Source organism: Trachypithecus francoisi, unplaced genomic scaffold (genome assembly GCF_009764315.1).
Source record: "Trachypithecus francoisi isolate TF-2019V2 unplaced genomic scaffold, Tfra_2.0 Lachesis_group4, whole genome shotgun sequence".
NCBI classification, from domain to species: domain Eukaryota; kingdom Metazoa; phylum Chordata; class Mammalia; order Primates; family Cercopithecidae; genus Trachypithecus; species Trachypithecus francoisi.
Window position 1 is genome coordinate 116,124,932 of NW_022681469.1, and position 66,855 is coordinate 116,191,786.

The window sequence follows — 66,855 nt, forward strand, 5'->3', positions numbered from 1 at the left end:
GTATGCTTTACAACCCTCACAATCAGCTCCTCTTGCAGACAAAGGAAGGAGACCAGAGATGAAAGGGTTAAGTAATTGCCTCCCCCCCCCCGCCCCAAGTCACAGAGCCAGTGAGCGCCTAAAAGGCTTACTCAGAATGATAGACTAAAAGGAATCATCTAGATCATCCCACAAGGCAGATATCAGAGATGCCACACTCTCCTGGTGAGTCATGAAGTCACGGCTTTCTCAGTCTCAAAGAGGACATAGCACCCAACTTCCAGTAAGGATTAAATAAAGTAATGTGTGTAAAGTGCCTGGCAGAGCATTCCTGGCACAACATTTCAATTGACGGTAGGTATTATTATCCAGCCAACTGGAGCAGCAATTCTCACATGGGGTGTATAACAGCCTGTACTTTGGAATTCAGGCATAACTGAAGCCTCTTGTTTATTCTGCAGGCAGGACTGTCAGGGCTCGAGGAACACCCACAGGAGCTTCAGGAATCAGACAAGAAGAGAAAGAGGGAAAATCACTACATGTGATCATGAACTGTTTGATTTTTGGAGACAGGGTCTTGCTCTTTTGCCCACGTTGTAATGCAGTGGCACAAACACAGTTCACTGCAACCTCAAACTTCCGGGCTCAAGCAATCCTCCCGTCTTAGCCTCCCGAGTAGTTGGCAGCACAGATGCACACCACCACGCCCGGCTAATTTAAAAAAAAAAAAAATTTTGTAGGGCTGGGTGCGGTGGTGGCTCAAGCCTGTAATCCCAGCACTTTGAGAGGCCGAGACGGGTGGATCACCAGGTCAGGAGATCGAGACCATCCTGGCCAACATGGTGAAACCCCGTCTCTGGCCAACATGGTGAAACCCCGTCTCTACTAAAAAATACAAAAAACTAGCCGGGCGAGGTGGCAGGCGCCTGTAGTCCCAGCTACTCGGGAGGCTGAGGCAGGAGAATGGCGCAAACCCGGGAGGCGGAGCTTGCAGTGAGCCGAGATGAGGCTACTGCACTTCAGCCTGGGCGACAGAGCGAGATTCTGTCTCAAAAAAAAAAAAAAAAAAAATTTTGTAGAGGCAGAGTCACACCATGTTGCCCAGACTGGTCTTGAACTCCTGGCCTCAAGTGATCCTCTCGCCTCGGCCCAAAGTGCTGGGACTACAGATGTGAGCCACCGCACCCAGCTATAAACTATTTATTTATTTATTGAACAGAGTTTCGCTCTTGTTGCCCAGGCTGGAGTGCAATGGCGCTATCTTGACTCACTGCAACCTCTGCCTCCTGGGTTCAAGCAATTTTCCTGCCTCACCCTCCCAAGTAGCTTAAATTACAGGCATACACCACCACATCTGGCTAATTTTGTATTTTTAATAGAGAAGGGGTTTTACCATGTTGGTCAGTCTGGTCTTGAACTCCTGACCTCAGGTCATCCATCCACCTGGACCTCCCAAAGTACTGGGATTACAGGTGTGAGCCATCATGCCAGGCTATAAACTTCTTTTAGAACAGGGATGATGTCATAGTTATTTTTATGCCGCTGGTACTTAGGTACTTAGTTCAGTTCTTGGCACATAGTAGGTGCTTAATTCGTATTTATGAATGCATGAATGCCTCCAGCCTATGTCTGCAGTTGGGGACAGTGAGACCAGACTGATTACTTATGTCAGGTCACCCAGTTGACCTGAGATAAAGATAAAACCTGACTTTGGTATCCCTGTTTTTTGTTTGTTTTGGTTTTTGAGATGGAATCTCACTCTGTTGCCCAGACTGGAGTGCAGTGGTGACATCTTGGCTAACTGCAACCTTTGCCTCCTGGGTTCAAGCCATCCTCCTGCCTCAGCCTCCCGAGTAGCTGAGACCACACCCAGCTATTTTTTTTTTTGTATTTTCAGTAGAGATGGGGTTTCACCATGTTGGCCAGGCTGGTCTCGAACTCCTGACCTAAAGTGATCTGCCCACCTTGGATTCCTGGCCTGTTTTTTTTTTTCTTTCTTTCTTTTTGAGAGTCTTCCTCTGTCCCTCTGTCCCTCTGTCGCCCAGGCTGGAGTGCCATGGTGGCGGGATCTCAGTTCATGGCAACCTTTGCCTCCCGGGTTCTCCTGCCTTAGCCTCTCAAGTAGCTGGGATTACAGGCACCCGCCACACACCGAGCTTTTTTTTTTTTAAGTAGGGACAGAGTTTCATCATATTGATCTCACATGTTTCATCACATTTAGTAAAGATAGGGTTTCATCATGTTAATCATCACCCGATCTCAAGTGATCCGCCTACCTGGGCCTCCCAAAATGCTGGTATTACAAGCGTGAGCCACTGTGCACCCTGATTCTCAGTATCCTAATCCCAAACCAGTCCACAGCCCAGCCTCACACTACACTTCTGAAGGTTAGAAGTGTGACTATTGTGCTTGGATATACGTGAAGTTTCACATCTGTGCTCCCCCAGTCGTCAGCTTCCTCTTTCCCATGCACATAAACCAATACTGGCTACAATGTCTGCTCATTTATTCAGCAAGCATTATTGTCATCTTCTAAGGGCCTGGTTAATTCCACTTCTTCTTACAAGTAGCTCACTTTAGCTGGCTATTAAACATACACTGTTTTGGGCCAGGTGTGGTGGCTCACGCCTATAATCCCAGCACTTTGGGAGGCCGAGGCAGGCGGATCACGACGTCAGGAGATCGACCATCCTGGCTAACATGGAGAAAACATGTCTCTACTAAAACTACAAAAAAATTATCCGGGTGTGGTGGTGGGCGCCTGTAGTCCCAGCTACTCGGGAGGCTGAGGCAGGAGAGGCAAGAGCCCAGGAGGCGGAACTTGCAGTGAGCCAAACTCGTACCACGGCACTCCAGCCTGGATGACAGAGTAAGACTCTGTCTCAAAAAAAAAAAAAATACAGTTTGATTTTTTATTATTTAATTTAATTTAATTAATTATTATTTTTTTTTTTGAGATAGAGTTTCACTCTTGTTGCCCAGGCTGGAGTGCAATGGCACCATCTTGGCTCACCGCAACCTCCGCATCCCAGATTCAAGTGATTCTCCTGCCTCAGCCTCCTGAGTAGCTAGGATTATAGGCATGCACCACCATGCCCGACTAATTTTGTATTTTTAGTAGAGACGGGGTTTGTCTATGTTGGTAAGGCTGGTCTCAAACTCCAGACCTCAGGTGATCCACCCGCCTCAGCCTCCCAAAGTGCTGGGATTACAGGTGTGAGCCACCATGCCTGGCCTAGGCTAGACCAGCCTGGGCAACACAGCAAGACTCTGTCACTACAAAAAATTTTAAAAATTAGCCGGGTGTGGTGGTGCACACCTGCAGTCCCAGTTACTCAGGAGGATGTTGTAGGAGGATCTCTTGAGCCCAAAAAGTCAAGGCTGCAGTGAGCCCTGGTCATGCCACTGCACACTGCAGCCTGGGTGACAGAGCAACATCCTATCAAAAAAAAAACAAAACAAAAACAAACAAACAAAAACACTTTTTTATCTAGAGAATATTTAACATACACAAAATCAGAGAGAATACATATTTCAAAGCATCACTTGGTATATGATAAATATATATAATTTTAGCCGGGTGTGGTGGCTCATGTCTGTAATCCCAGCACTTTGGGAGGCTGAGGCGGGTGGATCACTCGAGACTAGCCTGGCCAACACGGTGAAACCCTGTCTCTACTAAAAATACAAAAATTAGCTGGGCATGGTGAGGCACACCTGTAATCCCAGCTACTTGGGAAGCTGAGGCAGGAGAATACCTTGAACCTGGGAGGTAGAGGTTGCAGTGAAAATTTACAGGACAATCTCATTTCTTCCACAAATAAGTTGGAAGAACAGACAGAGAGAGATGGAGAGGAAACCTATGGATTAAAAGAAAATTAAGGCTGGGCACGGTGGCTTACACCTGTAATCCCAGTACTTTGGGAGGCCGAGGCAGGTGGATTGCTTGAGATCAGGAGTTTGAGACCAGCCTGGCCAACATGGTAAAAACCCATCTCTATTCTACTAAAATTTTAAAAATTAGCTGGGCCAGGAGCGGTGGCTCATGCCTGTAATCCCACCACTTTGGGAGGCCAAGGCGGGCAGATCATGAGGTCAGGAGTTCGAAACCATCCTGGCCAACATGGTGAAACCCCGTCTCTACTAAAAATACAAAAATTAGCCAGGCGTGGTGGTGCGTGCCTGTAATCCCAGCTACTCAGGAGGCTGAGGCAGGAGAATGGCTTGAACCCGGGAGGCGGAGATTGCAGTGAGCCAAGATCAGGCCATTGCACTCCAGCCTGGGTAACAGAGTGAGATTCCATCTCAAAAAAAAAAAAAAAAAAAAATCAGCCAGCCGTGGTGGCATACACCTGTAATCCCAGGTACTTGGGAAATTGAGACAGGAGAATTGCTTGAACTTGGCAGGTGGAGGTTGCAGTGAGCCGAGATCCCACCATTGCACTCCAAACTGGGTGACAGATCGAGATTCAGTGAAGAGAGAAAGGAAAAAAGAAAAGAAAGAAGGAGAGAAAGAGAGGAAGGGGAAGGCAGGGGCGGGGAAGAAGGGAAGGAAGGAAAAAGGAGGGAAAGGAAAATTAAAAAAAGAGACTCCTGTGGCCAAATGTGTGGGATTTTTTTCCCCACACACCAAGTAAGCAATCAATTCTGCAGCCTGGTGTCTCAACCCAGTCCAATCTGGACACTACCTGGAGGTAGTGACAGATCCCACAGGTGGAGGCTCAGTCCTACAAGACTGTCCCTCACTACCAATGCCACTCACAAGCCTCAGGTCATTCTACCTGCACTTTTGACTGACTGGCTATATACTGGGGGTCCCATGACCCCCTGTTGAGTTCGATTAATTTGCTAGAGTGGCTCACAGAAATCAAGGAATCACTCACTTATATCACTTGTTTATTATAAAGGATATTACAAAGGATACAGATGTGCCAGGTGTGGTAACTCATGTTCGTAATCTCAGCACTTTGGGAGGCTGAGGTGGGAGGACTCCTTGAGGCCAGGAATTGGAGACCAGCCTGGGCAACATAGCAAGACCCCATCTCTAAAAATAAAACAAACAAACAAACAAACAAAAACAAAGGATACAGATTGCCTGGAGGCAGTGGCTCAAGTCTGTAAGCCTAGCACTTTGGGAGGCCAAAGAGAAAGGATTACTTGGGCTCAGGAGTTCGAGACCAGCTTATGCAACATGATGAAACCCTGTCTGTACAAAAATTACAAAAAAAAATTAGCCGGGCATGGTGGTGCAAGCCTACAGTCCCAGCTACTTGAGAGGCTGAAGCAGGGGGATCGTTTGGACCAGGGAGGCGGGGGTTGCAGTGAGCTGTGATGGTGCCACTGCACTCCAGCCTGAGCGACAGAGTGAGAGCCTGTCTCAAAAACAAAAACAAACAAACGAAAACAGAGCTGGGCTCATGCCTGTAATCCCAGCCCTTTGGGAGACCAAGACAGGAAGATCACTTGAGGCCAGGAGTTCAAGACCAGCCTGGCCAACATGGCCAAACCCCATCTCTATTAAAAATATAAAAATTGCTGGGCGCGGTGGCTCAAGCCTGTAATCCCAGCACTTTGGGAGGCCGAGACGGGCAGATCACGAGGTCAGGAGATCGAGACCATCCTGGCTAACACGGTGAAACCCAGTCTCTACTAAAAAATACAAAAACTAGCCGGGCGAGGTGGCAGGCGCCTGTAGTCCCAGCTACTCGGGAGGCTGAGGCAGGAGAATGGCGTAAACCCGGGAGGCGGAGCTTACAGTGAGCTGAGATCTCGCCACTGCACTCCAGCCTGGGTGACAGAGCGAGACTCCGTCTCAAAAAAAAAAAAAAAATATATATATATATATAAACCAGACGTGGTGGCACATGCCTGTAATCCCAGCTACTTGGGAGGCTGAGGCACAAGGATTACCTGAACCCGGGAAGCGGAGGCTACATTTCAGCCTGGGTGATAGAGTGAGACCCTGTCTCAGAGAAAAGAAAACAAAACTATACAGTTGAAGATGTGCCTAAGGTGAGGAACGGGGAGTGGGGTTTGGAACTCCATGTCCTCCCAGCGTGCACCACCCTCCAAGAACCTCCACATTTTCACCTATCCAGAAGCTCACCAAACCCAGTCCTCTTGGGCCTTTTATAGGGGCTTCCTTGAATAGGCATGATTGACACCTGTGTGGAAATGTGACTGAAAGCCGGGCGCGGTGGCTCACACCTGTAATCCCAGCACTTTGGGAGGCCGAGGTGGGCGGATCACTAGAGGTCGGGAGTTCAAGACCAGCCTGACCAACATGGCGAAACCCCGTCTCTACTAAAAATACAAAATTAGCCGGGTGTGGTGGCACATGCCTGTAATCCCAGCTACTCGGGAGGCTGGGGCAGAAGAATTGCTTGAACCTGGGAGGCGGAGGTGGTGGTGAGCTGAGATAACGCCATTGCACTCCAGCCTGGGCAACACAAGAGCAAAACTCTGTCTCAAAAAAAAAAAAAAAAAAAGAAAGAAAGAAATGTGATTGGACAAAAGGGGTACGACCTAATACTAACAGACCGAGTGGGAAAACCCAGCCAGGCCTGTCTGTTCAGATTCTCCTCGGCCTCTCTCTGTGTAGTGCTCCTTCCTCCAGGGAATGGGGCAGGACCCCTTCTGAAATGAGGGTCTCATAACCCACAAGCGGACAAGGTAGGTCAGAGCATCTCTTAATAACCAGCTTCAGACAGAACGGCGGGGGAAGATTCCAGTATATTTTTAGTTTCTATGGCCTGCCTAGGTGAGAAAAAGGAGCAGGAGAGAGGAGGCCAGGAGGAGGTCAGAGACAGAGAGATTGTGTTTTCTGAAGCCTGCTTCTGAGCTCAAAAGTGCCCCCACGTTCTAACAAAAGACCGTCTTTCACTTTTATTGCTCTGAGGCTGTTCCGAAGTTGCTTTGGGAATTGAGGACATAGGCCAACTACTCTAACAAGAGAAGGGCTGATTGTTTTAGTTACTTAGGAAATAACAAGCGCTTTGGGAGTTATGAGCCAAGAACCTCAGACCCATATATAGGATCTATAAATGGATATATAGATAATAGCACAGTGCCCTTAAAAAAGAGACCTGAGAGAGACCCTCCTCCCTTCTCCGTGTGAGGTTAGGGCGAGAAGATGACACCTGCGATGAAGTGAACCCTCTCCAGACGCCATTTCAGCTGGTGCTTTGATCTTGGACGTCCCAGATTCCAAAACTTTGAGAGAGAGAGAGAGATTTTTTGAGACGGAGTTTCGCTCTTGTCCAGGCTGGAGTGCAATGGCGCGACCTCGGCTCACTGCAACTTCCGCCTCTCGGGTTCAAGTGATTCTCCTGCCTCAGCCTCCCAAGTAGCTGGCATTCCAGGCATGCGCCACCACACCCAGCTAATTTTGTATTTTTAGTAGAGATGGGGTTTTGCCATGTTGGTCAGCCTCTTCACTCTTGTTGGCCGGGCACGGTAGCTTACTCTTGTAATCCCAGCACTTTGGGAGGCCAAGGCAGGTGGATCACTTGAGGCCAGGAATTCGAGACCAGCCTGGCCAACATGGTGAAACCCCGTCTCCACAAAAAACAACAACAAAACAAAATTATCTGGGTGTGGTGGCACACCCCCGTAGTCCCAGCTACTTGGGAGGCTGAGGCAGGAGAATTGCTTGAACCCAGGAGGTGGAGGTTGCAGTGAGCCGACATTGTGCCACTGCACTCCAGCCTGGGCAACAGAGCCAGACTCCGTCTCAAAAAAAAAGAACCCATGGATTGAAGCATGTTTAATGTGCTTCAATCCAATGCAGTTGCCTTTCTTTCTTTTTTTTTTTTTTCAGATGGAGTCTTGTTCTGTCGCCAGGCTGGAGTGCAATGGCACAATCTCGGCTCACTGCAACCTCCGCCTCCTGGGTTCAAGTGATTCTCCTGCCTCAGCCTTCTGAGTAGCTGAGACTACAGGCACACACCACCACACCCAGCTAATTTTTGTATTTTCAGTAGAGACGGGGTTTCACCATGTTGGCCAGGATGGTCTCGATCTCTTGACCTCATGATCCGCCCGCCTTGGCCTCACAAAGTGCTGGGATTACAAGCGTGAGCCACCGCGCCCAGCCTGAAATTGCCTTTCTTATTGATGCTCAAGTTATTTAATTTTTGGACAAATTGCTGCTTCAAAGCAACACAGAGGGCCAGGTGCGGTGGCTCACACCTGTAATCCCAGCACTTTGGGAGGCCAAGGAGGGAGGATTGCTCCAGCCCAGGAATTGAAGACCAGCCTGGGCAAAATGGTGGAACCACTGCACTCCAGCCTGGGTGACAGAGCTAGACTCTGTGTCAAAAAAACAAAATAGCAAAACAACCAAAAAGCACAGAAAGTCGTGATAGATTTTTTTTTTTTTAATGGAGTCTCACTCTGTCATCCAGGCTGGAGTGCAGTGGCACAATCTCTGCTCACTGCAACCTTCGCCTCCTGGGTTCAAATGGTTCTCCTGCCTCAGCCTTCCAAGTCGCTGGGATCACGGGCACCTGTCACTATGCCCAGCTAATTTTTGTATTTTTAGTATAGATGGGTTTTCGCCATGTTGGCCAGGCTGGAGAAGGTCGTGATAGATCTTTTTTTTTTTTTTTTGAGACGGAGTCTCGCTCTGTCGCCCAGGCTGGAGTGCAGTGGCCAGATCTCAGCTCCCTGCAAGCTCTGCCTCCTGGGTTTATGCCATTCTCCTGCCTCAGCCTCCCGAGTAGCTGGGACTACAAGCGCCCGCTACCTCGCCCGGCTAGTTTTTTATATTTTTTTAGTAGAGACGGGGTTTCACCGTATTAGCCAGGATGGTCTCGATCTCCTGACCTCGTGATCTGCCCGTCTCGGCCTTCCAAAGTGCTGGGATTACAGGCTTGAGCCACTGCGCCCCGCCTGTGACAGATCTTTAAGCAGAGCTATGCGGATGGCGAGGAGGGCCCTGGACCAGCCCGGCAGGTTGGCAGGTTGGGGAAGGTGTCTTGGAAATGGAACCTAAACTGAGTCTTGAAAGATAAGAGGGGCTGGGTCCCTCAGGTGGGAGGGGACAGCCTGAGTAACGCCCAGGGCTGAAACACAGCCAGCTTTGCAAGAACAAGCAGCTCCGGGTCGCCTGCTCTGGGTGGGGCCGCACCTTGGACCCAGCCTGTAGGCGGAGTCTGGCTAGCTCCTCCCAAGGACTTCAAGGAAGAGAGACAGATTTGCCTTCTGTGTAGAGACCGCCCTCTGGTGGCCACATGGAGGATGGCAGGAGAGAATAGCCCTGAAAGAAAGCGACAGGCTGAGCTCATAACGCTGCGAACGCTGCTGCTTCTTCCTCTTTTTTAAAAGACAGGATTGTGCTCTGTTGTCCAGGCTGGAATGCTGTGGTGCAGTCTTGACTCAGCCTGTAACTCCTGGCCTCAAGCGATCCTCCCACCTTGGCCTCTCAAACTCTGGGATGACAGATGAGTACTACCACACCCAGCCCATCCTCAGTGTCTGGAAAATGTGCCCACTAGAGAAATCTATTGGCCGGATTGTGACTGGTTGAATGCTCCCACAGCAGGAAAGAGGGAAGGACAAGTGGCCACGTCGAGGCCTGCCTGTACTCCAAGGGTATCCAGGCTGAGGTTACTCAAACCCAGAGCTGATTTATTTTTATTTTTTGACAGAGTCTCACTCTGTCGCCCAGGCTGGAGTGCAATGGTGCTATCTTGGCTCACTGCAACCTCTGCCTCTGGGTTGAAGCGATTCTCCTGCCCCAGCCTCCAGAGTAACTGGGATTAGAGACACCCACCACTATGCCCAGCTAATTTTTGTATTTTTGGTAGAGACTGGGTTTCACTATGTTGTTGGCCAGGCTGGTCTTGAACTCCTGGTCTCAGGTGATCCTCCTGCCTCGGCCTCCTAAAGTGCTGGGCTTACAGGCATGAGCCACCGTGCCTGGCCTGAACGAAACATTTCTATGCTCCAACTTAAAATGAATGTAGAACTTATTATCTGAGAATGACCCAGGGAAGTCATGGGACTGCCCAGATTTTCATCCAATAAAGAGAAAGTTCTTCCCACAAATAAATTTTATAGGATGGTGGACGCAAGTACAGGACATTCCAATTACATTCCAATGAGTTATTCTTGATGAAGTCCTGAATACACAAAGCCAGCCAGCAAATAGGATCGACCAAAGTCGGAGGATACTGTGACCACCCCAGGGCTCTTTTTGTTTGTTTGTTTGAGACGGATCTCGCTTTGTTACCCAGGCTGGAGTACAGCGGCACGATCTCAGCTCACTGCAGCCTTGACCTCCTAGGCTCAAGAGAGTCTCCCATCTCTGCCTCCCAAGTAGCTGGGATGACAATCATAAGCCACCACACCTGGCTAATTTCTAGTGTTTTTCTTTTTTCTTTTCTTTCTTTCTTCGTTTTTTTTTTGTTTGTTTGTTTGTTTTGTTTTTTAGCTGGAGTTTCGCTCTTGTTGCCCAGGCTGGAGTGCAATGGCGTGATCTTGGCTCATCACAACCTCCCTCTCCTGGGTTCAAGCAATTCTCCCGCCTTAGCATCGTGAGTAGCTGGGTCTACAGGCGTGTACCACCACGACCATTTAATATTGTATTTTTAGTAGAGACTGGGTTTCTCCATGTTAGTCAGGCTGGTGTGGAACTCCCGACCTCAGTTGATCCTCCCGCCTTGGCCTCCCAAAGTGCTGGGATTACAGGCATAAGCCACCGCACCTGGCCCTAATTTCTAGTATTTTTCATAGACATGGGGTTTCACTGTGTTGCTGAAGCTGATCTCAAACTCCTGAGCTCAAGTGATTCTCCCACCTCAGCCTCCCAACATGCTGGAATTACAGGCATGAGCCACCATGTCTGGCCATACCAGGGCTCTTAGACCATTTAGTCTCACCCCCTCACTTTACCAGTACCATGCCTATAAGGATGATAGTGGTGAGGATGATGACACAAACGCTGACTGGCTCCTATTTTGTGCCAGTCTTTGTTCTAAATCTTTAGATCTTAATTAAGATTTAATCTTCATTTAATCTTCAAAACCATCTGTAATTTTGAGCCAAATGCTAAACTCAAATACTGAGCAAAAAAGAAAGAAAGAAAAAAAAGAATGCTGTCTTTTTTTTTTTTTTTTTTTTTTTTAAGAGTCTCACTCTAGGCCGGGCGCGGTGGCTCAAGCCTGTAATCCCAGCACTTTGGGAGGCCGAGACGGGCGGATCACGAGGTCAGGAGATCAAGACCATCCTGGCTAACACGGTGAAACCCCGTCTCTACTAAAAAAATACAAAAAACTAGCCGGGCGAGGTGGTGGGCGCCTGTAGTCCCAGCTACTCGGGAGGCTGAGGCAGGAGAATGGCGTGAACCCGGGAGGCGGAGCTTGCAGTGAGCTGAGATCCGGCCACTGCACTCCAGCCCCGGCGACAGAGTGAGACTCCGTCTCAAAAAAAAAAAAAAAAAAAAAGAGTCTCACTCTATTGGCTAGGCTAGAGTACAGTGATATGATCTTGGCTCACTGCAACTTCTGCCACCAGGGTTCAAGCGATTCTCCTGCCTCAGCCTCCTGAGTAGCTGAGACTACAGGAGAGCACCACCATGCCCAGCCAATTTTTGTATTTTTAGTAGAGATGTGGTTCCACCATGTTGTCCAGGATGATCTTGATCTCTTGACCTCATGATCCACCTGCCTCAGCCTCCCAAAGTGCTGGGATTATAGGCATGAGCCACAGCGCCTGGCCGTGAGCTGTGTTCTTAACTCTATCTTTCCTTCACTGGCGATGGTACCATTTCCCCGTCCTGTTAAGTGTCCTTGACTGCTCTTACCTTTAGCTCTTGGAATTCCGCCATCTACCCTAACTTCACCTCCACCTAAATCCTGCCCACTCTTCAAAGACTGCCCCTCCACAGATCCTCCCTCCTAACTCCACCTCAATGCCCAACAGCTCTTTGCTAAGCAGATGCCTTTATTTACGGACAAAGAAGTAAACAGGCAAAAGGAAGAGGCTTGTCCAAGGTCATGCTGCAGACTGAACTCTCACTGGGAGGACAGTTCAGGGTCCTGATACCCGATCTAAGGCAGCAGCTTTGCAGCACATCAGGATGGGGGCGAGTCATGCCTGGCCATGTTCACTTCCAGAATGATTATAGATTTAACAACTTTTTTTTTTTTTTTTTTTTGAGATGGAATCTCGCTCTGTTGCCCAGACTGGAGTGCAGTGGTGCGATCTCAGCTCACTGCAACCTCTGCTTCTTGGGTTCAAGCGATTCTCCTGCCTCAGCCTCCTGAGTAGCTGGGATTATAGGCATGAGCCACTATGCCCGGCTACTTTTTGTATTTTTAGTAAAGAGGGGGTTTTGCCATGTTGGCCAGGATGGTCTTGTACTCCTGACCTCAGGTGATCCACCTGCCTCGGCTTCCCAAAGTGTTGGGATTACGGGCATGAGCCACCACACCCAGCCTACTATAGCTTTAACAACTCTTTTTTTTTTTTTTCAAGATTGAGTCTTGCTGTGTTGCCCAGGCTGGAGTACAGTGGTGCGATCTCAGCTCACTGCAACCTCCATCTCCCGGGTTCAAGCAAGTCCGCCTCAGCCTCCCAAGTAGCTGGGATCACAGGCACATGCCACCATGGCTGGCTAATTAGCAATATTATTTTTTAATTTTTGTAGAAATGAAGTCTCACTATGTTGCCCAGGCTGGTCTTCAACTCCTGGGCTCAAGCGATCCTCCCTTCTCGGCCTCCCAAAGTGCTGGGATTACAGGCGTGAGGCACTGCGCTGGGCCCAGAACTACCTTTTATTGGAGGCATGGAGTCCACAGTGGATGGAGATCTCAGTACCTTAGGCTCAGGGGCTCAGCATAAGGCTGCGGCCAGGCCTAGATGAAGGTGAGGCAGGTGGAAGCGGGGACCCCACAGCTTTCCTTGTGCTCCTCAAAGAGCTGCTCCAGGGCCTTCATGTAGAGGGCATGATAGTGATTGACTTCCTCCTCGGTGGGGCGGAGGCGCTGGGGGACCGGGATGGGGCGGCCCACTGCAGGGAGAGGGAGACATAGGTGGGCGAGGGGTCCCTGATACCCACTCAGCGGCTGGTGGCTATCCCCCCAGAGGTGGGCACTCACCCACAGTGGTGATGGGCACAGCAAAGGGCAGCAGGCCCCAGGAGGTAGCTGAGAAGAGACCACGACCCCAGAAGATGCAAGGAGAGAAGCCCATGAGCTTCTTGAAGGTGAGCTGGCACCAATGCTGCCAGGAGCCTGTGGCAAAAGCCTTAAGTCTAAAGATGTCATTCTCCCCAAAGGAGTACACGGGCACCAGGGACGCCCTGGGAAGGAGCAAGAGAGAAGAGGCGGCTCAGGCTGCTGGACTGCTCCGAGATGGGCACCCCCAGGGGCTGCAAGTCCCTCCCACTACGTCCAGATGCTACCTTCCAGGGCCATTCAAAGCATATGACTATGGCTACAAAGAAAAATCTAGAAGATAAGACTCACATTTCTTTCTTGTTCTTTTTCTTTGTTTTAGAGAGAGGGTTTTGTGACTAACCACAACTGTAATCCCAGCACTTTGGGAGGCCGAGGGGAGGATCATTTGAGGTCAGGAGTTGGAGACCAGCCTGGCCAACATAGTGAAACCCCTGTCTCTGCAAAAATATAAAACTTAGCCAGGTGTGGAGGTGCGTACCTGTAATTCCAGCTACTACAGAGGCTGAGGTACAAGAATCGCTTGAACCTGGGAGGCAGAGGTTGCAGTGAGCCAAGATCGCACCACTGCACTTCAGTCTGGACAGAGTGAGACTCTTTCTCAAAAAATAAATAGCTATAATCCCAGCACTTTGGGAGGCTGAGACGGGTGGATCACGAGGTCAGGAGATCGAGACCACCCTGGCTAACATGGTGAAACCCCGTCTCTACTAAAAAATACAAAAAGGGGCCGGGCGCGGTGGCTCAAGCCTGTAATCCCAGCACTTTGGGAGGCCGAGACGGGCGGATCACGAGGTCAGGAGATCGAGACCATCCTGGCTAATACGGTGAAACCCTGTCTCTACTTAAAAATACAAAAAACTAGCCGGGCGACGAGGCGGGCGCCTGTAGTCCCAGCTACTCGGGAGGCTGAGGCAGGAGAATGGTGTAAACCCGGGAGGCGGAGCTTGCAGTGAGCTGAGATCCGGCCACTGCACTCCAGCCTGGGTGGCAGAGCAAGACTCTGTCTCAAAAAAAAAAAAAAAAAAAATATATATATATATATATACAAAAAACTAGCCGGGCGAGGTGGTGGGCGCCTGTAGTCCCAGCTACTCAGGAGGCTGAGGCAGGAGAATAGCGTAAACCCAGGAGGCGGAGCTTGCAGTGAGCTGAGATCCGGCCACTGCACTCCAGCCCAGGCGACAGAGTGAGACTCCGTCTCAAAAAATAAAAAATAAAAATAAATAAATAAATAAATAGCTAGACGCGGTGGCTCATGCCTGTAATCCCAACACTTTGGGAGGCCCAGCTGGGTGTATCACCTGAGGTCAGGAGTTCAAGACCACCCTGACCAATATGGTGAAACCCCATCTCTACTCAAAATACAAAAATTAACCGACGTGGTGATGTGCACCTGTAGTCCCAGGTACTTGGGAGGCTGAGACAGGAGAACTGCTTGAACTCAGGAGGTAGAGGTTGCAGTGAGCCAAGATCACATCATTGCACTCAAGCCTGGATAACAGAGTGAGACTCCATCTCCAAAAATTAAAAAAATTAAAAATTAGAAAATTTAAAATAAATACATAAATTAAATTTTTAAAAAAGAGACAAGGCCTTGCTCTCTTGCCCAGGCTGGAGGGCAGTGGTACAATCATAGCTTGATGCAGTCTCAACCTGCTTGGCTTAAGTCATCTTCCCACCTCAGCCTCCCGAGTAGCTGAAACTTCAGGCGTGCACACGTGGCTAATTTTTTTTTTTTTTTTTTTAGAGAATGAGGTCTCCCTACATTGCCCAGGCTGGTCTTGAACTCCTGGCTTCAAGAGATCTTCTTGCCTTGGCCTCCCAAAGCACTGGGATTGCAGGTGTGAACCACCACACCCAGCCAGGACTCACTCTTCTTGAATTGTGTAGTGGGCCTTCTCATAGTCATTTTCTCTTTCAGTCTTTGCAATAACAACATTGTGGTAAGGTAGGTATCAGCCCTCTTCACAAGTAAAGAAACAAGTCTGGCCGGGCATGGTGGCTCATGCCTATAATCCCAGCACTTTGGGAGGCTGAGGTGGGCGGATCACTTGGGGTCAGGAGTTCGAGACCAGCCTGACCAAAATGGTGAAACCCCATCTCTATTAAAAATATAAAAATTAGCTCGGTGTGGTGGTGGGCGCCTGTAGTCCCAGCTACTCTGGAGGCTGAGGCAGGAGAATCACTTGAACCCGGGAGGCGGAGGTTGAAGTGAGCCGAGACCACGCCATTGCACTCCAGCCTGGGCGACAGAGCCAGACTCCCTCTCAACAACAGTAACAAAAAAGGAAACAAGCACAAGGTTTTGCTTTTGAGATGGGGTCACAGAGGGAAGACAGGGCTTCTGAGCCCGAGGGCCCTGCTATTTGCATTATGGTTTTGTCTCCACGGAGGTGGAAGGGAGGCTGGGGTAAGCAGACCCCATGTTTGGCATGGAGTCATGCCCTGGAGAGCCCACGTGGGCCTCGGTGCAGGGCACGGCGCTGGTCTCTGGGCACCCAGATGTCCCCTGCAGGGACCTAGATGTCTGGGGACTGAGAGAGGGCATAAACCAGCAGAGAACTGACTCAGGTGGGGCCTGCCCGCGCACTCACCCGTGTCTCAGCGCCAGGCGCACGAAGCCTTTGCGCTTCTGGAGCGTGAGGCAGTGCTCCCCGGGGACTGAATACAGGGCCTCGTGCGCACCCCCCACCATGATGACCACGGCCTGCCCGAGCTGGGGCTGGGACAGGATGAAGTCCAGGCTCTGGCGGCTTACGGGACAGAGTCCTGTGGGCAGGAGGAGGTGGAAAGTAGTCATCATCTGCCTCCACGGCACCCCCGCCCCTCACCCAGCCTTTAGTTTAAAGCCCCCTATCCCCATCTCCAAGGCAGGGAACCTACCCAAATTCTCACTGCAAGTCTGGCCAATGCTCAGGCTGGCCCCTGTCCTGCGTGGGGAACTTATTATGCTGGCGGGAGGGGGGGGGGGTTCCAGAGGGGCTGGGGAACATCTGGTTAGGAGTCGCCTCATCCCATTTGGCTCACCAAAAGACATGATGTAGTCGCGATAGACCGGGAGGTAGAAGAGGCCAGCCAGCACGGCCAACCAGGGCCGGAGCCCTGGGAAGAGCTGGGAGAAGCCATTGCTCTCGGTGGAGAAATTACAGAGGAAGCCTGTACACATGATCCCATGAGGGTGGGCGCCTAGCACGTAGTTCTGATCCGGGGGCAGCTCTGCCGTTTTCACCAGCTTTGGGGTGTTGAGCAGGATGAAGGGAGGATGGAAGGCAAGACACCGGTTGAAAAGAGGGGCCCTCCACCCCAACAGAGTTCCGAGTTAAAGTTTCTTCGGATAGGGTCAAGGGCCCAGGTTTTTTGTTTTTGTTTTTGTTTTTTTTGAGACAGAGTCTCACTCTGTAGCCTAGGTTGGGGTGCAGTGGTGTGAGTTCGGCTCACTGCAACCTCCACCTCTGGGTCCCGGTTCAAGCTATTCTCCTGCCTCAGCCTCCTGAGTAGTTGCAATTGCAGGCACGTGCCACCATGCCCAGCTAATTTTTGTATTTTTAGTAGAGACGCAGTTTCACCATGTTGGCCAGGTTGGTCTTGAACTCCTGACCTTGTGATCTGCCCACCTTGGCCTCCCAAAGTGCTGGGATTATAGGCTTGAACCACCGCACCCAGCCTCTTTTTATTTTTATTTTTTATTTTTAGAGACAGGGTCTCACTCTGTTGCTCAGGCTGGAGTACAGTGGTGCAGTCATGGCTCACTGCAGCCTCTAACTCCTGGGCTCAAGCGATCCTCCCACCTCAGCCTCCTAAAGTGCTGGGATTATAGGTATGAGCCATGGTGCCCCACCAAGGGCCCGCTCTTGAACATCATCCACTCCCAGGCCAGGCGCGGTGGCTCATGGCTGTAATCCCAGCACTTTGGGAAGCCAAGGCAGCTGGATCACTTGAGGCCAGGAGTTTGGGACCAGCCTGGCCAACATGTTGAAACCCTGTCTCTACTAAAACTACAAAAATTAGCCAGGCATGGTGGCGGGCGCCTATAATCCCAGCTACTAGGGAGGCTGAGGCATGAGAATAGCTTGAACCCAGGAGGTGGAGGGTGGAATGAGCTGAGATTGCACCACTACCCTCCAGACTCGGCAACAGAAGGAGACTCGGTCTTAAAACAAGGCTGGGTGTGGTGGCTTATGCCTGTAATCCCAGCACTTTGGGAGGCCAAGGCAGGCGGATCACGAGGTCAGGAGATCGAGACCATCCTGGCTACCATGGTGAAACCCCGTCTCTACTAAAAATGCAAAAAAATTAGCCGCGCATGGTGGCGGGCGCCTGTAGTCCCAGCTATTCGGGAGGCTGAGGCAGGAGAATGGCATGAACCCGGGAGGCGGAGCTTGCAGTGAGTCGAGATCACGCCACTGGACTCCAGCCTGGGTGACAGAGCGAGACTTCCTCTCAAAAACAAAACAAAACAAACAAACAAACAAAAAACTACCATCCATTCCCTGTCCCCTGCCTGAGCTTAGGCAGTGGGGAGCTCAGGCCCCAGCACAGGGAAGGGCTCCTAGGTGTGGGAGATGGGGAGAAGGAGGAAGCAGTGTTTCTTCAGGGTGACCCATCACCTTGACAGGATAATAATCCCTTAGTTGTCTCCAAATTGCGTGGTTCCTTATCCACTCCGAACGCCTTCCACCTGCAGACAATGAGATACTGGTGGAAGAACCCCTGGAGCCACTTCCCCTTACCCCCCATGTCCCCACCATTTCTGGCTACCTGGGCCCCCGTCCGGAGCTCACCTTGGTTGGGTGTGTCCCAGTCCACGTAGAGCCACACCAAGTAAACAACAGAGAAGGTCCAGAGTGATGTGAAGAGGAGGACGAAGACAAGAAGGGAGAAGAAAGGGCCTGGGTGAAGGGTGAGGAAGAAAAGAGTTCACTTCTGAAACTCCATCATTCTCTCCAGCTGCTCCCTTCCCTTCCTCCCCTTCAGAACAACCAGCTATCTCCTCTGGCCCTCTCCCAGACCAGTCACCTGGTCATTGTCCTTAGGCATGCAAGCCAGCAGCCCAGCCACTCTCCCTCCAAGGCCTACTCCCCTGGCAGACCCCAGGCACCCGTGCCTCCCCTGCTCTCACCCATGAAGAGGAAAGTGAGCACATATTGGTAGGCGCCCACTGCTTCTAGATGCTGCTTCTGTAGGGTTTTGGAGGTGGTGGGGGGCGATGGGGCTGTGGCAACTCCCATTGCAGAAGCTCCCCTCTTCCAGCAGGACCCCAGAACCCGGAGGACAAACGATGAAGGCTCGGATGTGGACCTGGGCAGACTTTCTCCGTACAGTAGCCCAACCTTGGGGTCCTGGCTAAGTCGCAAATCACCTCCCGGAGTAGCGTGTGTCCCCAGGTATGTGAGTGGGGAGACCTTTGGATTCAGAGCCCCAGATGTCTCCGGGTTTTTTCTCAGCCTGATCTTTGAACTTCCTGTCAGTCACCAGCCTGGGCTGGCTGCTGGGTGGGGCTGGGAGGCGTAAAGGGTGTGCAAGGGAGAGGTGACACCTGAGTGTCCCAGGAATTGATGTTGGAGTGGACAAGAGTGATCTGGCTAGCCCACCCATTGGGTCCCAGGCGCTGGCAGGGGCCAGGAGCCCTGCTGAGACTATTTGACCTCTAGTTAGGGGGCAGGGCCTGGTCCACATCTCCAGGAATTTCAAGGTCATCACCCCTGCCTGGACCTCCCCCGCTGTGCAAATACACACACATAGGCTGTAGGTCTGTTTCCCACCTTTAATTTTTTTCTTTTTTCTTCTTCTTTTTCTTTTTTTGAGATGGAGTCTCACTCTGTCACCCAGGCTGGAGTGCAGTGGCTCGATCTCGGCTCACTGCAACCTCCGTCTCCTGGGTTCAAACGATTCTCCTGCCTCAGCCTCCCGAGTAGCTGGGATTACAGGCGCCCCACCACATCTGGCTACTTTTTTTTTTTTTTTTTTTGTATTTTTAATAGAGACGGGGTTTCACCATGATGGCCAGGCAGGTCTCGAACTCCTGACCTCAAGTGATCCACCCGCCTCCGCCTCTCAAAGTGCTGGGATTACAGGGGTGAGCCACCGCGCCCCGCGGCCAGTCTTTAATTTCACTCCCCCACCCGCAGTCACCCAGGGTACAGGCGAGGCCAGGCGGTGGGGCGCGCCTAGGTGAGGACCAGGTGCCTGTCGGCGGAGACACCATAGCGCGCCTTGTGCGCCTCGAAGAGCTGCGTGAGTCGCTCCACGTAGCGTGCTTGCAGCGAGTCCACCTGGGCCGGGCTGGGCTGGGGGCTCTGCTGCACCGGAATCGCCGCCCTCACAGCGGGCGGGACCGGAGGCGATCGGGGCTGGGATCCCCGGTCCGCCCCCTCCCCTCCCTTCCTCCTTCTCTCCCTTCCGCCCGCGGGGATCGGCGGGGACAGAGTTCAGGGCTGGCGCGGTGGCCAAAGGCCAGTGTGGGTGGCGAGGCACCAACGCGGGACGGGGAGGGAGCGGGCACAGGGCAGGAATCGCGGGACCGAGGCTGGGGCTCACCGACGGTGCGGGTGGGCGCGCGGAAGGACAGCTGGAGGCCCTGGCGGCCGGGGAACAGCGGCAGGGCCACGCTTAGCAGCGGATGCAGCGCCTCCTGCGTTCTCCGCACCCACCAGCCCGGAGGGTTCGGGAACTGCTGGAAGAGCTCGTTCTCCCTGGAGAAGACAGGCACCAGGGAGGCCGCGGGGGAGCAGGGCGCGGCTGACTCCTGGCCCCGGGGTCCGCGGGTGGCACCCCTCTCCTCCTCCCCGGCCCGGCATCCCTGGCGTCCCCACTGGGCCACGCTCGGGTCCTCACCCGAGTTCCAGAACTGAGGTAACGAAGCCCTTCTGATTCCGAATCCGAAAGCTCAGTGCTCCGAGTTTTGCCACCAGCGCCTCCAGGGGCCCTGGACGGACACCTGGCCACCCCTGAGGCAGTACTGGGCTTGACAGAGGAGACCAGACCTGGGGGGAGGGCAGAAGCTGGGGGACTCAACGCCTGGGTCTTATTTATTTATTTATTTATTTGGGGATGGAGTCTTGCTCTGTTGCTCAAGCTGGAGTGCAGTGGCCTGATCTTGGTTCTCTGCACCCTTGACCTTCAGGGCTCAAGTGATCCTCCCACCTCAAGCCTCCCAGTAGCTGGGACCACAGGTGTGTACCACCACAAATGGCTAAATTTTTGTTTTTGTTTTTTGTTGTGTAGAGATAGGGTTTCCCTGTGTTGCCTAGGCTGGTCTTGAACTCCTGGCCTTAAGTGATCCTCTCGCCTGGGCCTCCCAAAGTGCTGGGATTACAGGTGTGAACCACCACACCCAGCCAAAGCCTGGGACTTGGAAAGAAGAGCGGAGAGGACATGGGGAAGAGAGAACTGGGCCCCAGAGCCCCCCAGGAGGAGGATGGTGGGGCGGGAGACAGCAGCAAGGTCCCCCTCTTCTCACATGATGGAGTCCCAGAAGAAGGGGAGATGGAACCAATATGATGTAGTCCCAGAAGAAGGGGAGATGGAACCAACAAGGCAGCATGAGCGGGTGTGGCCGGAGCTCCGGGAAGAGGCAGGAGAAGCCCGTGGGCTCTGTGCAGAAGTTGGCGAAGGCTCTCACGACCAGGACCCCGTGAGGGTAGAAGCCAAAGAGGTAGTTCCAGGAGGGGTCCAACTCTGCAGTTTTAACCAGCTGGGGAGCAGAGGGGAGCACCCCACCCCAACAGTGAGATTGCAGTTTGGGAGATGGTGGTCCCAAGAGTCTATTCTGAAGCTCCAACTGCACCCAGTACCCCACTGCCCGAGGTCCTCACCAAGAGGGGGAAGTAGTTACGGAAATGTCTTCAACCTGCCCAGTTGCAAACCCAGGCAGATCTTCGGCCTCCAGCCCTGGGTGTGCTTCTATCCTGATAGAGCCAGACCAGGTAGAGGACCACCCGCATCCAAGCCCGGCCGAGGAATGCAAGGAGCCAGGCTGCCGGGCGCACCTGGGCTGGAAGACGGGGCAGGGGGAGCTCACAGTACAGGTGTGTAAACCTAAGTCTTCCCTCTGCCCCCTTCCATCCCACCTGCTCCCCAAACTCCCTCCCTTCACCTCCTCCCTCGGGGTAAACGAAAACAGACCACCAGCTGCTGGGGCCCTGCCCAGATTCCCAGGCCTTGGGGACTCACGCAGCCCTAAGAAGGAGAAGACCCATTGCAGGACAGCAAACACTTGGAGACCCCTTTGGAGAAGGCTGGAGGAGGCCGCCATATTCTGGAAGAATGTCACACAGGGGTCACCCCCATCTCTTAAGCACACCTCCTTTTGGCCCAACACACTGGCCCTGACCCTTGACCTTGGTCCCGCCCCCATTTTCCGCCCCCTTGGCTGCTCTGCACACTGGAGCCCATGCTCCCAGGGAAGGAAGGGCTAATCACTACCTGGGCTCACAAGGCTATGATCAATGGGACCAACAGAGATGACCAGGGGTGTGGCCCGGAGCCTGGGGGAGGTGTTTGAACTCTGCAGAGGTCAGGGGGCTGGTCAGTTTCGGTGGCTCAGACCTATTGTTTTTTGTTGTGTAGAGATGGGGTTTCACTGTGTTGCCCAGGCTGGTCTTGAACTCCTGGCCTTAAGTGATCCTCTTGCCTGGGCCTCCCAAAGTGCTGGGATTACAGGTGTGAATCACTACACCAGGCTTCTGGGACTTGGAAAGAAGAGCGGAGAGGACACGGGGAAGAGAGAACTGGGCCCCAGAGCCCCTCAGGAGGAGGATGGTGGGGCGGGGGACAGCAGCAAGGTCCCCCTCTTCTCACATGATGTAGTCCCAGAAGAAGGGGAGATGGAACTAACATGATGTAGTCCCAGAAGAAGGGGAGATGGAACCAACAAGGCACACTTTGAGAAGCGAAGGATAACTTGAGCCCGGGAGTTCAACCAGCTGGGGCAACAAAGCAAGACCCCATCTCTACCAAAAAAAAAAAAAAAAAAACTCAAAAAACATTAGCCAAGTGTGGTGGCACATGCCTGTAGTCTCAGCTACTTGGGAGGCTGAGACGGGAGGATTGCTTGAGCCCAGAAGGTTGAGACTGCAGGAAGTAAGCCATGATTGTACCACTGCACTCCAGCCTGGGCAATAGAGGCTGTCTCAAAAAACAAAAACAAAACAAAATAAAACCAAAACACACACACACACACCAGGACCCTCTGGGAAGGAGAGAGGTGGTTTGAATGGGGTGTCCTACAAAAGGCAGGGCTCCTGCATGAATCAAAACAGCCTGAAAACCTGCTAGTCACCAAGGCTGGTCCCTGAGGCCCAGGACATGCAAGAGCAGCATAGGCCTCTGTGGGAAAACACTTGCCAAGAGGTGTTTTCTTTCTTTTTTTTTTTTTTTGAGGCGGAGTCTCGCTCTGTCGCCCGGACTGGAGTGCAGTGGCCGGATCTCAGCTCACTGCAAGCTCCGTCTCCCAGGTTTACGCCATTCTCCTGCCTCAGCCTCCCGAGTAGCTGGGACTACAGGCGCCCGCCACCTCGCCCGGCTAGTTTTTTTGTATTTTTAGTAGAGACGGGGTTTCACTGTGTTAGCCAGGATGGTCTCGATCTCCTGACCTCGTGATCCGCCCGTCTCGGCCTCCCAAAGTGCTGGGATTACAGGCTTGAGCCACCGCGCCCGGCCGAGGTGTTTTCTCCTGTCCCTACTCGGCTCACCGCCATCCACAGGACATGGGACAAGGGTAGTGGGGCCCAGGGTGAGATGGGTTCCAAACTCTGGCCAGAATGATGCTCAATCCCATGGAAAGGTAACCAACCAGATAATCAGCTCCACCTAGCAGGAAGGAAGGCTCCTTAAAGGAGGTTTTCCCTGAAGACTAGAGAGGAGGAAGAAAAGGGATTCCAAGTCAGCCACGGAGGCTCACATCTGTAATTCCAGCACTTTGGGAGGCCTAGATGGGAGGATCACTTGAGGCCAGGTGTTCGACACCAGCCTGGTCAACATAGTGAGACCCCCCCATCTCAAAAAAGTCAAGATAAGGCCAGGCGCGGTGGCTCACACTGGTAATCCCACCACTTTGGGAAGCTGAGGCGGGCAGATCACTTGAGGTCAGGAGTTCAAGACCAGCTTGACCAACATGGTGAAACCCTGTCTCTACTAAAAATACTACAATTAGCTGGGTATGGTGGCAGGCGCCTGTAGTCTCAGCTACTCGGGAGGCTAAGGCAGGAGAATTGCTTGAGCCTGGGAGGTGGAGGTTGCAGTTAGCTGAGATTGCACCACTGCACTCCAGCCTGGGTGACAGAGTAAGACTCCGTCTCAAAAAAAATAAATAAAAAGGCTGGGCATGGTGGCTCACACCTGTAATCCCAGCACTTTGGGAGGCTGAGGCGGGCGGATCACCTGAGGTCAGGAGTTCGAGACCAGCCTGACCAACATGGAGAAACCGCGTCTCTACTAAAATTACAAAATTAGCTGGGTATGGTGGCACATATCTATAATCCTAGCTACTCGGGATGCTGAGGCAGGAGAATCACTTGAACCTGGGAGGTGGAGGTTGTGGTGAGACAAGATTGCGCCATTGCACTCCAGTCTAAGCAACAAGAGCAAAACTCCATCTCAAAAATAAATAAATATAAAAATAAAAAGTAAATAAAAAGAGGATTTTAGATGTGGATGCTGAGATGTTGGAGGCAAGAGATGTCTTATGAGAGGTGAACAAGCCTGTTTGATGTGTGTGTGTGTGCGCGCGCGCATGTGTGTGTGTGTGTGTGTGTGTGTGTGTATATATATATATATTTTTTTTTTTTTTCGAGATGGAGTCTCGCTCTGTGGCCCAGGCTGGAGTGCAGTGGCACGATCTCCACTCACTGCAAGCTCCGCCTCCCGGGTTCATGCCATTCTCCTGCCTCAGCCTCCTGAGTAGCTGGGACTACAGGTGCCCGCTACCATGCCCAACTAATTTTTTGTATTTTTAGTAGAGACGGGATTTCACTGTGTTAGCCAGGATGGTCTCAATCTCCTGACCTTGTGATCCGCCTGCCTCGGCTTCCCAAAGTGTTGGGATTACAGGCGTGAGCCACCGCGCCTGGCCTATATATATGTTTGAGTCAAGGTCTCACTCTGTAACCCAGGCTGGTGTGCAGTGGCTCAATCATAGCTCACTGCAGCCTCCAATTCCTGGGCTCCAGTGATTCTCCCACCCAAGCCTCCTGAGTAGCTGGGACTACAGGCGTGTGCCACCATGCCCAGTTAATTTATTTTTATTTATTTAGAAACTGATGTTTGGCCGGGCGCGGTGGCTCAAGCCTGTAATCCCAGCACTTTGGGAGGCTGAGGCGGGCGGATCACCTGAGGTCAGGAGTTCGAGACCAGCCTGACCAACATGGAGAAACCGCGTCTCTACTAAAATTACAAAATTAGCTGGGTATGGTGGCACATATCTATAATCCTAGCTACTCGGGATGCTGAGCAGGAGAATCACTTGAACCTGGGAGGTGGAGGTTGTGGTGAGACAAGATTGCGCCATTGCACTCCAGTCTAAGCAACAAGAGCAAAACTCCATCTCAAAAATAAATAAATATAAAAATAAAAAGTAAATAAAAAGAGGATTTTAGATGTGGATGCTGAGATGTTGGAGGCAAGAGATGTCTTATGAGAGGTGAACAAGCCTGTTGATGTGTGTGTGTGCGCGCGCGCGCATGTGTGTGTGTGTGTGTGTGTGTGTGTGTGTATATATATATATTTTTTTTTTTTTTTCGAGATGGAGTCTCGCTCTGTGGCCCAGCTGGAGTGCAGTGGCACGATCTCCACTCACTGCAAGCTCCGCCTCCCGGGTTCATGCCATTCTCCTGCCTCAGCCTCCTGAGTAGCTGGGACTACAGGTGCCCGCTACCATGCCCAACTAATTTTTTGTATTTTTAGTAGAGACGGGATTTCACTGTGTTAGCCAGGATGGTCTCAATCTCCTGACCTTGTGATCCGCCTGCCTCGGCTTCCCAAAGTGTTGGGATTACAGGCGTGAGCCACCGCGCCTGGCCTATATATATGTTTTGAGTCAAGGTCTCACTCTGTAACCCAGGCTGGTGTGCAGTGGCTCAATCATAGCTCACTGCAGCCTCCAATTCCTGGGCTCCAGTGATTCTCCCACCCAAGCCTCCTGAGTAGCTGGGACTACAGGCGTGTGCCACCATGCCCAGTTAATTTATTTTTATTTATTTAGAAACTGATGTTTGGCAGGGCGCGGTGGCTCAAGCCTGTAATCCCAGCACTTTGGGAGGCCGAGACGGGTGGATCACGAAGTCAGGAGATTGAGACCATCCTGGCTAACACAGTGAAACCCCGTCTCTACTAAAAAATACAAAAAAACTACCCAGGCGAGGTGGCGGGCACCTGTAGTCCCAGCTACTCGGGAGGCTGAGGCAGGAGAATGGCGTAAACCCAGGAGGTGCAGCTTGCAGTGAGCTGAGATCCGGCCACTGCACTCCAGCCTGGGCGACAGAGCGAGACTCCGTCTCAAAAAAAAAAAAAAAAGAAAGAAAGTGATGTTTATTTTCCACCAACTATATTTCCATGTTGCTTAAGAACCCATGCAAGGGCTGGGCACAGTGGCTCACGCCTGTAATCTCAGCACTTTGGGAGGCCAAGGTGGGTGGGTCACCTGAGGTCAGGAGTTCCAGACCAGCCTGGCCAACCAACATGTGAAACCCCATCTCTACTAAAAATACAAAAAGCAGTCAGGTGTGCTGGCACACGCCTGTAATCCCAGCTACTCAGGAGGCTGAGGCAGGAGAATCGGCTTGAACCTGGTAGGCGGAGGTTACAGTGAGCCAAGATTGCGGCACTGCACTCCAGCCTGGGCGACAGAGTGAGACTCCATCACAAAAAAAAAAAAAAAGAGCTCTTGCAAGAACAGCTTAAGACCATTCAGTGGTTGCTCCTACCCATCCAGTGGCCTTAGCAGTAGGAGCTGCAGACCAGTCTTCCGTGGCAGGCTGAGTGCTCCAGTCTTCAGTAGGGAACTGCTGGATAGTCACAGAGGGCACGTGCACATCTTCAGACCAGTCTGCAACCTCAGGATGAGTAGCAGTGAACTCAGGAGCTGGAGCAGTCCATTCACCCTGAAATTCCTCCTTGTCACAGCCTTTTCAGCAGCAGCCTGCTCTTCTTTTTCAATCTCTTCAGGATCTCTGTAGAAGTAGAGATCCGGCATGACCTCCCACGGGTGTTCACAGGAAATGGTGCCACGCATGCACAGAACTTCCTGAGCCAGCATCCACCACGTCAAACCCACCGAGTGAGCTCCCTTGTTGTTGCTTGGGATGGCAATGTCCACATGGCGCAGAGGAGAATCCGTGTGACACAGAGCAAGGTAGGTAGGTTAACATAAGATGCCTCTATGAGAGGCTGCCGATCAGCCCTGGGGTGAATAAACATAAGCCGTGGTTCCCAGAAGGCTGCCTGGATCTGGTTAGTGAAGGTTCCAGGAGTGAAGCGGCCAGCAATTGGAGTGGCTCCAGTGGCAGCAGCAAACTTCAGCACGGCCCTCTGGCCAGTATTCCTGGAGGATGTGACACTGACATCAGCGGGGTTTTTAGTGGCAACAATGCCACGAGCTGCCAGAAGCAGCTTCTCCCAGGTCCTCTTCAGAGTTAGGATGTAGGTGCCATCACTTTCCCTTTTATACATGTACTGTTCTATCTCTAAGTCAAGATTGGTGCCACCTAAGTGGGTTCCTGCTGCAAGGAAATTAAGGACATCTTCCTCCTTCATTTGCAGGAGGGACATCAAGGGCTCCGGATGCTGTGAAACTTTAAGTTACAACAGGAATCCAGAACAACGCCAGATGGACCCCTCTGTGGGTAGCGTGGAAAACTTTTTTTTTTTTTGTCTGTTTTGAGACGAAGTCTTGCTCTGTCGTCTAGGCTGGAGTACCGTGGCACAATCTTGGCTCACTGCAGCCTCCACCTCCTGGGTTCAAGCAATTCTCCTGCCTCAGCTTCCCGAGTAGCTGGGATTACAGGCATGTGCCACCACGCCCGGCTAATTTTTGCATTTTTAGTAGAGATGGAGTTTCATCATATTGGCCAGGCTGGTCTCAAACTCCTGACCTCAAGTGATCTGCCTGTCTTGGCCTCCCAAAGTGCTGGGATTACACGCATGAGCCACCATGCCTGGCGTATTTTTTTGAAATGGAGTTTCGTTCTTGCTGCCCAGGCTGGAGTGCAATGGCGCGATCTCAGCTCACTGCAACCTCTGCTTCCCAAGTTCAAACGATTCTCCTGCCTCAGCCTCCCAAGTAGCTGGGATTACAGGCATATGCCACACCTGGGTTTTTTTTTTTTTTTTTTTTTTGAGACAGAGTCTTGCCTTGTCACCCAGGCTGGAGTGCAATGGTGCGATCTCAGCTCACTGCAACCTCTACCTCCTGGGTTCAAATGATTCTCCTGCCTCAGCCTCCCAAGTAGCTGGGATTACAGGTGCCCGCCACCATGCCCAGCTAATTTTTGTATTTTTTAGTAGAGATGGGGTTTCACCATGTTGGCCAGGCTGGTCTTGAACTCCTGACCTTGTGATCCACCCCCCTTGGCCTCCCAAAGTGCTGGGATTACAGGCATGAGCCACTGTGCCCAGCTTAATTATGTACTTTTTTTAGTAGAGAAAGGGTTTCACCATGTTGGCCGGGGTGGTCTCAAACTCCCAACTTCAGGTGATCCATCCACCTCAGCCTCCCAAAGTGCTGGGATTACAGGTGTGAGTCACCGCGCCCAGCTAATTTATTTTTTGTAGAGATGGAGGTCTTGCTATGCTGTCCAGGCTGGTCTTGAACTCCTGGCCTCCAGTGATCCCCCACCTGCCTCGACCTCCGGAAGTACTGGGATTACAGGTGTGAGCCACTGTGCCCAGCCTGGGAAGTCCTTCTTTTGGTCTGTGCCCTCTCACACTCTCTCCAGCTCAGGCAATACAGGGGAAGGGGAAAGTGGGAGCCAGGGAAGCTTCCAGGTTCCCACGAGGGTCTAACATTCTGCCTCTCCTTTTTCCTCTCATCTTCCCTTTTCAGGGTCTCTCCCCTCTATGCTGGTGGCAGGAGGGGAGATGGGGTTAATGGGCAGACAAATGGACTCAAGACTTACAAACTGTCCTTTAATGACAGTGAGGTTGAGGAACATTAATAATTTATCACGCGGGGAGTCCCCAGAAGCCCTGTTCCCATGAACCCCTGTGGGCGGAGGAGAGAGGTGGGGACTCTGGGTGCTTCCTGAGAAGGCCGTGTGTTGGGAGCAAGATGACATATTCAGTACAGGCACACAGAACGTGCACTCAGGAAGCAGGGAGTGAGAGAGACCGATCCCCCGACTCCCAGGATGGGGGCAAAGCCCCCTAAAAAGGCACAGTGGCAGGGCAGGTTTGGCAGAGTGGTTGAGTGTCAGGGGTCGACAAAGGACACCATGATGTAGCGTGTGCCCCGGGTCGTGGGCAGCCCCTCGTGGTAGTGGGTGAGGCGGCCGGGGTGCAGGAGTGCCCAGCCCTTCCTTGGGGACGAGATCACGCAGTCGTAGCGCAGGAAGCGGCAGCCGCCTCCCTGAAAAGAGGAGAAAGGAAATATGGAGTGAGCAGACATGGGGCCTGGGGAGCAGGCAGATACAGGGGGCAGGGCAGCCAGGCGAGGGGGCACGGTGCGGTGACAGACCAGTGCGACAAGGGAGATGGCAGATATGGGGGGCTGGGGTGCCCGTAGACAGGAAGATCCAGGGGAAGGCTGAGGCCGCCTGCCCAGAAGAGATCTAGGAGCTGACACCCACAAAATCACTGGGAAATGGGCAGGGCGGGGAGCTGGGGGTGCACGCAAGGGCTCTAGGTGGGGACCCGAGGGTCCTGAGGTGAAGCATGGGTGGGTGGTGTGGCTGGGGCGCACCTCATAGTCCAGGCCCTTGTGGTTGAGGGCGACGTTGAGGGTGAAGGTGGATGAGTCATGGTGTGGCCGCAGAGATGGCTGCTCATCTGGTCGGTAGCGAACCACAAAGTTCATCACCGCCCGCGCCTGGGAGAGAGGAGGGAAGACGCTGCGGGGACGGCTGCGAGTGCAGGATTTTTTTTTTCTTTTGTATTATTATTACTATTATTTTTGAGACAGTGTCGCTCTGTCACTCAGGCTGGAGTGCAGTGGTGTGATCTCGGCTCACTGCAACCTCTGCCTCCTGGTTTCAAGCAATTCTCATGCCTCAGCCTCCCGAGTAGCTGGGATTAGAGGCATCTGCCACCACACCCGGCTAATTTTTGTATTCTTACTAGAGACGAGGTTTCACTATCTTGGCCACGCTGGTCTTGAACTCCTGACCTTAGGTTATCCGCCCACCTCGGCCTCCCAAAGTGCTGGGATTACAGGCGTGAGCCACCAACACCTGGCCATTGCAGGGGGTCTTCAGGGAGATGATGGTCCCTGTCCAGGGAGGGGAGGGGCAGCAGGATTCCTGCGTGGGAGGGTCTTGCTGCTCACTGGCATTAGATTAGGGCCAAGCCTTGCCCCGGGTCTCAGCCTGGCTCCCTCCCTCCCCTGGGCTGCCTCCTGCAGCATCTCATTCCCCTGGGAACTAAAGTGCACGGAGCCCAAATGCTGCGGGGGCCAAAAGGGGTCTCTGTGGAGACTTCCAGCCTGGGACTGGGGTGGGGAAGGTGGGGAGGCAGCGGGCAGATGGGCGGCGCACCTTGGTGTGGTAGCCGGGAAACAGGCTCTCGGTCATGGGGCCCACATACGTCCGCAGCAGCTGCAGCCATTGGTCCTCGTACCCCACCTGCTTCATGTGGATGTCCACAGTGGGCACATTCTCGTAGCCTCCAGCCAGCCTTGAATCCTGGGGGTGGCGGGCACTGAGCCACCCACCCCTCCAGCCATGGTGCCCCCCCAAGGGCAGTCCAGCCTCCTTCCTCCTGTGCCCCAGCCTTTACACCTGTGTTCCTCTGTGTGGACCAGTCTTCTTTGCTACTTCTCAGCCTGACTCACTGCTCCTGGCCCTTCAAGTCTCAGCTAAGATGTTACCTGTCCTGTGAAGCCCCTTAGTCCTCCCAAGTCTGGGTCAAGGCTTCCCCGTGGCTTCCACTGCACCCAGGCTGCTCATCGCAGCCTTAGAAGCTGTGTGGCGGCTGCTGCTCACAGCAGGGGAGAGCTTGGCTGGCACGAGGCATTCCTGCAGTGCAAGCTAGGGCAGTGACCCAGAAACTATTTCCTCTTTTCTTTTTTTAGAGACAGAGTCTTGCTCTGTCACCCAGGCTGGAGTGCTGCAGCATGATCATAGCTCACTGCAGCCTCTAACTCTGGGGCTCAAGTGATCCTTCTGCCTCAGCCTCCTGAATAGCTGGGACCACAGGCACACGCCACCATGCCTGGCTAATTTTGTGTTTTAGTAGAGATGGGGTTTCTCCATGTTGATGAGGCTGGTCTCGAACTCTCGACCTCAGGAGATCCACCTGCCTCGGCGGCCTCCCAAAGTGCTGGGATTACAGGCGTGAGCCACCATGCCTGGCCCAAACCCAGCTAATTTTTAAATGTCTTGTAGAGACAGGCACTTGCTATGTTGCCCAGGCTGGCCTCAAACTCCCTGGCTCGAGCAATCCTCCTGCCTCAGCCTCCCAAAGTGCTAAGATTACAGGCATGAGCCACTGCGCCCAGCAGTAAATATTTCTTGAATACATGAATGAATGCAGTTGTGACCCCAGGGTCTGTCTCCCCCTTGGGGTTTTAGTAGAGAAAAACAGGGAGTTCCCCCTCTTTGCTCCCATTTTCCTGATTCCATTGTTCCTTTACCAGATCCCGCACCTCCTCCTCTGGGGAGCCCTCTGCCTTCCTCACCCAGGCCCTTACCTCATGCCGGCCGCCTGACCACTGGCCATAGTGCTCCATCTCCGCCACCAGCTCATCACACATTTGTTCTGACAGCAGTGGGAACCAGTATACGTCCGGGCATGGCTGAGGACAGGGTTGGGGAGAACAGGACTAGCTGACAGCACAGAACGGGGAAGGGGACAGGCAGTGGACAGAATGGGAAGGTTCAGGGAGGAGCAGGGAAGGCTCTGTGAGAGCAGCCAGGGACCTGCCAGGTAGGGCCTGGGGGAGTGGCAAGGCTGAGAGCCGGTATCTGGCACAGCAGAGGTGGCAGAGGGTCCTGGAGCCCCTTGTCCTGGGACAGGGGTTTCCAAACTTCCATAACAGTGCATCCCTCTTTTTTTTTTTTTTTTTTTTTTTGAGATAGGGTATTGCTCTGTCACCAGGCTGGAGTGCAGTGGCACAATCATAGCTCACTGCAGCCTCGACCTTCTGGGCTCAAGTGATCCTCCTGCCTCAGCCTCCCAAGTAGCTGGAACTACAGGCACATGTCACCATGCTAAGCTAATTTTTTTTAATTTTTTTTTGAGACAGGGTCTCGCTGTGTCACCCAGGATGGAGTGCAGTGGCATGATCTTGGCTCACTGCAACCTCCGCCTCCCAGGTTCAAGCAATTCTCCCACCTCAGCCTCCAGAGTAGCTGGGACTACAGGTGCGTGCCATCACATCTGGCTAATTTTTGTATTTTTTTTTTTTTTTTAGTAGAGACAGGGTTTTGCTATGTTCGCCGGGCTGGTCTCAAACTCCTGACCTCAAGTGATCCGCTTGCCTCGGCCTCTTGAAGTACTGGGATTACAGGCATAAGCACCACTCCTGGCCTAATTTTTTATTAAAAAAATTTTTTTTTGTAGAGACAGATTCTCGCTATGTTGCCCAGGCTGGTCTTGGACTCTTGGCCTCAACCGATCTACCCACCTCGGCCTCCCAAAGTGCTGAGATTACAGGCACGAGCCACCACGCCCGGCCCCGTTCTTCTTTAAAGATGTGATTTCAGCCAGGCGCGGTGGCTCACGCCTGTAATCCCAGCACTTTGGGAGGCTGAGGTGGGCGGATCACCTGAGGTCAGGAGTTGGAGACCAGCCTGACCAACATGGTGAAACCCCATCTCTACTAAAATACAAAAATTAGCTGGGCATAGTGGCAGGCGCCTGTAATCTCAGCTACTTCGGAGGCTGAGGCTGGAGAGTCGCTTGAACCTGGGAGGCGGAGGTTGCAGTGAGCCGAGATCATGCCATTGCACTCCAGCCTGGCAACAGAGCAAGACTGTCTCAAAAAAAAAAAAAAAGATGTGATTACATTCGTAACACCAATATACCCAATACACAGGAGAGGAGAGGCCATCTGATCAATGCCAGGTTTGGGATCAAGAGTCCTATCTGCTCGGCCTTTGCCTTCATCTTGCCTGTACAGAAAACCCTCAGACCCCTGGGGAACTCAGTGTGAAAACTTTGAATCCAGGTGGGGGCCCCCAAGAGGCAATGGCCATAAGGGCGGTGGGGGCTGCACGGGCTCACCTGCTCCACGATTCCCTCCCCTTCCAGGGCCCGGCTGTAGTTCTCATGGATGTACTGCTCCTTCCAGTCCTGCGGGAGGGTGGAGGGTACATCAGATCTGTGACCCCCTCGCTCCCAGCCCTCAGGGGACTGACCCCTCCTGCTCAGTGTCCTGCGCTGGCAGCAGCCACCACGTTTGGCGTCTTCCTTAGCACAGGGCGGGGAACCTGTGTGCTCTGGGTGCGGGGGTCCCACTCACGACAGGGTTGTCAAAGATCTGCCAGAGGTCGGGGTGCAGGTGCTCCGTGTCATATCGGGAAGTGGCCAGGAGCCGGCCAAATTCATGCTGATTGCTCAGATGGAGGAAGATGCCCTGTAGTGGGGTGGGGGTGTCCATGATGCAGGCCATGCCCTGAGTCCGGGGGGCTGCCCCCAGGCCACGCCGCACACCCGCGCTCACCTTGTCTCGAAAGCTCTTACAGAAGGCCATGTCCGGGTCCGTGTCACTGCCCGAGAACACGTCCCTCTGGGGCAGCTCCGTCCGCAGGGTATCCCCCCGGATCACATAGGCCTGCGAGATGTATGGCACGTTCCACACGCCCCTGGAGGCACCGACACCGTGGTCAGCTGGGAGGGCGGCCCCCCAAATTCTGCCCAGCTCATCCTGGGAAGTCCTTCTTCCCTTAGAGTATCGCAGTCCCTGAACATAAGGCTCCTGCATGTCCCTTGTCACGCATTGCTTGTCACAACCGCCCCATCTCCCAAAACGCAATCAGTCCCTACCCCAAGCTGTGGCACTTCTTTTTTGTTTCTTGTTTTTGGTTTTTGAGATGGAGTCTGGCTCTGTCACCTAGGCTGCAGTGTAGTGGTGTGATCTTGGCTCACTGCAACCTCCGCCTCCCAGGTTCAAGCAATTCTCCCACCTTAGCCTCCCAAATAGCTGGGATTGCAGGTGCCCGCCACCATGCCCAGCTAATTGTTGTATTTTTGGTAGAGATGGGGTTTCACCATGTTGGCCAGGCTGGTCTTGAACTCCTGACCTCAAGTGATCTGCCTGCCTCGGCCTCCCAAAGTGCTGGGATTACAGGCGTGAGCCACCACGGCCAGCCCTTGTTTTTTATTTTCTTGAGACAGGGTCTCCCTCTGTTTCTAGGCTGGAGTGCAGTGGTGCAAACATGGCTCACTGCAGCCTCAACCTCCCAAGTTCAAGTGATCCTCCCACCTCAGCCTCTGTAGTAGCTGGGACTACAGGCACGCACCACCGTGCCCATCTAATATTTTAAGTTTTTTGTAGAGACAGGATCTTGCTGTGTTGCTCAGGCTGATGTTAAACTCCCAGGCTCAAGCAGTCCTCCTACCTCGGACTCCCAAAGTGGTGGCATCAAAGGTGTGAGCCACTGCACCCGGGCTCGTGGCACCTCTGACTGGTGACCACTCCAAACCTCTGAGAGTGGGGGCCTTGGGTCTATCCGGGCCCTGGGTCGGAGGAGGTGGGGGGCTGCAGGCTGGCGGGACTCACACTCGCTTTCGCTGCACCAGCTCCACGTAGTCCTCGGAGCGGGCATAGTACTCATCGGGGCTCAGGGCGCCCCAGAAGTTGGACCACAGCTTGCCATGGCGGGACAGCATGGGGGCGATCACCTTCCTACAGACAGGCAGGGGTGAGGGCTGGGCAGACGGGAGCAGGCCTGGAGAGCCCGGTACCCAAGGCAGAAGTGGGGTTCCCAGGGCCTGTTGGGGTGCCCTCCGGCTGCGGGGAGAGGAGGTAAGCCACCTGTTCTCCTCAATGAGGATGCGCAGGGTCTGTAGGTTGGTGAGGACAGCATCAGCGTCCAGGCTGAAGTAGAACTCACACTCGGGGTCCTGCCGACACATGTCCCTGGAAGTGAGAGGCGAGCTGAGACAGTGGCGGGTGGGGAGGCAGTGTGGATGGGGGGACTGGTCCATGCCCCCAGGAGAAAAGGAGGGAGGCAGTGTCTATCGTTCCTTCCCCAGGCTCTCTGCTGTCTGGGTGAGCTGGCAAGGGCAGGGGTGACAGCGTGGGGGCTGCAAGGACGCGAATGGGGAGGCCCAGGAGGGGTTGGACGGGTGACAGGTCAGGTGAGGGCCAGGCATCAGGTGGCAGCAACCCCCACCCTGCACCCTCATCCCACCCCCTCCTCCCCCCAAGCACCCGCTCACATGGCCATGTCCCTGGCCTCGCCTGGGCTCAGAGCCTCCTCCGGCCCTACCAGCTTCACAGCTGCGAAGTGGTCCTGGAGCTGTGGCCAGGAGTCAGCGATGTGGGGCTCATGGAAGACCTCCTGGGAGGGGATGACATAGGGGGATGGGCTCAGAGGGCAGGGAGGCGGCACCTGAGGTATGGGGGGTGCAGGAAGATGGGGGTAGGGGCACGGGAGTTCTGATCAGGGCAGGGGAAGGGTCCCTCGGGAGAGGCTCCAAGATGGGGGGAGGCGGTCTCACGTTGTTGTGCAGAAAAAGGGTGACCCTGTCAGGGGGATAGTCCAGGAGCAGCAGCCACTGCAGGAAGCGGGGCAGAAACGGAGTAGGCTGTTCCACAAACACGGCCAGAAACACCCGGGGGGGAGGCTGGAAGATGCAACACACATGGGCTCAGAGGGAAGCCTGGACTTCTCCGTTGCCCCCACCCACCCTCCACCCTGACAGGTGCGGGGACCCAGAAGCGATGGCCCCACCACCACCCAGCCCACTGTCCTTGCGCCTCCTACTCAGCATGCTGCCCTCTCGTGCCCCTTCCCGGCACCCCCACCTCACCTGCCCCCCCGGGAGTGTCCTCCGGTCCCGGTTGCAGAAACCACAGCCTCCCTCAGGAGTCCAGCCGTTGGGGACGTAGTTTCCCAGGTAGTTGAGCTGCAGCTGTTGGGGAGAGACTGAGGCTGAGTGGCTGAGGCCTCCAGGGGTGGAGGTGGGGATCAGGCACCTCTGGTATGGGGGCTGGGAAGGGCTGGCTTCTCAGAAAGGTTGGAGGTGCCCAGGGGTTGGGGCAGGGCAGGGCGGCGGTTGAGACCACTGGTGGAACCTTAGTGGGACCGTTTCCATGGACGACAACGGGGAGCGTGTCATAGGCCACATTCCGGATACGCACACGGTTCCGATCAAACTTTAAAACCACTTCATCTGGGGAAGAAAAAGGCCAGGCTTCAGACTCCCTTTCTCTGGAAGCTGCCAAGCAACATATTTTTCTAAATATGGGGTCCCATATTCTCCAGGGAATAAAGGGACACCAGGGCCATCCTAGAGCGTCCCTCGTTGTGGGGCAGGAACCTTTGGGTTCTGACCAGGCTGCTGGCCCAGAGAGCTCCACTGCCTACTACCTGCGTGATCACATCGCAGCTGGGTGAGGCAGGATGAGTTGAGCTGGGGTCCACCAGGAGCCTCAGCATCCCTACCCCTCCTCATATTCTCCCTCTCTCCCCACCATTTTTTTTTTTTTTTTTTTTTTTTTGAGATGGAGTCTCACTCTGTCGCCCAGGCTGGAGTGCGATGGTGCGGTCTTGGCTCATTGCTACCTCCGCCTCCTGGGTTCAAATGATTCTCTTGCCTCAGCATCCTGGCTAGCTGACACTATAAGCACATACCACCATACTTGGCTAATTTTTGTATTTGTATTTTTTGTTTTTTATTCTGAGATGGAGTCTCACTCCTATCACGCAGGCTGGAGTGCAGTGGCGCGATCTTGGCTCATTGCAACCTCCACCTCCTGGGTTCAAGCGATTCTCCTTCCTTAGCCTCCCAGGTAGCTGGGATTACAGGCACACACCACCACGCCCGGCTAATTTTTGTATTTTTAGTAGAGACGGGGTTTCGCCATGTCGACCAGGCTGGCCTTGAACTCCTGACCTCAGGTGATCCACCTGTCCTGACCTCAGGTGATCAGTCCTGCCAAAGTGCTAGGATTACAGGCATGAGCCACCACACCCGGCCTAATTTTTGTATTTTTAGTAGAGACAGAGTTTCACTATGTTGGCCAGACTGGTCTCAAACTTCTGACGTCATGATCTGCCCGCCTTGGCCTTCCAAAGTGCTGGGATTACAGACATGAGCCACCACACCTAGCCTCCTTTTTTTTGTTTTTTTTTTGAGGGAGTCTCACTCTGTCGCCCAGGCAGGAGTCACTGCAACTTCCGCCTCCTGGGTTCCAGTGATTCTCCTGCCTCAGCCTTCTGAATAGCTGGGATTACAGGTGCCCGCCACCACGCCCGGCTCATTTTTGTACTTTTTTGTAGTAGAGACGGGTTTCTGCTATGTTGGCTAGGCTGGTCTCTAACTCCTGACCTCAAGTGATCCTCCTGCCTTGGCTTCCCAAAATTCTGGGATTATAGGTATGAGGCACCGTGCCTGGCCTCTCTCTGTCCATTCTCCCCATCCCGAGGCAAGTCACCAACCCCTCCACAAGCTGCTTTCCTCACCTGTACAAGAAGCATAACCAGGGACCTTCCCTTTGTTAAACGAAATCACAGAAGTAGGCCGGGCACAGTGGCTCACGCCTGTAATCCCAGCACTTTGGGAGGCCGAGGCAGGAGGATCACCTGAGGTTGGGAGTTCGAGACTAGCCTGGCCAACATGGTTGGAACCTGTCTCTACTAAAAATACAAAATTAGCTGGGCGTGGTGGCGCATGCCTGTAATCCCAGCTACTCGGGAGGCTGAGGCAGGAGAATCACTTGAACCCGGGAGGCGGAGATTGCGGTGAGCTGAGATTGGACTATTGCACTCCAGCGCAGGCAACAAAGCGAAACTCCATTAAAAAAAAAAAAAAAAGCCCCTGGCCTGGTGCCTAGGCGCAGCATGTATGCAACAGATGCCAGACACATTTTTGCCTCCCTTGCTTCTAGTACCATCAGCACAGTGCAACTCACACAACCCGCCACTCAGACACCCAATAAAACCACATAGAGGTGGACTTAGATCAGCCCAGCTCCTCCAGAAGCCTCTCCCAGCTCAAGACCCCTAGCTGCAGAGGCTGCGCACTGCCCACCTGCGGCTGTCTTCCTCCTCACCTAAAGCCCCGTTGAGGTTCTGAAAGATCCGAGATTTATGATCCAGATTAAGGCTGAGTTTCTCCTAAATGGAATGGGATGCGATAGAGTGGTTAAAATGGAAGGAGCAGGAAGGACATCATTTCTCTTTTCTCTCTCTCTCTTTTTTTCTCTTGCTTTGTTGCTTAGGCTGGAGTGCAATGGCATGATCTCAGCTCACTGCAATCTCTGCCTCCCAGTTCAAGCGATTCTCCTGCTTCAGCCTCCCAAGTAACTGGGACTACAGGAGAGTGCCACCATGCCTGGCTACTTTTTGTATTTTTAGTAGAGACAGGGTTTCACCATGTTAGCCAGGCTGGTCTTAAACTCCCGACCTCAGGTGACCCACGAGCCTCGGCCTCCCAAAGTGCTGGGATTACAGGCGTGAGCCACTGTGCTTTTTCTTTTTTGTGAGAGACAAAGTCTCATTCTGTCACTGACGCTGGAGTGCAGTGGTGCAAAACATCCTCAAACTCCTGGGCTCAAGTGATCGTCCCACCTCAGCCTCCCAAGTAGCTGGGATTACAGGCATACACCATGAAGTCTGGCTAATTTTTTTTTTTTTTTTTTTTTTTTTTGTAGAGTTGAGGTCTCAACTATGTTGTCCAGGCTGGTCTTGAATTCCTGGGCTCAAGCAATCCTCCTGCCTAAGCCTCCCAAAGCGCTTAGACATGGGATGTGGGATGCGCCCACTCCTCTGTCTTCCTACCCTCAGTCCTGGGTCTAGGTAGAGCCGTGTGTAGAACAGCTGGTCATCGTCATCATCCTTGTACTTCCACTGGCGCACGATCTGGTGGATGGTGGTGGCAAAGCCGATGAATCCTGGTGGGGAGGGGAAGTGTTGACCCCGAGACTCCCAGGGTCCCAGGGCCTGTCCCCCAGGCCCTCTCCAGCCCTCAGGCACCTTTAACACTCTGTCCCACCGCTCTTGGCCCCTCTGCCTTGGGCACCTTGCCACTCACCACCAGAGTTGAGGAAGCGCTTCCCCGTGCCCACCTCAGGGTACTGCTCCGCCAGCCCCCACTCGGGCCAGCAGAAGCTCTCCGCAGAGAAGAGCAGGCGGCTGCCACTCTGGACGAACTTCTTCAGCAGCTCTGAGGGGCTGCCGGCCAGAATCACATCATAGCTGGGTGAGGAAGGGGAGGATGAGCAGGGGTCCACTGGGAACCTCAGCATCCTTACCTTGCTCCCTATCCCCAGCCCTGTTACCTGTCCACAAACATGATGATCATATCCTCCCGGTCAGCGTATTTCTCCATTTCCTTCTTGAGCCACCGGACCTTCTGTCCTCCACCGACTGTTCGGGCCACATCACCCCCTCGCCACTCCTCTCCCAGGCCCAGGGTCTGTGGAGAAGACGCCTCATGCCAGGCAAAGGGTGGGGAGTTGTGGAGGGGGGGGAGGGAGCTCCTGACCAGGCTCACCGTGGGGACCTGGGCATCCAGACTTCAGCCCACCCCTCCCGCTGGGACCCCCTCCCAGGGGCGTTTCCCTCTCCTCACCCGCACGGTGTAGTTGAAGAATTCTGCAGAGCGCAGGAAACGCAGGTACCCCTCGGTTTCAGCTGTGGCCACAGTCATCACCAGCAGCTTCTCTGTTACCAGAGGGAATTGGCACTTGGGATCCACCGCCCAGCTCCGGGCCCCACGTGCTTTGCTGTCCTCCCTCTCACTCGACTTCCCTCCCTTTCTTCCTTCCCATTCTTAAACTCTTCTCACCCAGGAACACTCTGACCCCAGGGAGGACAGGGTGGGAGTGGCGCCCAGGAATTCCGAGTCCGTTCGCACAGGGAGGCTGGACACCTCAGTTCAGAGTGGTAATGGGCAAGGGGCTTGGCGCGACTCAGCCCCAAGAGCACGCTGGGCGGCGGACGGGCCAGACACCTCCTCGAGCCCCCGACCCTCTCCGGGCCAGGCTGGCAGGCACGTCAGCCTCTGCCCCCTCGGCCACGCGGGGCCTCCCCGGGCTCTCACCTGGGTTGACCGGGTCTCGGCCCCGGGGCCGGTCGGAGGCTGAGGCCGCAGGGGGCAGCAGCAGCAGCAGCAGGAGCCGGAGTCCTCGCCCCGAGGAGGTCATGGTGGGGAGCGGGCCCAGACAGCACCCAGGATCCTGGGACCTCAGCTACGCGCCTGGATCCCAGCTCCGGAGGGGAGCTCCTGGAAGGGGGACCTCGGGCTGCTGTGCAGCCGCCGCGGGGAGCAGCTGGGCTGGGGCCACGCCCTGGAAAAAAGGCGTATCCGGAGGCTGCAGAAAGCTCCAGATGTCGGCGCCGCAGACAAGGCGAGGATTGTCCCGGGCGCACGGGAGGCGGGGGAGGGGCGGCAGCTCGGGCCGGCGGGCGGGAGACAGGGACTCTGGGCCGAGCCCCCCGCTTTACACATGTGGAAGCTGAAACCTGGACAGGGGAAGTGACCCCTGGCGGTGGGTCCGGAGGGACGCGGGGGCGGGTCCTGGCAGCAGCCCTGCCGGGAGAGTGCGGGCGGAAGACAGGGAGAGCGAGGGGGTGGCGGCGACAAGGAGGGAAGAAGCCCAGGAGTCCACCGCGGGACGGAGGCCTGGGGGAACTGGGAGCTGAGCTTTCTGCAGAGGGCCACTAGGAGCCTCGGATTGCCCACGGAAGCCAGTCCGCTGGGATCAAAGCCACTTTCTTTGACAGGCCAGCCCACTTCCTTTTCTGCCCGGGGAGAAGCTCCAGGGTCTGCCTTTGTGATCAGAGCATCTTCACAAGGACCAAAGGAAAATAAGGTTTCTGGTGAGAACACCGTGAGCACATCTTTAAAATGACCCATTCCGTGGCTCCTACAAGATTTTACACCTCCACACTGAGGCCGGAAGTACTTTTGCCCCTATAAAACATGGCGAAAAGCTTTCTTGTCTCCAAGGAAACGCCACGTAATGAATCAAAGCGGTGGCGCACGCGCAGAAGTACAAGCCACCGGAAGTGATGGTGCCCCTACCAAAGTCGTGGGTTTAGTACGCGTGCGCAGCAGTCTCTTCCGACAGTTGTGTTGTGCAAATGGTGGAGAAGAAAACTTCGGGTATGTGAGCCCCCGCGGTTCGCCCCCTTCCCCTTCCCAAGTCCAAACCAGTCCTAGAATTTTCTTACCTAGTCATTCCTCTTTTTTTTTTCTTTTGAGACGTGATCTCGCTCTTTCACCTAGGCTGGAGTGCAGTGACGTAGTCATAACTCACTACAGCCTCGAACTACTGGGATCAAACCATCCTCCCATCTCAGCCTCCCGAGTGGCTGGAGCTGAAGGCATGAGGCACCACGCCTGGCTAATTTTTAATTTGTTATGTGGTAACGGGCTCTCTTTATGTTGCCCAGGTTGGTCTCCAACTGTTGGCCTCAAAGCGATCCTGCCGCGTGGGCCTTCCAAGGTGCTGGGATTACAGGCGTGAGCTGCCGCGCCCGGCCCCAGCTATTCCTCTTAAATCCCTTCCTTAGCCCTCGGGTCCTGGCGTTGACCCTTCATTCACGTTTTATTGATGCCTGCTCCAAACCGGGCGCTGGGGATGAAGAGGAGAAAGATCCCTGTTATCCAAGCATTGGCTTTTTCTGGAAGGGGGACAGAAACGCAGACCTACCACTGTATTTCACTGTGATTTGTGCTATGGCAGAGGGAGGCACAGCGCCTGGGAACAGGGAGGCGTGGCATCTAGCCCAGGGAGGCAGGGGACTGTGAAAGCTTGAAGGAAAAACGAAAAAGCTTGAATTGAATCTTGAAAGTCTAGTTAGGAAAAAAAAAACAAAATACGCCGGGTGCGGTGGCTCAAGCCTGTAATCCCAGCACTTTGGGAGGCCGAGACGGGCGGATCACGAGGTCAGGAGATCGAGACCATCCTGGCGAACACGGTGAACCCCGTCTCTACTAAAAAAAAAAAAAAAAAAAAATACAAAAAAAAACTAGCCGGGCGAGGTGGCGGGTGCCTGTAGTCCCAGCTACTCGGGAGGCTGAGGCGGGAGAATGGCGTAAACCCGGGAGGCGGAGCTTGCAGTGAGCTGAGATCCGGCCACTGCACTCCAGCCTGGGCGACAGAGCGAGACTCCGTCTCAAAAAAAAAAAAGAAAGTCTAGTTAGGATTTCTCTCAGTGGGAACCTCACGTGCAAAGGCAGTAAAACAAGAAAAAACCTAGTCCCTTAGGAAACCAAGTCCACAGTTTGGATCTTACAGAGTGATAAGAAAGGATGGAAAACTGAGGAAAGGTTACATTTTGAAAGGCATTATACACACTGCCCAGGAGTTTGAACTCTGTGGGGAAGCATTGGAGAGCTAGCAAAGGCTTTTTTAAGATGGAGTCTCGCTGTGTCACCCAGGCTGGAATGCAGTGATTCTATAGAGCTCACTGCAGCCTCAACCTCCCATGCTCAAGTGATTCTTCTGCCTCAGCCACCTGAGTAGCTGGAAGTACAGGTGGGTGCAGGCCACCATGCTGGGCTAGTTTTTACATTTTTTGTTGAGATGGGTGTCTCACTATGTTGCCCAGGCTGGTCTTGAACTCCTGAGCTCAGATGATCCTTCTGCCTCCGCCTTCCAAAATGCTAGGATTACAGGCATGAGCCACTGCACTTGGCCCTTTCGGTTTTTCTTTTCTTTTTTTTTTTTTTTTTGAGATGGAGTCTCGTTCTGTCCCCCAGGCTGGAGTGCAGTGGCGCAACCTCGGTTCACTGCAAGCTCCGCCTCCTGGGTTCACAGCATTCTCCGGCCTCAGCCTCACAAGTAACTGGGACTACAGGCGCCCGCCACCACACCCAGCTTATTTTTTGTATTTTTAGTAAGGACAGGTTTTCACCGTGTTAGCCAGGATGGTCTTGATCTCCTGACCTCATGATCCGCCTGCCTCGGCCCCCCAAAATGCCAGGATTACAGGCTTGAGCCACTGCACTTGGCCCTCAGTTTTTCAAAGGCATCGCAGTCTCCCAGCCATTACTTTTTTCATGTTGGCCTCAAGGCCTGAAACACCCTGCTGTCTCCCCTAGCCAGGCCATTCACCAGTTAGGCCTTAACCTAGACTTACCTTCTTCTGGGAGGTCTTCCCTGACTACTCCAAGGCCAGGTTGGGTGTTTCTGTCCTGGGCTCCGCAGCACTTTATACTTCCGTATCCTAGCCTACCCCATGGTGTACTTTCTTTGTTTGTTTGATTAATCATTTGTGTTGGCCACTGGACTGTAAGCTTTTGCATCCCTAGAACGTAGAGCACTGCCTGGCATTTGGAAGGGAGACAGAGTAGTACGGTGATCACAATCATGGTTTTTTTGTTTGTTTGGTTTTGGGTTTTTTGTTTTTTGTTTTTTTTTGAAACAGGGTCTTGCTCTGTCGCCCAGGCTGGAGTGCAGTGGCACAAACACAGCTCACTGCAGCCTTGAGCTCCTGGGCTCAGTCAATCCTCCCGCCTCAGCCTCCTGAATAGCTGGGACTACAGGTGTGTGCCACCACGCCCGGCTAATTTTTGTATTTTTTTGTAGAAACGGGATTTTGCCATGTTGCCCAGGCTGGCCTCAAACTCCTGGGCTCAAGCCATCTACCCACCTTGGCCTCCCAAAGTGCTGAGATAACAGGCATGAGCCACTGCGCCTGGCAAGGTCATGCTTTTTGATGCTGGGCAGTTCTTTGACTTCTGACCTGGACACTTGCTAGCTGTGTGAACTTTGGACACATTTCTTAATCTTTGAATGTTGGTAAGTTGGGGATGGAATGATACTGTCCCGTACAGCTGTTATAAGGGTTAAACGGTTCAAGCGATGCAAAGAGCTGAGCACGGTGCCTGGCTCATAGTAAGTGTCCAACAAGTGATAGCTACTGGGGCTGCTGCTGTTATTGTTATGGTTAACAGGTGGTTAACGAATAAAGAGATATATTATGTAAAATTATCAGAATCTGGCAAACAGCTGATAAGGCAATGAGGAAGAGGTTTTTTGTTTTTTGTTTTTGAGCCAGGGTCTCGCTCTGTCACCCAGGCCGGAGTGCAGTGGCGCGATCTCAGCTCACTGCAACCTCCACCTCCCAGGTTCAAGCGATTCTTGTGCCTCAGCCTCCTGAGTAGCTGGGGTTACAGGCATGTGCCACCACGCACCGCTAATTTTTGTATTTTTAGTAGAGACCAGGTTTCACCACACCGGCCAGGTTGGTCTCGAACTCCTGACCTGAAGTGATCTGCCTACTTCAGCCTCCGAAAGTGCTGGGATTGCATGGGTGAGCCACTATGTCCAGCTGAGGAAAGAGATTTAAAATAACTTCTAGGTTTCTAGTTTGGATGTCTGCATAGACGGTTCTATTCGCTTAGAGAGAATCTGCAGGAGAAGCAGATTTGGATGGGAAATTTTTTTTTAATTTTGAGTTGCAGTGTCCACGGAGCCAGTCGGTGACTTTTTTCTTTTTTTACCTTTTTTTGTTTTGTTTTGTTTTGGGGACAGTCTTGCTCTGCGACTCAGGCTGGAGTGCAGCGGTGTGATTACGGCTTGCTGCACACTGCAGCCTCAACCTCCCAGACCCATGCAATCCTCCCACCACAGCCGCCCAAGTAGCTGGGACTGTAGGCGTGTGCAGCCACGCCCAGCTTATTTTTCAATTTTTTGTAGAGATGGGGTTTGTCTATGCTGCCCAGGCTGGTTTCTAACTCCTGGCATTAAGTGATCCTTTAGCCTCCCAAAGTGCTGAGATTACAGGCGTGTGCCACCATGCCTGGCCTCACCAGGCACTGGCTGCATGGCCAGTTCTGGAGCCTGGGAGCAGGTTCTGGGTTGAGGGAGTCACCCTGGGAGTTATTTGCTTGTGGGTGATCATCAGAGCCCTTTGTTTGGGTTCGAAATCCCAGGAAGAGTGCGTAGACTGAGCAGAGAAGAGGGCCAGCCACCTCCATAGAGGCAGGGAGAGCAGCCGAGCTGGAGCCGGAGGATTGCTAGACATGGAGAAGGCCTGCAGTCTTGTCAAGGAAGCAAGCAAAGGGTCTCTTTCTACTCGATGAAGGTAGTCAGCACCGCCACAGGGTGGACAGGGCTCAGGTCCCAGGAGGTGGAGGAGGAGGAGGAAGGCACGCTGGAGCCCCAGGTGTGGGTGGTCCCCCCATGGATGGCCAGGCAGGTGTCAGATTTTGGGGGTCCAGGAGAGGATGGGAGGTGAAGAAGCAACACTGTCACATGAGTTATTCTGAAGGAGAAGGAGCCGTGAAGCCAAGTAGACATACGAGTGTTACCAGCTTTTTGATGGAAAGGAAAGTGCCGGTTGAGGAGGAGGGGTTGAAGATGGAAGAGGGAAGGGATGGGCTAGAGGTGAAGGCTCAGGTTCAGTGGTGGGACTTAGGGGGCCCCGGGGCAGGGGTGTGCCCACTTGGCATCATGTTTGCGGGTGGGTGGCCTGGAAGAGGAGTGTGTCCAAGCGTGGGTGGCCCCTGGTTCCTTTGAGGTAGGAGGTGAGATGCTGAGCGTGAGGGCCATGTGCATTGAGGGCTCAGGACAACCTGGAAGCCCTAGGGTACCGTGACCTCCCCAGTCTGCAGTGAGCTGTCTCCAGGAGGGGGCTCCTGGAGAAAACAGGCGGGAGAGACTGAAAGGGTCTCAGCTGGCGGGGTAGGAAGCATGGGCCCGGGGGCTGGCCTGGAAGAAGACGAGAGCTGCAGCTTCCACCCTGGGTGCCTTCCTTGCCCTGCCCAGAGCTGCAGCCACACTGCTGTTTCTCAGAAGCCCTGTAACTTTGTGTGCCCTGCCCCATCCAGTTCGCTCCCAGGATCCCGGGCAGAGGCGGGTGCTGGACCGGGCAGCCCGGCAGCGTCGCATCAACCGGCAGCTGGAGGCCCTGGAGAATGACAACTTCCAGGATGACCCCCACGCAGGACTCCCTCAGCTCGGCAAGAGGCTGCCTCAGTTTGATGATGACGCGGACACTGGTGAGGCGGATGGAGGAGGAAGCGGGGGATGGGACTGAGAGGAGGGCAGGAGAGTCCGCCCAACTCAGGCTGCGGGAGGACCCAGGAGCTCCTGGTGCCTCTGCCGGTGACTGGCTCCCATGGCTGTGAGCAACCACACCCCCTTTCTGTGCCTCAGTTTCCTCTCATGTATGTGAAATAAACAAGAGAGACTGGATGAGCTCTGACGTGAAGCCTTAGGCTTGGGGGCATGGAGGTGACGGTCGGCTGGGATTGGAGAATTGCAGTGGAGGGCAGAGGCTGGTAGTGAGGGACCGACTTACAGCCAGGAGGGCAGGGCCAGGTGTGGTGGCTCACGCCTATAATCCCAGCACTTTGGGAGGCTAAGGTAGGCAGATCACTTGAGGTCAGGAGTTCAAGACCAGCCTGGCCAACATGGTGAAACCACATCTCTACTGAAAATACAAAAACAAAATTAGCCAGGCATGGTGGTGGACACCTGTAATCCCAGCTACTCAGGAGGCCAAGGCAAGAGAATCACTTGAACCCAGGAGATGGAGGTTGCAGTGAGCCAAGATTGCACCACTGCACTCCAGCCTGGGTGACAGAGTGAGACTCTGTCTCAAAAAAAGAACCAGGAGGGCACATGGGCATGGGGAGTGATGAACCAGAGAAAGCTGCTGTCTTTCTGGGCAAGTGCCAAGCAACTGATCGCCTTTGACCCCTAGGAAAGAAAAAGAAGAAAACCCGAGGTGATCATTTTAAACTTCGCTTCCGAAAAAACTTTCAGGCCCTGCTGGAGGAGCAGGTGAGAGGAGGGTCGGCCTGGGAGGACCTCACAGGGAAGGGGTGAGCCTGGCCCCAGCAGGTGTTTGCTGCGCGGGTGGGTGGAGGAGTCTTAGAGCCAGCCCCTTGTCTCTGCAGAACTTGAGTGTGGCTGAGGGCCCCAACTACCTGACGGCCTGTGCGGGACCCCCATCGCGGCCCCAGCGCCCCTTCTGTGCTGTCTGCGGCTTCCCTTCCCCCTACACCTGTGTCAGCTGCGGTGCCCGGTACTGCACTGTGCGCTGTCTGGGGACCCACCAGGAGACCAGGTGAGCATGAGACCTGCTGTCCACATCCACTCCCTCCTTCCCACAGCCTCCCCAGACCTCTCTCCCCTCATCCTGGCTTCCTCTCTGTCTGCAGGTGTCTGAAGTGGACTGTGTGAGCCAGGGCATTCCCAGAGAGGAAGCGCCGCTGTACACTGCCCAGCCTTCAGAAAGACAGTTTCATCACCCAATGGAGGGGGAGCTCTTCCTGGACCAAGGGAGGAGCCGCTCATTCACCCAACGAAACTGTGTCTTACCTGTCAGGAAAGACCAACCTCACTCCTGGGAACTGTCTGGCAGGTAGGCTGGGCCCCCAGTGCTGTTAGAATAAAGAGCCTCGTGCTGGAATCCTGCCTGTGTGGTCGTGGTGTGTTTGAGGTGATGGCAATGGGTCACCTGTCTCTCCTGCTCACGGCTCCATCTCTCTTCTTCCTGCCTCCCACTCACCCCTGCCACTGTCCACCCCTCTGTGTCCCTGATCATGAGAGATTCTGTCCCATTCTCCTGCCACCCCCGAGCCCCTGCCCTCCTTGGCTACTTCTCTAAGTCTTTTTGGTTATTGATTTAGTTGTTAAAACTATTTTATTTATTTATTAGAGACAGGGTCTCACGCTGTAACCCAGGCTGGAGTGCAGTGGTGCGGTCTCGGCTCACTGCAACCTTCGCCTCCCAGGTTCAAGGGATTCTCCTGCCTCAGCCTCCCAAGTAACGGGGATTACAGGTGCCCACTACCATGCCCAACTAATGTTTTTGTATTTTTAGTAGAGTTGGGGTTTTGACGTGTTGGCCAGGCTGGTCTCAAACTCCCAACCTCAGGTGATCCACCCGCCTCAGCCTCCCAAAGTGCTGAGATTATAGGCGTGGGCCACCTCGCCCGACCATGATTTTCCTTTGTATTTCTCCAATTGCTATATTTTCAAAGTACAGCTAGGTTCCAGGGATGGGTGACAGGGAGGTGGTGGGAGGACTGTGGAACAGGTGCAGAATGGTACCCCAGAGGGAGCTGGGCCTGTCTTTGTCTTAAGGTACTTAAGCAAAGGGGAGTGGTCGGGTCCTTATCCTTGGTGCTGCCAGACCGAGGGAGCAGTTGTCCTTAGGAAGCCCCTGTTACCAGGAGCTGCAGTGTGTGAAGTTATTAGCAGTACGGAGAACCCAGAAGTTTCTGGGAAACATGGCAAAATTCATGGTGTAGATCTAATGTGTCCAACCTGCAGCCCACATGTGGCCCAGGATGATTTTAGTGCAGCCCAACACAAATTCGTAAACTTTCTTAAAATATTATGAGATTCTTTTGCGATTTTTTTTTTCTTTTAGCTCATCAGCTATTGTTAATGTTAGTGTATTTTATGTGTCTCCCAAGACAATTCTTCTTTTTCCAGTGTGACCCAGGGAAGCGAAAAGAGGGGACAGCCCTGGATTAGAGGCCCCTGGTCTTGGTGGCCCTGGGTGCTGTGACACATGTGAACTTCTTATACCCATACCTTGTCTAAATGAATTGCAAGCTGTAATCTTGTAAGGTCCTTTTGGTTGCTGTACCCTGTTAACCTCATAGCAAAGCAAGTGCTTAGTAAGTATCCATCGAACAGATGGCCTCATTAAGATATTAGAGAGATCCAGCAAAGTCAACGTTAGGCACCATCTTCCTTTTTTTCTTTTTTTTTTTTCTGAGATGGAGTCTCGCTCTGTCGCCCAGGCTGGAGTGTAGTGGCGCCATCTCAGCTCACTGCAACCTCCACCTCCCAGGTTCAAGTGACCTCATGCCTCAGCTTTCTGAGTAGCTGGGATTACAGGCGCCCACCACTATGCCCAGCTAATTTTTGTATTTTCTTGTAGAGATGAGGTTTCACCTTGGCCAGACTGGTTTTGAACTTTTGACTTCAAATGATCCACCCGCCTCAGCCTCCAAAGTGGTGGGATTACAGGTGAGAGCCACCGTGCCTGGCCAGTCACCATCTTAGGTCTTCACTTTTGGATTCTTTCCTGGGGGTCGGCTCAAGTATTTGCCAGGGTTTTTCTGAGGAACTGCCTCCCTGTCTCTGAAGACTTGCAGCTGGGCACACAGTACTGGTTTTGGTGTCAGCTTCATGTTGCGGGGCTGATGTCAGGATTCAGAGACAATCCAGGTGAGGTGGTTTTTCAAGATGGGTCAAAATTCTTTGTCCTCCCATTAAAAAGTGGAGTGTTATGGCTGGGCGCGGTGGCTCACACCTGTAATCCCAGCACTTTGGGAGGCTGAGGTAGGCAGATCACTTGAGGTCAGGAGTTTGAGACCAGCCTGGCCAATATGGTGAAACCCTGTCTGTACTAAAAATACAAAAATTAGCTGGGCATGGTGGCGTGTGCGTGTAGTCCGAGCTACTCTAGAGGCTGAGGCAGCAGAATCGCTTGAACCTGGGAGGTGGAGGTTGCAGTGAGCCGAGATCGCACCACTGCACTCCAGCCTGGGCAACAGAATGAGAACCTGGCTGAGAAAAAAAAAAGACCAGGTGCAGTGGCTCATGCCTGTAATCCTAACACTTTGGGAGGCCAAGGCAGCTGGATCACCTGAGGTCAGGAGTTTGAGACCAGCCTGGCCAACATGGCGAAACCCCATGTATACTAAAAGTACAAAAATTAGCCGGGCGTGGTGGTGGGCGCCTGTAATCCCAGTTACTTGGGAGGCCGAGGCAGGAGAATCACTTGAACCTGGGAGGTGGAGGTTGAGCTGAGATCTCGCCATTGTACTCCAGCCTGGGCGACAGAGTAAGACTCTGTCTCAAACAAAAAGAAAAAAAAATTAGCCAGGCATGATGGCATGTGCCTATAATCCTAGCTACTCAGGAGGCTGAGGCAGGAGAATAGCTTGAACCCAGGAGGCGGAGGTTGCAGTGAGCTGAGATCGCACCATTGCATTCCAGCCTGGGCAACAGAGTGAGACTCCATCTCCAAAAAGAAAAGAAAAGACTATTTCAGGGCTGAACAACACCATCTGTGCTTCTCCGTGGCGTCCTAGGCCGGGATTCCCGTCCAGCTTGCACTGTCAGCACAATCTCTTTGGATTCTTTCCTAACTTAGCTGACTGTTTCATATTTTGTGGTTATAAAAAGAGGCACACTGGTTCTGCTCAATGTAAGATTTCTCTTCCCAGTGACGTACTCCGCCTTCTAAAATGACCTTGAGAGGACAGGGCTGGACCCTGAGGGCCTCTGGATGCTCTCTGATGCCGTCCATGACATTCTCTAGGAAGCTGAGTCCAGGGTCTTTGTACCCCCATTGAAAAATCATTATTCGGTCGGGCATGGTGCCTCACGCCTGTAATCTCAATACTTTGGGAGCCTGAAGCAGGTAGATCACTTGAGGTCAGGAGTTCGAGACTAACCTGGCCAACATGGTGAAACTCAGTCTATACTAAAATTACAAAAATTAGCCAGGTGTGGTGGCTCACGCCTGTAATCCCAGCTATTCGGGAGGCTGAGGCAGGAGAATTGCTGGAATCCAGAAGGCAGAGGTTGCAGTGAGCTGAGATCGTGCCACTGCACTCCAGCCTGGGCAACAGAGCAAGATTCAGTCTCAAAAAAAAGAAAAGAAAAAAGAAAGAAAACCGTAATTCCCCAAGGAGAGCCTGAAACAATTTTGCCAGCTTCCTTCGTGAAGGAAGATTTTTTCCCACCTTGAGAGACACTTGGTCTTTGGGAAATCTGTACTATGCAAGAAGGTTCTAGAAGGTAAACCTTGTGTCATGAGATAGGGGCAGCACCACCCTTTTCTGGGAGCACAGAGGAGGAAGAGGTTGGTGCCAGGATTTGGAAGTCTGGACACGGGGGCGGTTACTCCTAAGAACCTCAATGAGGCTGGGTGCTGTGGCTCAGGCCTGTAATCCCAACACTTTGGGAGGCTGAGGCAGGAGGGTCTCTTGATCCCAGTAGTTTGAGACCAGCTTTGGGCAACATACAGCGACCCCGTCTCTACAAAAAATTTAAAAATTAGCCAGGTATGGTGGTGTATGCCTATAGTCCCAGCTACTCAGGGGAGGATGGCTTGGGCCTGGGAGGTTGAGGCTGCGGTGGGCAGTGATCACTTTACTGCAGTCCAACCTGGGCAACAGAGCAAGACCCTGTCTCAAAAAAAAAAAAAAAAAAAAAGATTGTAATTGTTGTGAGTTAGGAGAGCCAAGAATTCTGGGAAGCAGGGTAGTTTTGTCTTCAGTCTTGGAGAAATCCTGGTTTGAGTACTTACTAGTGGTGTAGCTTGGACAGGTCACTTCACCTCTCTGATTCTGTTGGAGCCATGCTGCAGCTATTGCAAGGATTCAATACACCTAGCCCGGGGCCTGGCTTCCAGTGAGTACACAGCAAATGAGAGCTCTTGATGATACTGCCAAGACCTAAAGCATATTGTTGAGTTTTTCACAGCCAGCTCCCTGGGGACTAACCCCAGCACCTGGCCCAATTGTCGGGTAGTCAGCAGCTTACGTTTCTTTTTTTGAGACAAGAGTGTCACTCTGTCGCTCAGGCTGGAGTGCAGTGGCGTGATCTCGGCTCCCTGCAACCTTCACCTCCCAGGTTCAAGTGATTTCTCATGCCTCAGCCTCCTGAGTAGCTAGAATTACAGGTGCCTGCCCCATGCCCCACTAGTTTTCGGATGTTTTTTATTTATTTTTTGTTTGGTTTTTTTTTTTGAGACGGAGTTTCGCTCTGTCACCCAGGCTGGAGTGCAGTGGCCGGATCTCAGCTCACTGCAAGCTCCGCCTCCCGGGTTCACGCCATTCTCCTGCCTCAGCCTCCCGAGTAGCTGGGACTACAGGCGCCCGCCACGTCGCCTGGCTAGTTTTCTGTATTTTTAGTAGAGACAGGGTTTCACCATGTTAGCCAGGATGGTCTCGATCTCCTGACCTCGTGATCCGCCCGTCTCGGCCTCCCAAAGTGCTGGGATTACAGGCTTGAGCCACCGCGCCCGGCCTTTATTTGTTTTTTTGAGACGGAGTCTCGCTGTCTCCCAGGCTGGAGTGCAGTGGCGCAATCTCCGCTCACTGCAAGCTCTGCCTCCTGGGTTCACGCCATTCTCCTGCCTCAGCCTCCCGAGTGGGACTACAGGCGCCCGCCAGCACGCCCGGCTGATTTTTGTGTGTGTGTGTGTTTTTAGTAGAGACGGGGTTTCACTGTGTTAGCCAGGATGGTCTCAATCTCCTGACCTCGTGATCTCTGCCCGCCTCGGCCTCCCAAAGTGCTGGGATTACAGGTGTGAGCCATGGCGCCCGGCCATTTATTTATTTATTTATTTTTGAGACAGAGTCTCACTCTGTCACCCAAGCTGGAGTGTAGTGGTGCAATATCAGCTCACTGCAACCTCTGCCTCCCTGGTTCAAGCGATTCTCCTGCCCCAGCCTCCTGAGTAGCTGGGATTAAAGGTACCCACCACCACACCCGGCTAATTTTGTATTTTAGGTAGAGATGGGGTTTCATTATGTTCACGAGGCTGGTCTTGAACTCCTGACCTCTGGTGATCCACCTGCCCCAGCCTACCAAAGTGCTGGGATTACAGGTGTGAGCCACTGCGCCCGGCCAGTGGTTTACATTTGTGTTTGCTCCTAGGCTGTGGGTTCTTTGAGGGCACAGGCCCACTCCTGCTTCTAGCAGGGAAGCAGCTCAGTATGTGTTCTGAAAAAGGGCAAATGTCTCCATAACCCTTTGTAGTCACGTGACCACCTGGGAAGAAATCAAAACTCAACCTAGTGACCATATTAAGGCACACAATTAAATGCTCAGTTGTAAAATTGGGCACAGGTTGCTTTTCCTGAAGGGGGAAGGAGTGAGAAGAGGCAGGCTGATGTTGGGAAAAGGAGGTAGATGTTGGGGTGGCACACTGGAGACTTTTGGAAGCGCCTGGATGCGTCAGCAGTTGTAATTGACTTTTGTCTTCCTTCACTGTAGAGAGCACTCTCATGGCCTTTCAGGATTGTAAGACACTTTTTTTTTTATTGTTTTTTGAGACGGAGTCTCGCTCTGTCGCCCAGGCTGGAGTGCAGTGGTGTGATCTCAGCTCACTGCAATCTCCATTTCCCAAGTTTGAGCGATTCTCCTGCCTCAGCCTCCCAAGTAGCTGGGATTATAGGTGTATGCCACCACTCCTGGCTAATTTTTGTATTTTTAGCAGAATTGGGATTTTGCCATGTTGGCCAGGCTACTCTTGAACTCCTGACCTCAGGTGATCCCCCCACCTTAGCCTCCCAAAGTGCTGGGATTACAGGTGTGAGCCACCGTGCCTGGCCCTAATTTTTATTTTTTTAGTAGAGATAGGGATCTCACTATGTTGCCCAGGTTGGTCTTGAATTCCTGGGCTTAAGGGATTCTCCCACCTTGGCCTCCCAAAGTGCTGGGATTATAGGCATGAGTCACTGAGCCTGTCCTGTAGAAGACACTTTTAAAGGCACCTGTCAATGTGCTAATAAAGCAAGTCACATGGCCCCTGACTTCTCCGTGGTGAGTTATTGCACTAGAGACCCCCATGAGACAGGTTTCCCAGTACTGAGCACATGTACAGTCCCTTCCACGTTGACTCTGGCCTTGGCCAGTGGGACATCCGCACACTTTTTTTTTTTTTTTGAGACGGAGTCTCGCTCTGTCGCCCAGGCTGGAGTGCAGTGGCCGGATCTCAGCTCACTGCAAGCTCTGCCTCCTGGGTTTATGCCATTCTCCTGCCTCAGCCTCCCGAGTAGCTGGGACTACAGGTGCCCGCCACCTCGCCTGGCTAGTTTTTTGTATTTTTTAGTAGAGACGGGGTTTCACCATGTTAGCCAGGATGGTCTCGATCTCCTGACCTCGGATCCGCCCGTCTCGGCCTCCCAAAGTGCTGGGATTACAGGCTTGAGCCACCGCGCCCGGCCGACATCCGCACACTTTCTGCAGACGGTGTGGAGGGAGAGGATTGCAGATGGTCACAGACTTGTTGTCCACAGGACCCTTTATATAGGGAGCAGCTCAAAAGGTACCAGGGCTTCTGGCCAGGTGCGGTGGCTCATGCCTGTAAAGCCCAGCATTTTGGGAGGCTGAGGCAGGCAGATTACCTGAGGTCAGGAGTTCAAGACCAGCCTGGCCAACTTGGTGAAACCCTGTCTCTACTAAAAATACAAAAAAACTTAGCTGGCCATGGGACTACGCCTGTAGTCCCAGCTACTCGGGAGGATGAGGCAGGAGAATCGCTTGAACCCAGGAGGCAGAGGTTGCAGTGAGCCAACATTGCGCTACTGCACCACTCCAGCCTGGGTGACAGAGCGAGACTCTGTCTCAAAAAAGAAAAAAAAGCACCAGTGTATCTGGCTGGAGCCCAGCCAAATGGATCCCAGCCCCAATGTGAAGGTGTGTCCGGGCCCAGGAAGCAGCCTGGTGTGATGGTGGAGCACGGTTTATCCAGAGGAAAGGGAGCAATGGGGATGGAAAGGTGGGCTAGGGCCAGGCGGCATGTCAAGTTCATAACTGGGGCTTTCTTCTAGCGGGGCCAGGACCTGCCAAGGCAGAGTGGTCAGTGGTTCTCCAGGAGTGCATTAGGAAAACCGTGCTTGAGATGCCCGGTTGGGGGAACCCTGTAGTGGGTGGGCAGGAGAGGATGAGGGCCTGCCCCAGGACCAGGCAGTAGAGAAGGGAGAGAAGTAGATGGGTGTAAAAAACATCATAGAGGGAGAGTCAGGAGGATTTAGCAATGAACAGAGGAGAGGAGCAGAGGGGAGGGAGAGGTTGTCCATCTGCAGACAGAGATGTCGGCCATGCTGGTGACAGGGATGATGGGGACTGCAGCTCTGTGGAAAGTGATGAATTCGACGTGTCTGCAGCCCACGTAGTAGGAACATACATGTACCTCCAAAGCTCAGGGGAGAGGCACAGGTGGAATGCCGATGCAGATTTCTCCATTCCAGGGGAGAGTTGGTGAGGGCGAATGAATGAGATGAAGGAGAAAGGGGAGGGGGCTGCGGTCAGAATCCAAGGCTCCTCAAGGGACTGGCCACTTGTTCACATGGCAGAGGATAGTGCTGGGATAGGGCTCCATTCCCCACTTCACTGGATACCAGACTTTTTCCTAGCGGCTTCATTGTCCTTTTGTTTTCTCTTTCTTTTTTTTTTTTTTTTTTTTTTTTTTTTGAGACGGAGTCTCGCTCTGTCACCCAGGCTGGAGTGCTGTGGCCGGATCTCAGCTCACGGCAAGCTCCGCCTCCCGAGTTCACGCCATTCTCCTGTCTCAGCCTCCCGAGTAGCTGGGACTACAGGTGCCGCCACCTCGCCCAGCTAGTTTTTGTATTTTTTAGTAGAGACGGGGTTTCACCGTGTTAGCCAGGATGGTCTCCATCTCCTGACCTCGTGATCCGCCCGTCTCGGCCTCCCAAAGTGCTGGGATTACAGGCTTGAGCCACCGCGCCCGGCCTTCTCTTTCTTTTTTATGAAACAGGATCTCCCTCTGTCACCCAGGCTGGAGTGCAGTGGTTCAATCACAGCTCACTGCAGCCTCCAACTCCTGGGGTCAAGCGACCCTCCCGCCTTGGCCTCCTGAGTAGCTGGGACTATAGGCATGCACCACCATGCCTGGCTAATTTTTTTTTTTTTTTGAGGAGGAGTCTCGCTCTGTCGCCCGGACTGGAGTGCAGTGGCCGGATCTCAGCTCACTGCAAGCTCCGCCTCCTGGGTTTTTTACGCCATTCTCCTGCCTCAGCCTCCCTAGTAGCTGGGACTACAGGCGCCTGCCACCTCGCCCGGCTAGTTTTTGTATTTTTAGTAGAGACGGGGTTTCACCGTGTTAGCCAGGATGGTCTCGATCTCCTGACCTCGTGATCCGCCCGTCTCGGCCTCCCAAAGTGCTGGGATTACAGGCTTGAGCCACCGCGCCCGGCCTAATTTTTTTTTTTTTTTAGTAGAGAAGGAGTTTCACCATGTTGGCCAGGGTGGTCTCGAACTCCTGACCTTAAGTGATCCTCCCCTGCCACCCCCCACCTCAGCCTCCCAAAGTGCTGGGATTACAGGCATGAGCCACCACACCTGGTCTCACTGTCCTGTCTTAAGTGGGTGCTGCTCTGTGCTCAGCACCCAGTGGGCCTGCAGCAAACCCACCCACAACCCAGAACTGTGTCTGAGGTGGACACCACCGAGGTGCCCACACACCCCTGCTGACAGACCTCCAGAGGCTCTTCTAGAAGGTACTGTACCTTCCCCAGAGTCTCTGCACCAGTCCTAAGTTAATGTTAAACAGAATTTCAAAAGGCTTATCACTCCTGATAACCATCCACGCTCAGGCCCAGGGCACGCAGCTCTGCACTAGACCGGCGAGGAGAGTGAAAGGAGCAGCTTGGCATCTCAGGCTGGCCAGGGGTCATCTCTGCTATTTCCAGTTTCCTGGAGCGGGGGCTTCCGGGATCTGCTCCTTGGTGACTCTTACCAGCAATTATGTGCCACTCGCGAAGTCACTTGCAACCCCTCTTCTGTTTTGATGTACGACACAGCCCCAAAGTGGTGGACAGGGTGACAGTCTGGGGTCCGAGACCTGAACCTACTCCTGGCACCACCCCCCGCCCCTTGCTTGGCCGGCCGCTTCTGACACCTTCAAGCCCTGAACGATCACAATATACATTTATTAATGCATGTATTTATACAGAATACAAACGTGCGGGGACACTTCCATCCCCTTCACAGCCCAGAACCCAGGGTCAGAAGATGAGGGATCCAGCCTCAGGGGGGGATATGGGACTTCCCAAGAGCAGTTCTTGACCTGCAGGGGCCGCGGGAGTGCAAGACACGGGGGCGTGGCCGAGGCGGGGCTCCGGGAGCAGGGCGCGGCCGGCCCCTGAGGTGACTACAGGGGAATGGGTCCAGGCCAGGACCCCTCTCCTTGGGGCACTGGGAAGGACAGTGGGTCCTACGGGCCAGAGCTGCTACACATACGCGTTCCTGCCGTATTTGCCAAAGCTGCTGTCGCCTTCTTGGTCCGAGGTGGCGACGGGCATCACGGACACCGGAGCCTGGTAGGGCAGCTGGGCGCTGCGGCGAGAGGCCCGGGTCAGAGCCGGGGCGCGGCCCTCATCTCCCCAATCCTGCCCTGCCCCAGCCTGCGCCTCTCCCCGCTCACCTGGCGGCGGCGTCCTCGTGAGAGCCGCAGCAGCAGGCGGAGCAGAGGCAGAGGCCACCCAGGATGGAGATCAGGGAGGCGCTCCAGCCCAGGTAGAGTGCGGGGCCTAGCTCGTACCTGCGCACAAAAGCGACGCATGGGCGTGGGACCAGTGAGGCACCAGCCGGGGGCAGGGCTGAGTCCCATCCGCTGCCCCGAGGGCGGGGTGGGGTCCCCTCACTCACTTGGTTCCGGGGTACAAGGGGTCGAAGAAGTCCCGGGTGATGTTGAAGGCGTACCAGGAGATGGCCACCATCCCGCAGATACCTGGGGACCGGAGGAGGACCCCAGTCCAGGGGGAAGGATAGCGGGAAAGGGGGCTTAGGGGGAGAGGCAGGCAGGGGCTGCCCAGAGTAGGACGGGGGCATCAAGTCCAAAAGCAGCAATTTCACTCAATTCCTTTCTCCCCAGCCCGGTTTATAAGCCTTCCTCCTTCCTGGCGTCAACTTCTCAGGGTAGCCCTTAGGCCCCCAACTCCAGCCCACCCAGCTCATCTCCCACTACCTCCACTTCCTCCTGCCTCTTCTCTCTTGATCCCAGACCTGCCTAGTTCATGCCCACCTCTAGGGCCTTCATCCCATCATCTCCTCACCCAGATGGAGCCTCATCCAAATCCCGCCCACCCTTGAAAGCCCAGCTGGGCCCTGGGAGCCCAGGGTCGTGCTTTCCTGAAGCCAGGAAGACCCCCAGGCTAGCACTACCCTACTCACTAGGGGCTTGTCCTCCTGCAAGCCTCCTGACCTTTCTGGGCCTGTTTTACCTCTGGAAAACAGAAATACCCACCCTACCTTGAAGACTTATTGTGAGGCCATGGATGCAGAAATGTTCTGCAAATTGAAAAGCGGTGGCCAGATGGCATTGTGTTTTTTTGCTGAGATGGGGTCTCACTATGCTGCCCAGGCTAGTCTGGAACTCCTGGGCTCAAGCCAGTTCTCCTGCCTTGGCCTTTTTTTTTTTTTTGGATAGTCTCGTTCTTTTACCCAGGCTGGAGTCCAGTGGCACAATCTTGGCTTACTGCAACCTCCACCTCCCAGGTTCAAGTGATTCTCCTGCCTCAGCCTCCAAGTCAGTGGGACTACAGGTGCCTGCCACCATGCCTGGCATTTTTTATTTTTGTTTTTTTGTATTTTTAGTAAAGACAGGGTTTCACGTTGGCCAGGCTGGTTTTCAACTCCTGACCTCAGGTGATCCACCCACCTCAGCCTCCCAAAGTGCTGGGATTACAGGTGTGAGCTACTGCACCTGGCCCTGCCTTGGCCTTTCAGAGTGCTGGGGTTACAGGCATGAGCCACCATGCCCCATGGTATGGTACTGTGGTTGTGCACTGTGTGTGTGCCACAGTGTGCACCCTAACTCTGCTCCCCAGCCAGGATGTAAGCTCCCAGAGGCAGCCGCTCACTGTCATCTTTCAGGTCCCTCCCACACCTGGCCGTGGCTGGCCCCTACTGGGAGCTCAAGAAACACTGCCGTTGGGCTGATTTGCTGCCAGATTTGGGGAGTATGGATGAGGCAGGGGTAAGCAGGTGTCCATGCAGCAGGGTAGGGAAGGTAAGCATGAGGAGCGGGAATTGGAGATGAGGTGAGGACAAAGCAGCCTGAAGTCTGTGGCAGAGGGGGACCCCCCCCCACCGCCATGCAGAGCCCCGCCCCATCACCTTCCCCCAGTTACCGGCCAGAATGTGGAAGGCCCCTGCAGTGGCTGCCAGCTTGGCTTTCCTGGAGAGCTCCAGGCCCCCAATGTTGGTGCAGCGCAGGCCTGCTATGCCCAGAAAGAGGCCGAGGAAGCCCAGGAGGATGGCGGTGATCATTAGTGCCCGGCAGGCCTGAATATACCCTGGGGGCAGGCACAGTCATCAGCCTTTCCCCCCTTCTCCTCCCCTCTGCAATCCCGGGTTCAAGTGATTCTCCTGCCTCAACCTCCCCAGTAGTTGGGATTACAGACATGCACCATCACACCCAGCTAATTTTTGTATTTTTAGTAGAGACAGGGTTTCACCATGTTGTCCAGGCTGGTCTCAAACTCCTGACCCCAAGTGATCTGTTTGCCTCGGCTTCCCGAAGTGCTGGGATTACAGGAATGAGCCACTGCGCCAGGCCCCCCTCACCTTCTTGCTCTCTTGTACCTAACAGTCCCCAAGTCCTCTCCTTCCCCTGGGCTCCTCCAGCCTACCCAGTTGCAGTCACCCCTCCCTCCTTCGGCATCTGGACCCTTCCCACCCCACTCCCCACTCCTCCCATGCACCTGGCATGGTTTGCTTGTGCTTGGATTACAGGTTTCTCCTGGGCACTCTTGACACCTGAGCTGGGTAACTCTGTTCTGGGGGTCGTCCTGTGCACTGTGGGATGTTCAGAAGCCCCCCTGGCCTCTACCCACGGGGTGCAATCCCCTCCCCACAAGCCATGACAATCATTGTGCAAAGTCGCCTGACTGAGAACAGCTGCCCTATCAGGTTACTCTCACATTACTGGGTATTACAGAAACCACAGCTAAGCATCCCTGTCGCCTTCCCCACGTCTGATTCCACTCCAAGTCCTTCCCACTGTCCTAGCCCAGTGCTGCACATTTTGACCTGGTTTCTTCCTGGAATAACAGGTAGGGGGCAGCAGTGCTGTATAGCAGAGGGTCTAGGGCAGTTTTAGAGACAGGGTCTTGCTTTGTCGCCCAGGCCGGAGTGCAGTAGCACCACCACAGCTCACCACTGCAGCCTTGATTGAACTCCTCGGTGCAGGCGATCCTCCTGCTCAGCCTCCTGACTAGCTCAGGACCACCACAAGTGGTCGAGTTTCGGATCTAGGTGGAATCCTGGGCCCAGGACCCATCCAAGTCAGTCCAGCTCAGTCTTTCAGTGCCTCAGTTTCCCTTTTCTCAGGCCTGAAGGAGACTGTCTCCCTCTTGCTTCCCCCTTCTCCTCCCTTCTCCGTCTTTGATAGTTGCCAAGCATTCCAAGGACCTTGCACCCCTTTCCCGGGTGGGGCATAACCGTTGGTGCTGAAGGGGAAAGGCTGGGCCCCTGCCAGGAGATGCAGGGTGCAGAGTGGGGGGGGGGGGTAGGCAGGAGGGGCAAAGTTCTCCAGGAGCACTTTCTTCCTCCCAGCGACTCCCTCTGGGGCCCACAAGAGTCTGAGTCCCCAGGTGGCTCTGGCAGTCAATGGAGAGATTATCGAAGAGCCTGGGGCACACGGGCTGCATGGCCAGGGGTTGGGGAGCACGGCTGGGAGACACAAGTCAGGTCTCTCTCCCAGGACCACCCCAGCCGTGGAGTCTGAATCCCGGCTCCCCTCTCCTGCCTATGTGACTTGGGGTGGGGTGCTGCACCTTGCCAAGGCTTTTCAGCTTCTGTAAAAGATTCCCTCTACTTCCCCACCGTGGAAATAATGTAGGTGGAAGCACCTAGCCCAAGGTCCGGAACCCAGCCACCCTCTACCCCCGTGTCCTGGGGACTCTGGCACTGTCATTCATGCAGTTCCCAGGGGTGCCTCTCTCAGGTGTGCAGGCTTACAGCAGAGCCCCTTCCTCACAGTATGATGTGTCTGGGAAGTGGGTGTAGGGGCTGCCTCCAATGTCCCTTCTGGCCACTCAGCACTCTGGGCTTCTGGCCCAGATTGTACTCAGCTTTTATAGAGTTTTTTTTTGGCTGGGGGGGCACCAGCCCTGAACACAGTCAGTCCTGGAGAGATGGATGAAAACACAAAGCCTCTGCCGCTGCCTCAGGAGGGGCTGGGAGTAGTGGGAGCACAGGAGACCCACCCAGGCCCCCTAACTGCTCAGAGCAGCTCTGACATCCCCAGGGATGAGCTCTCAAGCCCTGCTTCACACCCAGTGTCACCCTTGGCTCCTTCCCTGCCACACGGTGCCTGGTGAGCGGACTGGCCCTGAGGGACCCAGGAGGGCGTGCAGCGGCACCACACGCAATTCATAGTCGCCCGCGCTTGGTCTCTGGCATGGGGCAGATGGAAAGGAGACTGCCCTGGAGAAACAGTGGGGCGGCCTCATCCTAGCGGGGAGCAGGGAGTGGGAAGCTGCCGCAGCCACAGAAAGAACTGCCCTGGGCCCAAAGAGCTGTCGGCTCGAAAAGACCCACACACCCGCACACACACCGCCTCCTTAAAGCGGACGCTCAACCTGCAAGTTGCAAGATGCCTCCCTTCACAGGGGCCCTTTAGACATTAGCTGGACAAGGAGACCAGTGCCCCCCAGTGAGGCCGGGGAGGCTGTGGAGCCTGGAAGTTGATCAACCTACAAGAATCCAAGATGGGGCCGCCTCCCCCTGCCCACCCCAGCAATCCCATCCCCAACACATGCTCAACTGTACTGAGTGCCTGTGTGTGTTAACATCCCATTAACATTCTGCACTTTCTCAGTCACCTGGGAACTGGGACTCTCACCCTGACCCTACAGGTGGGTGAGATGAGGCTGGTTTCATCATTTGCCCACGGCACAGGGCTGGGAAAGGGGGTCTGATTCCGGTGCCTGCACCTGTAACAGCTAAAAGTGCCACGCTAGCGCAGAGGGCCACGTGTGGCAAGGTCTTCACTCCAGTTCTAGGCAGGGGCCGTCCCCAGCCCTCCTGGCTGCAGGAACCCAGACCCCCAGAGCTTAATCCAGGGCTCCCTGCATCCTCACGGCAGTACCCGCCCTCCCCTGGGGTCTGTGCAGCTTTTCCCCGCCGCCCTCTCCCCCTGGAGCGCTCCCCACCCCATACCAGAGAGGGCCAGCATGGACGGGAACTCCCAGCAGTTGTAGACGCCAAGGGAGTCGGTGGCACAGCTAAACCAGAGGTTCTCGAAGATGGTGTTGGTGGTGATGACGTTCCCGTGCACGGTGGACACTCGCCAGTAGCTGTTTGGCAGAGTCACCCCCAGCATCAGCAGCCCCACGGCTGCCATGAAGAAGCCAAAGGTTTCCACAGCCATCGACATGGTGGGATGCAGGGCCCTGGGGGACTGGTGCCCCAGAGAGGGGGAGGGGCAGAACCCCTAGGGAACTGGAAGGGGCTGCGGCTAAGGAGAGTTGTCTGGACAGGCTGGGGTGGAATCAACCTCGGCCTCTGCCTGTGTCTTCCTCGGGCTCAGGTCCGTCTCCACTTTCTGCCTCCAGGTTTCTGCCTCCCTCCTGCTCTCTGGGTTTTCTCTGCTTCCTGGCAGGTCAGAGGAATGAGCTAAGCCTGCGCGCGGCAGCTGTTGACGAGATGGAGGGAATAACCGAAACGGGCCAAAAGTCCACCCCCTCCCCCCAGCCTCTGGGCTGCCCCGGCTCCCCGCCCCACGAGGGTGGGGGGGCAGACTTACCCTGGAGCCACTGACGATACAGCCAACGAGGGGCCCCCAGGGGAGGTACTGGGAACTGAGGGGAAGCATCTGTCTGACTCAGCTTTCACTGGGGGCCAGAGAACGGAGTAAGAGGGACAAGGAGTGAAAAGATGATAGAGACAGACGTGAGAGCAATAAGGGACAGAGACAGAAAAAGAATGAACAGCAGCCTTCAGTGGAGAAGGATGGAGGGACCGTGAGAACAATCTAAGATACTCGCAGACTGAGGGGTTGGGGCATGTGAGTCTCTTAAGGAAGATGAAGCTGGAATGAGGGGACGGGAGAATGGGAGACCCACAGCTCTGGGCTCCATCCAGCCTGGACTGGAACTCGGCCCCACAATCCATTCACCAGGGAACTCAGGCAGGGAGTGTTAGTCCCCTGAGCCTGCTTCTGCTCTGTCAATGACAGACCCGACTGCTTACTGCATGGGCTATCCTGAGAACTGGGACCAGGGGTCAGGCACAGTGGCTCTCGCCTATAATCCTAGCACTTTGGGAGGCTGGGCTAAGAGGACTACTTGAACTCAGGAGTTCAAGACCAGCCTGGGCAACACACTAAGACCTCATTGGGACCAGGGAGTCAAGCCCCCTGCACATAACCAGCGCTCAGCACCGGGGACTGTCCTGGATGTGAGTGCCGCAGGGCTGAGTGAGGCCACCAGGGAGTCGCTCTCGCCCAAAATTCGAATTTCCTCCTAAGTTGATCTTTGACTCAGCATCGAGCTGGTCCTGCTGCCAGGAGCCTGGAGCGTGATCCTGTGGCTAAGCTCTGCAACCTGTTCCCAGTTATCGGGACTGTCACCCACTCTATTCGTTAATGATGATGGATTAGCAGCCTCTGGGTTCCCATCCCGAGCCAGTGCAGAGCACCTGTCCTAGGGTGGACACACTTATCTCCTGCTCCAGTTCCCTAGGGCTCTGTCCCTGGGGGCCATCAGTGCTGGCTGCACACCTCCCTGGTCCCACGACCCTGCTGGGCTTCTCTGGCCTCCCAGGGCTTCTCTGGCCTCCCCTCAGGTGTCTCCTCCCCACTCCTGGCTGAGTTGGCCTGGGCTGTGGAACGAGAGGTATGCAGTGAAGCAAAACAGGCCCATGCCGAGCCTGGCACGAGGGGGCGAAACTGGCCAGGTGGGGCGGAGTCCTGACCTTCCAGCCCACAGGTGAGAGCTGGGGCGCCCTGGGCTCTGACCCCTCCCAGGACCCCCGCCTACTCCATACCAGATGCAGGATTCCTTCCCGCACCGGGGCCCCCCATCCCCGGAGGAGGAGGTAGGAGGAAGGGGAGGCCACAGGAAGAAAAAGGGAGGGGAGGGGAGGTCGGGGAGGAGGAAGCCACGGGGGCTTGCTGTGGAAAAGTCCACAGAGGCAGCTGAGTAGGTCAGAGGAGAACGCAGGCCTGAAGCCCGGCCTGACCCCGCAGTTCTGCCCACCCCTGCTCCAGTCAGTGCCTCCTCTCACAACTCTGGGACCATAGAAAAGCCCCGTGTCTCCAAGCTGCCCGGCACTCTCAAGGACGTGGCTTCAGGAAAGGGAGGAAGGAGGGGTGTGGGCTCTGGGCTGCGCAGTGGACAAAGAACCCCGTGCCAACCTGGAGGGCAGGGGCAGGAGAGAACCAGGAGTGACACCTCCGCCCCTGTGCCCAGCGTTCGGAACCCTCCCCTCCCCTCAATGCAGACACGGGGGTTCCCAAGCCACAGCCCCGTTTTATTTACACTCATCCCAAAGCACATGATTTGGGGCTGAAGAACGGGTCTCAGGGGAGCAGAAGTTAGTTGAAGGCCACAGAGGACAGAGACAGGGGTGCAGGGGGAGAACAGGGAAGGGACAGCGAGGATGGATGGGCCCTCCCGGAGCGTTCTCCATGGGCTCCCACGCCTCCTTCAGGATTTGGACTTGGACACAGCAAGTCCGATGAGTCCGGCCAGACCCGCCACACCGAGGGCCATGCCTCCCACGATGGCCATGCCCACGAGTCCATCTGGGGAAGGAAAGGGACAGTGTCAGGAGCCCGTCCCCTTCCACCAGCCCTGCTCCTCAACAGAGGCACACCCCTACCTGGAGTCGCAGGGCAAGGGGCTCTAAGGACTGGAAGGGGTGGGGCTGAGGGGCTGCCTGCAGGGGTTCATTTACAGAGAGACCAAAGCGCCCAGGCATGGGGAAGAGCAGGGCTGAACAAAGGGGCCGAGGCTGTCACCTTTCTTCATGGCCTTGTCAATAAGCCGCTCCAGTTCCTTGGCCTGGTTGTTCTGGGGCTCTGTCTGCAGCAACCCGCGGACATACTTTAAGGCCTTCTCGTATTCCTGAACTCGGGGAAACAGGCACGCGTCAAACACACCTCAGTGGTTTTTTTTTTTTTTTTAAATAAGAGGCCGGGCGCGGTGGCTCAAGCCTGTAATCCCAGCACTTTGGGAGGCCGAGACCGGCGGATCACGAGGTCAGGAGATCGAGACCATCCTGGCTAACACGGTGAAACCCCGTCTCTACTAAAAATACAAAAACTAGCCGGGCGACGTGGCGGGCGCCTGTAGTCCCAGCTACTCGGGAGGCTGAGGCAGGAGAATGGCGTGAACCCGGGAGGCGGAGCTTGCAGTGAGCTGAGATCCGGCCACTGCACTCCAGCCTGGGCGACAGAGCGAGACTCCGCCTCAAAATAAATAAATAAATAAATAAATAAATAAGAGATGCGGAGGGCCGGGCACGGTGGCTCAAGCCTGTAATCCTAGCGCTTTGGGAGGCTGAGACGGGCGGATCACGAGGTCAGGAGAGTGAGACCATCCTGGCTAACACAGTGAAACCCCGTCTCTACTAAAAAAAATACAAAAAACTAGCCAGGCGAGGTGGCAGGCGCCCGTAGTCCCAGCTACTCGGGAGGCTGAGGCAGGAGAATGGCGTGAACCCGGGAGGCGGAGCTTGCAGGGAGCTGAGATCTGGCCACTGCACTCCAGCCTGGGGGACAGAGCGAGACTCCGTCTCAAAGAAAAAAAGAAAAAATGAGAGATGCAGTCTTGCTCTGTTGCCCAAGCTGGAGGGCAGCATCGCAATCACAGCTCACTGCAGCCTCAAACTCCCAGGCTCAAGCAGTCCTCCCGCCTCAGCCTCCTGAGTAGCTGGGATTACAGGTGTGAGCCACCGGGCCAGCTACACCTCAGTATCCACCACTCCTCCTGCCCACTTGAAGGGCCTTCCCTTCTTCAGCCCTGGGGGCTCCTCCCTCGACCTCCACCCCCTCCCTCCCTCCAGCCCCACCCCACAGAGTAGAGTCCACAAACAACCCCAACTCTGCGGGAGATAACAGTGCAAGGCTGGGGCCTGCACCCAATCTCTTGACGTCACCTTCTTCCCCACACCCTCGCCACTCTGATCTTCCCTTGGAGTCCTCATCTGACACCGCTCTGCACATCTGCACCCCTTCAGCCTTCCTGCTGTCCAGGGATCCACCCTGGAGAACGCAGTAAGGTCCTGTAGCCCCAGAGGAGGGTGAAGGGAACTGGGGCCCCATCTCACCTTGAGCCGGTAGTTCCCCACGGCCAGGTAGAAGACATAATCCCGCTGTTCCTCCTTGCTCCCTTTGGGCAGCAGCTCTGGGGAGGGGCAGAGAAGAGAGTGAGAAATGCTTCTTTCCTAATACTTTCCTAATACTATGTCCCAGAGGCCCCTTGCACTCTCTGAATGCCTCTGTGATCCTGGGAGGGTCATGGTTCTAAGCCTCCCTTTCAGATCCAGTCACTCCCAGCACCCTAGCCAGAGCTCTGGAGCAGGGTGAACCCCAGCTGCCCCAACACCAGTGACAGAACATCCCTTTAGCATCATTACAGTCAACCGGTCCATCCAACTGAAATGAGGAAATTGGGGCCCTGGAGAAGCCAAAGGCAGCACGACTCAGTTTTGGCATCTGCTGTGTTTTTTTTTTTTGGACGGAGTTTCACTCGTCACCGAGGCGGGAGTGCAATGGCGTGATCTCGGCTCACTGCAACCTTCACCTCCCAGGTTCAAGCGATTTTCCTGCCTCAGTTTACCGAGCAGCTGGAGTTACAGGTGCCCGCCATCACGCCGGGCTAATTTTTGTATTTTCAGTAGAGATGGAGTTTCACCATGTTGGCCAGGCTGGTCTCAAACTCCTGACGTCAAGTGATCTGCCCGCCTCGGCCTCCCAAAGTGCTGCTGTTGTGGTTTTAATTAAACTGCCTGCTGTCCAATTACTGTTAAAAAAAATCCCCCTTTACAAAAATAACTCAAAACTTGCCTTCAATCAGCCTTCCCCAAAGACCCCACCTGACTTTGTCTTCCTTCCTTTTTTTTTTCTTGGCTGTGAGCGGTGGCTCACGCCTGTAATCCCAGCACTTTGGGAAGCTGAGCCGGGTGGATCACCTGGGGTCAGGAGTTTGAGACCAGCCTGACCAACATGGAGAAATCCTGTCTCTACTAAAAATACAAAATTAGGCCGGGCGCGGTGGCTCAAGCCTGTAATCCCAGCACTTTGGGAGGCCGAGACGGGCGAATCACGAGGTCAGGAGATCGAGACCATCCTGGCTAATACAGTGAAACCCCGTCTCTACTTAAAAATACAAAAAACTAGCCGGGCGACGAGGCAGGCGCCTGTAGTCCCAGCTACTCGGGAGGCTGAGGCAGGAGAATGGCGTAAACCCGGGAGGCGGAGCTTGCAGTGAGCTGAGATCCGGCCACTGCACTCCAGTCTGGGTGGCAGAGCAAGACTCCGTCTCAAAAAAAAAAAAAAAATACAAAATTAGCCAGGCGTGTTGGCACATGCCTGTAATCCCAGCTACTCAGGAGGGTGGGGCAGCAGAATCGCTTGAACCCAGTAAACGGAGGTTGTGGTGAGCCAAGATTGCGCCATTGCACACACCAGCCTGGTCAACAAGAGTGAAACTCTGTTTTGCAAAAAAAACAAAAAGG

General features: G+C 54.2%; 5 protein-coding genes, 1 long non-coding RNA gene and 1 pseudogene across 8 annotated transcripts in view; 1 reads left to right on the top strand and 6 right to left on the bottom strand.

Annotated features, from left to right (window-relative positions):
* Positions 1-12,622: 12,622 nt before the first annotated feature.
* Positions 12,623-18,961, bottom strand: MOGAT3 (monoacylglycerol O-acyltransferase 3). Its single transcript, XM_033192838.1, has 7 exons — positions 18,283-18,961; positions 17,945-18,052; positions 17,771-17,841; positions 16,191-16,395; positions 15,758-15,932; positions 13,083-13,285; positions 12,623-12,994 (listed from the first exon to the last, which is right to left on the bottom strand). Exons 1-7 carry the CDS (start codon positions 18,389-18,391, stop codon positions 12,840-12,842), a joined length of 1,026 nt encoding a protein of 341 aa, XP_033048729.1. The 5' UTR covers positions 18,392-18,961; the 3' UTR covers positions 12,623-12,839.
* A 1,686-nt stretch (positions 18,962-20,647) lies between these two features.
* Positions 20,648-21,467, bottom strand: LOC117072685. The gene is made up of 3 exons (XR_004432905.1): positions 21,336-21,467; positions 20,978-21,156; positions 20,648-20,856 (listed from the first exon to the last, which is right to left on the bottom strand). It is a non-coding gene; the product is annotated as an uncharacterized LOC117072685 (long non-coding RNA).
* A 4,508-nt stretch (positions 21,468-25,975) lies between these two features.
* On the bottom strand, positions 25,976-27,081 carry LOC117072602 (annotated as a pseudogene).
* Positions 27,082-28,262: 1,181 nt separating this feature from the next.
* Positions 28,263-39,940, bottom strand: PLOD3 (procollagen-lysine,2-oxoglutarate 5-dioxygenase 3). 2 transcript variants are annotated; one of them, XM_033192412.1, is made up of 19 exons: positions 39,525-39,940; positions 39,054-39,145; positions 38,761-38,897; positions 38,514-38,677; positions 38,261-38,373; positions 37,534-37,597; positions 35,554-35,651; positions 35,289-35,390; positions 34,977-35,102; positions 34,695-34,816; positions 34,288-34,392; positions 34,033-34,158; positions 32,974-33,115; positions 32,773-32,886; positions 32,535-32,603; positions 31,000-31,104; positions 29,846-29,992; positions 29,056-29,181; positions 28,263-28,722 (listed from the first exon to the last, which is right to left on the bottom strand). In XM_033192412.1, the coding sequence occupies exons 1-19, from the start codon at positions 39,625-39,627 to the stop codon at positions 28,567-28,569; spliced, it is 2,211 nt and encodes a 736-aa protein (XP_033048303.1). In that variant the 5' UTR covers positions 39,628-39,940; the 3' UTR covers positions 28,263-28,566. The 2 variants fall into 2 exon arrangements, with proteins under 2 accessions (XP_033048303.1, XP_033048304.1); XM_033192413.1 differs by having other exon boundaries at positions 29,846-29,935; positions 39,525-39,932.
* A 116-nt stretch (positions 39,941-40,056) lies between these two features.
* On the top strand, positions 40,057-46,855 carry ZNHIT1 (zinc finger HIT-type containing 1). Its single transcript, XM_033192414.1, has 5 exons — positions 40,057-40,589; positions 45,267-45,437; positions 46,145-46,224; positions 46,341-46,510; positions 46,605-46,855. The coding sequence occupies exons 1-5, from the start codon at positions 40,568-40,570 to the stop codon at positions 46,624-46,626; spliced, it is 465 nt and encodes a 154-aa protein (XP_033048305.1). The 5' UTR covers positions 40,057-40,567; the 3' UTR covers positions 46,627-46,855.
* A 9,220-nt stretch (positions 46,856-56,075) lies between these two features.
* Positions 56,076-63,468, bottom strand: CLDN15 (claudin 15). Of its 2 annotated transcripts, none has more exons than XM_033192416.1 (6): positions 61,919-63,468; positions 61,333-61,767; positions 58,299-58,463; positions 56,815-56,896; positions 56,591-56,707; positions 56,076-56,502 (listed from the first exon to the last, which is right to left on the bottom strand). In XM_033192416.1, exons 2-6 carry the CDS (start codon positions 61,547-61,549, stop codon positions 56,397-56,399), a joined length of 687 nt encoding a protein of 228 aa, XP_033048307.1. In that variant the 5' UTR covers positions 61,550-61,767; positions 61,919-63,468; the 3' UTR covers positions 56,076-56,396. The 2 variants fall into 2 exon arrangements, with proteins under 2 accessions (XP_033048307.1, XP_033048306.1); XM_033192415.1 differs by having other exon boundaries at positions 61,333-61,807.
* Positions 63,469-63,624: 156 nt separating this feature from the next.
* The window catches only part of FIS1 (fission, mitochondrial 1), a 6,946-nt gene continuing 3,715 nt past the window's right edge, over positions 63,625-66,855 (bottom strand). The window contains exons 3-5 of the mRNA XM_033192418.1: positions 65,446-65,522; positions 64,136-64,241; positions 63,625-63,919 (exon numbers count right to left, since the gene is read on the bottom strand). Coding sequence (XP_033048309.1) covers positions 63,822-63,919; positions 64,136-64,241; positions 65,446-65,522 — 281 coding nt within the window. The 3' untranslated portion in view covers positions 63,625-63,821. The remainder of the gene's footprint in view (positions 63,920-64,135; positions 64,242-65,445; positions 65,523-66,855) is intronic.

Excerpts from the sequence above, each read along its gene's own strand:
- MOGAT3 (XM_033192838.1), bottom strand. The coding sequence starts at position 18,391 with ATGGGAGTTGCCACAGCCCCATCGCCCCCCACCACCTCCAAAACCCTA. Across the intron at positions 16,396-17,770 it reads GGGATTATTATCCTGTCAAG|CTGGTGAAAACGGCAGAGCT; the intron begins GTGATGGGTCAC and ends AACACCCCAAAG. Across the intron at positions 12,995-13,082 it reads TGTGCCCATCACCACTGTGG|TGGGCCGCCCCATCCCGGTC; the intron begins GTGAGTGCCCAC and ends CTCTCCCTGCAG.
- PLOD3 (XM_033192412.1), bottom strand. The coding sequence starts at position 39,627 with ATGACCTCCTCGGGGCGAGGACTCCGGCTCCTGCTGCTGCTGCTGCTG. Across the intron at positions 38,374-38,513 it reads GCGCTTCCTCAACTCTGGTG|GATTCATCGGCTTTGCCACC; the intron begins GTGAGTGGCAAG and ends CCTCCCCACCAG. Across the intron at positions 35,652-37,533 it reads GAACCTCAACGGGGCTTTAG|ATGAAGTGGTTTTAAAGTTT; the intron begins GTGAGGAGGAAG and ends TTTCTTCCCCAG.
- CLDN15 (XM_033192416.1), bottom strand. The coding sequence starts at position 61,549 with ATGTCGATGGCTGTGGAAACCTTTGGCTTCTTCATGGCAGCCGTGGGG. Across the intron at positions 58,464-61,332 it reads GTCCATGCTGGCCCTCTCTG|GGTATATTCAGGCCTGCCGG; the intron begins GTATGGGGTGGG and ends GCCTGCCCCCAG. Across the intron at positions 56,503-56,590 it reads CACGAGGACGCCGCCGCCAG|CGCCCAGCTGCCCTACCAGG; the intron begins GTGAGCGGGGAG and ends CTCTCGCCGCAG.
- ZNHIT1 (XM_033192414.1), top strand. The coding sequence starts at position 40,568 with ATGGTGGAGAAGAAAACTTCGG. Across the intron at positions 40,590-45,266 it reads GGTGGAGAAGAAAACTTCGG|TTCGCTCCCAGGATCCCGGG; the intron begins GTATGTGAGCCC and ends TGCCCCATCCAG. Across the intron at positions 46,225-46,340 it reads AGGCCCTGCTGGAGGAGCAG|AACTTGAGTGTGGCTGAGGG; the intron begins GTGAGAGGAGGG and ends TTGTCTCTGCAG.